Source organism: Perognathus longimembris, chromosome 1 (assembly GCF_023159225.1).
Source record: "Perognathus longimembris pacificus isolate PPM17 chromosome 1, ASM2315922v1, whole genome shotgun sequence".
Classification (NCBI taxonomy): Eukaryota; Metazoa; Chordata; class Mammalia; order Rodentia; family Heteromyidae; genus Perognathus; species Perognathus longimembris.
Genome location: NC_063161.1, coordinates 55,847,997 through 55,903,948, shown reverse-complemented (window position 1 = coordinate 55,903,948; position 55,952 = coordinate 55,847,997). Strand labels below are relative to the sequence as shown.

The window sequence follows — 55,952 nt, the reverse complement described above, 5'->3', positions numbered from 1 at the left end:
TGAAACCTGGAGGCACATGGTTTATGGGAAGTCACTGTGGTTTATAGGCAGTCACTGCTCCATTTTACATAAGGTACCTGAGCTTTAGTATCCAACTTTAGTATCTTCCAGTGTCCTAAACCAATCTTTGCAAGGCTTACTGAAGGTGACCATGTAAAGAACAGTTCAGAAAGAGATGGTCCTTGGCAAAAGGCCATCCTGTTTGTGAAGGAGTGTCTACATTGTAGAGCTGCACCTGGAAGAACAATAGGACTTTTCTCTGTGCTGGGACTGGGACTTGAAGTCAGGGCCTAGGCACTGTCCCTCAGTGTATTCGCTCAAGGCTGGCACTATACCACTTGAACCACAGCTCCATTTCTGGCTTTTTTCTGGTTAATTAGAAATAAGAGTCTCATGGACTATTTTGCCCTGGCTGGCTTGAAACCACAATCCTCGGATCTCAGCCTCGTGAGTAGGTATGGTTACAAGAGTGAGCCACCTGTGCCCAGCTGACAGCAGGATTTTTGAGTCTCTACCCAGAGACAGTGACAAAGGCTAGCCAGTAGAGCAAGATGAAGCAGAGACAGGACCCAAGAGGCCAGCTCCCATATACAGGGTTTCCCTTGAAGTGCTGTCCTCACAGCAACTCGGGCCTACAGGGGACAGTGGCTGGAGGAAAATGCCCAGCTGGGCAGAGCCCAGGCACAGAGAAACAGCAATTCAGAGTTATTTTCCCTCATCTCCAGCACCCTGGCCTGTGGCTCATCTCCCAAACCCCCAAGAAGTCTTGCTTAATATGGCTGGGTACAGAAAGGTAGACTTCAGAAGAGAGAGCAATGGGCTAGGAGGCTGGACATGTCCCTCCCTCCCTTCCTCTCTCTCTCTCTTTCTCCCTCTCTTTCTTACTCTCCTTCTCTCCCTCCCTTTCTCCTTCTGTCCTTCCCTCCCTCTCTTTCTCCCTCTCTCCATCTCTCTCTCTTCCTATTGGCTATGTCCTCCTCCTCCTCCTTCTCCTCCTCCTGCTCCTCCTCCTCCTCCTCTTCCTTTTCTCTCTCTGTCTCTCTGTCTCTGTCTCTCTGTCTCTCTCTCTCTGTTTCTCTCTCTGTGTCTCTTTTAGTGGTCTGAGAGCCCCAAAACTTCAAGGTAACCATTGTTCTTCTCTATAGCCAAAGACACAATCCACTGGCTAAATCCCTGACTACCCTCAATGGTAGCAGAAGTGCCTGCCTGCTCTCCTGAGGGCCTTCAGATACAAGCTTCTTGTGGTCAGGACAAACAGAATGCTGACAGTAGTTGACACTGGGTGAATGTCTATTTCTTGACAGGCATGGTTTCAATGAATGAACTTACTTCATTATTTCAACAATTCTATTCGTGAGGAAATTGAGGCACAGGAAGGGTCACCTGGCTTGTGAGCACTTATTCCTGGGGCCTCCAGGTGGCATAGCTTACACACTGGATCGCTGGCAGGTTCTGGTTGTTTCCATCAGAGGGAGGCAGGGAAATCATGTCAGTCCACAGCTGCATCACAAGGCCTGAGACCAGGCCTATCTCAGGTGCTTGAACGAAGGCCAAGGTTCCTGACTCTTTGGTCAAAAAGGTTGCCTTTGACTGGCTTTGGGGTAAAAAGGGAAAGAAAGAGAGAATTCAAGAGTTTCTAGAGTCCTAGAGTTTGTGTGAGTGGCCTTCCTGTTGCCCATGATGTAATGTGGGCAGGAATGTGAGCTTTTCTTCCACTCTGGAATCAACTAGACTCCAGCTATAGCCTCCAATGGCAAGTACCTACCTGTTCCTATGAGTGAGGGCCTTACTGTGAGGGCCTTGCTAAGCCCTTCTTGTCCCACCTGGCAGGAGGAAGCCAGGCCAGTATCGGCTTGGTGTTGCAGGTAGGCCAGCTTTGGGTGGGTTTCTTCTCTCTGGCCTGGCTGCCTGTTGAACCACTACCCCAAACCTTTTCATGGGTCTTAAGGAAGTAGAGCTGTCTGAATCTGGAAGCCCTGACTCCCAGGCCTCCTGCGCCCCCTGGTGGAAGAAACAGAGGTCAATCCTGGCCTGCAGTATGTGAGCCTAACAACCTTCCCAGTTTCCATTCCTCTCTGCTCCTCTCATTCATCCACCCTCCATGGAATTCTTGTGCACTGGGTTCCAAGGACATCTCACTGTTGTGTGATGAGGACACTATGTTTGCCCAAGATGCTCTTACTCAATCACTCAGCTATCCAACAAATGCTCCGAAAGACTCTTGTCAATGTCCTGGGACGTTATCCCTGCCCTCACAGAGCTCCCAGTTTCACAGGGCCCGCGGGGCATGGCCTGGCTGACAGTCATGATACACTGGGGAGACGCAGGTGGCAAAGGGGCAGAATGGCCAGCACTGCAGAGAAGAGCGGCCAGATGCCCCTGCAATGACCCTGAGCTGAGCAGTGGAGAGGAATAACGAGTGTCTGTGTGTATCAGTGTGTGTTTTTGTGACCACCTGTATGTCTGTGTGTCTTTGTATATCCATGTGTACTGTTAGTTCATTGTGTATCTGAATATGTCTGTGTCCATGTGCGTGCCATGTGTGTGTCTGCATGTGTCTGTATATCTGAGTGTCCATGTGTGTCTGTGTGTGTCTGTGTATCTGAGTGTCCATGTGTGTCAGTGAGTGCCAGTGTGTGTATATGTGCGTGCCAGTGTGTATTTGTGTGTGTTGGTATGTGTGTAGGTGTGCATATGTTTATGTATGTGAATGCAGGGTGGGCCAAAGATGAGTTTGCAGAGTATCAGGACAAACTCTGGCTGGGCTTAGACAGCTAAATCAGGGCTGACTGGGTGTAAGAAATAGGGTATGCTGGGGTACAGGACAGGGAAAGAGACCATCCTAGACCTCCTACAGCGGGGAGAGAAGGAGCTAACACTTGCAGTCTAGACTATTTAGGAGCCTGCAAATAGTCTCCAGTGACTGGAGTGCAGGGTGAGTGGGGAGAGGGCGGAAAGGGGTGTGAGGATTAGGGTTTACCCTGGGGCTGTGAGGATCCCCCAAAGTTTTAAGCACAGAGGTGAGCACAGTTGGACTTTGGGAAAGAACACGAGTCTAGACAGCTAGACGTATGAAGGGAGGAGGGCCGGAAGGGCACATGTCTCGAGATGAGGTAACACTCGGCTCCAGCTGTGTGATACTGGAAAATTCCTGGGGCTTCTCAGAAGTGTGGACCCTTTATCTCTCAGATTGGGGGGGGGGTGATGTTGTACAACTTGTAGAGTTAGGAAAATGAAGGGAGCCAGGGCACAGAAAACTCTAACTACAGGGATGCATCAGATACTCACAATCTTACTTGAGTCAGAGGGCCAAGCAGGCAGCAATTGCAATTGTCTGATAAAGTTGCAGATGGTCTGGGTGCAGCCATGGGCCAGGAAGGAGAGGAGAAGAGGGCATTGAACCACTTTACTCATTTGACTTGTGGGGGGGGGGGGAGCAGGGATTTTTTTTGCCTTTCTGGAAACTTATTGTGGTTCAGCTCTGTCTTTCTTCCTCAAGGATTGCCTGTGTTTCTTCCTCTGGCCTTCTGCTCCTGGCTTGGCCACCTGCAGTTTGTCTGGTTGGGGAGAGGGTCAGGATGCCTGGGATTGTGGCAAAAGCTCTTCTGGATGAACCCACAGATTAAACATCCAACATGACATCAGGTATTGACTGGAGTTTCTTTCAGTCAGATGACCGTCAAATGTAGTTTATCTCTGAAGCTGGTGACGGTGATGAGAAAGGAAGTGCTGGGGCTCTGTGGTCTCCCTCATAGGGAATAATTAGCACAGGTTTAGGCTAGTCACAGCAGAGGATCACAAGAGCCTAATAGTTATGCCCCTACGGACGCATAAGATGATGCTAAGTTAAATGAACTCCATGTTATGGAAAAAAGTGTTATATCACTGTTGTAATTACTTTCTTCACACCATGTGAAACCGTAGCTTCTTTTCTTGATGATCCTCTTGTATCCTTTCCTGTGGTTATCCCCGCGCTATCACTGTGTCTCATCTGATTACTCTGGATACTGTATATACTGGTATTAGAACTAGGGAAGTGAAAGGGAATATCAAAATCGAGAGACAAAGGATTAAAAGACAAATGACTCCAAAAGCAATACTTACAAAACCATTTGGTGTAAACCAACTGAACAACTCATGGGGGGAGAGGGAAAGGAGGAGGCAGGAGGGAGGAGGGAGGGAGGAGGTAACAAAAGTACAAGAAATGTACCCAAGGCCTAACGTATGAAACTGTAACCTCTCTGTACATCAATTTGACAATAATTTTTTTTTTTTTAAAAAGGAAGTGGGCTGGGGATATAGCCTAGTGGCAAGAGTGCCTGCCTCGGATACACGAGGCCCTAGGTTCGATTCCCCAGCACCACATATACAGAAAACGGCCAGAAGCGGTGCTGTGGCTCAAGTGGCAGAGTGCTAGCCTTGAGCGGGAAGAAGCCAGGGACAGTGTGCCCTGAGTCCAAGGCCCAGGACTGGCCAAAAAAAAAAGGAAGTGCTGGGGAAGGTCACCGTGAAGACTGGCTGGTAGCGTCCATATCTCATCCCTCACTCCCTAGGGAGCTCACTGTGGGGCACCCCTTGGGCACAGCCTCTCAAATTCCCTAGTGCATGCTGCCTCCCTCCCAACCCTGACCCCAAGGTGTACAGCTCATTTCTCCTCACAGCACGTGCTCCTTGGGTTGCCAGCAATGGAGGGAAGTACAGCAATGATGGAGGGAGAAGAGAGGGAGGGGAGGGAGAGAATAAGGGGGGCGGGGGAGGAAGAGGGAAATAACTTGAGTTTCTCCACCAATAAAATGGAAATAGCCAGGAACTGGTAGCTCATGCTATATAATCCTAGCTACTCAGGAGGCTTAATTAGATCTGAGGATCATGGTTTGAAGTCAGCCTGGGCAGGAAACTCCATGAATCTCTTATCTCCAAGTAGCCACCAAAAAGCCAGAAATGGAGCTGTGACTCAAATGGTACAGTGTTAGCCTTGAGTGAAATGGCTCAGGGACAGTGCCAAGTCCCTGAATTCAAGCCTCAGGATTGGCTTGCATGCGCGTGCGCACACACGAGGAAGAAGAGAAGGAGGAGGAGGAGGAGGAGGAGGAGGAGGAGGAGGAGGAGGAGGAGGAGGAGGAGGAGGGGGAGTAAAAAACAGCTGTTTCACACTAAAGAAAGCTCCTTGTAAATGGGAGAATGGTCCATGGGGAATTTCTTAAATGCAGTGGCCCCTCTCTCCCTCATCTCCTTTTCTATTTCTACAGAGCTGAACTGGATCCATTTCCTGGCTTTAACACACAGGTACCTGACCAAACTTCGACTGTTAGATACAAAGGCTCTGTGTGCCCCTTAATCTACCTGGGTACCTCAGTGACTATAGCAGAGGGGCTCCCCAAGCATGAAGGGGGTCTGATCCCCAAACAAGATAAGGCTGAGACTTAGTTTGGTCCCATTTTCACTTCCTAGGTGTCTTTTAACTTCAAGCATGGAATAAAGCAGGCAGGACAGAGACCAGGAAGAGCATGTCCACGTGTATCCCCCGGCTTCTAGCCAAGCTAAGCACCCCCACCCTGCCTCACCTGTCCCCACATGTGAGGTGGGGAGGGAGGCAGAGCCAAGCAGAGCCCATCCCTGGCCTCCTCTGCCTCCAATGGCCTTTTACACCCAGCAGATCTGCCTGTAACCTGAAGGCCCAGGGGCCCACAGAGAAACTGAGGAGGCTGGGAGTAGAGGAAGTGCCCCCAATAGCGCCTCCTCTGCTCTGGCCCACCCTGACAGCCCCAGTGAGCTCATGTCTACAGGAACCTCAGTGCTCATAACTGGGACGCTGAGACAATCGTGGAAGGCAGGCACTGGTGAGAAATGATGGGTCTCCTCAGGAATGCGTGGGTCAATTAAAATGGCCTCGTTTGGTTCTAGCGGAAGTTGGGGCTGCCCCACACCCCAGCTTGCTGGCCAGCCTCCAGGCGGGGGGACTCTGCACACCCTGGTGGGCCTACTCTGTGCCAGGCATCAGGGTTGGTACTGGGGAGACAGGGAGACAGAACTACACCAGACAGGCACACACTGTGTGTGTGTCCCTGAGCTCTTTTGTTCAAGGTTAGCTTCACTTCTGGCTTTCTTGGGTAGTTTACTGAAGATAAAAGACTCAAAGAAGTTCCTTCCCTGGCTGGCTTTGAATTGTGATCCTCAGATCTCAGCCACCTGAGTAGTTAGGATTACAGGGGCGAGCCATCAGTGCCCAGCTGGACACACTTTTGGTAGCAGATGGTCACAGACCTGCAGGGGTCTTGTGATCTCCAGTCTCTCATGGGCCACCAGCCCTGCCTCTTCCTAACCATAATTCCCTTAGTTTGTCTTCTTCATTTGGCCCTTCCTTCCCCTCTCCCCCTCCCTTCCTTCCTTCTCCCCGCCCCCCCCCCTTCTCTTTATCTTTTTATATGCTGGTCCTGGTGCTTGTTTCTGAGCACTTGGACCTGGGCACTGTTCCTGAGTCTTTTTTGCTGTAGCTGGTACTCTACCACTTGAGCCATAGCTCCACTTCCAGCTTTTGGGCAGTTAACTGGATGTAAAGACTTTCCTGCTTGGACTGGCTTCAAACCACAATTCTCAGATCTCAGCCTCCCAAGTAGCTAGGATCACAGGCATCCAGGCATTTTTTTCTTATAGGAGATAGACTCTCTAGCTGGCCTTCACATAGCAATTCTCCTGCCTCAGCCTTTCAAGGGCTGGGGTCACAGGCATGCGCTATCACACCAGACGTCTCCTCTCATTTTTTTTCCCACTAAAATGTTTTCTCAGTGTAGTTTTTTTTCTTAAAAAATGTTACACTTATAGAATGACAAGCATGTTATGGTGAAATAAATCAACACTTTTGCACTTGCTTATTTAAATGAACTACAAACAAAAAAAATGCCTATAGTCCAAATTTGAAAGTTTTAAGCAAAGAACTCAAAGTAGAACAATCAGGAAGGAAATTATTTTCTTGTATTTCATATGATGAGTCATGTTGGTCACGTATTTAGAAAAGGCTTTTTAGCACAGCAGCTGGAAAGAGTTCATAGATCTACAAAAGTGAACCATTTATTATACTCAGTGTCTGCTTGCTGATGGGCTGAGTGTACTGCTGACGGGAGCTGGTGCTCTAATTAGAAGGTGATTGTCTTTAATCCTTCAGCTGAATGAGCTGGCATGGCAGCGGGACAAGGGAGAGAATGTGTAATGAGGCCATGGACTCACTGGACTGGCAGAGGGCACCCTCTACTCTTGGGATAGATTTTTCTCCAACTTTCTTCCTCCCTCCCTTCCTCCCTCCCTTCTTCCCTTCCTTTTACCTCACTCCCTTCTTCCCTCCCTCCTTCATTCCCTTCCTTCCTTCCCTTTTTCCTTCCTCCCCTCCTTTTTTCTTTTTTGGTGTGCCAGTACTGGGGCTTAAACTCAGGGCCTCCTACTTTCACTCAGTTTTCTTGCTCACAGATAGATGGAGCTTTACCACATGAGCCTTGCCTCCAGACCAGCTTCTTACTGGTTCATTGAAGGTGGAGTCTTGCTGACTTTTCTTCCTGGGGTGACTTTGAACCTCTATCTTCCGGGTCTCAATCTCCTGAGTAGCTAGGATTATAGACATGAACCACCAGTACCTAGCAATTCTCCAAGTTTCTTAAAGCCTGAACAGGAGCTGAAAGAGCAACATAAAGACATCTGGAAAGGAGTGTTCATTCACAAGGAAGAGAAATTACTGGAGTACCACGGCAGAATTTCTGACATAAACCAAGATGGTCATGTCATAATATTATCACGTGTGTGTATGTGTGTCTGTGTGTGCACACATGCTGCTACTGAGTCTTGAACGCATGGTCTTGAGCTCTCCCTTACCTTTTTCACTCTAGGCTGGTACTCTACTATTTGAGACACAGCTCTACTTCCAGCTTTTAACTGACTAATTGGAGATAAAAATCTCAAGGCTTTGTCGGCCCAGGCTGACTTTGAACCGCAATCTTCAGATCTCAACCTTCTGAGAAGCTAGGAGGAACTCAAAAGATATGCATGCTATCAGGGACTAGAAAACAAAAGGTTAAAGAATCCAATGAATTCCCTCCCCCCCCCCCCCCTTTAAGGATCTTTCCCAGAAGTTCCACACTAGACTTTACAACTCATTGGCCAGAACAGTGTCACATTGCTACCTTTACTGCAAGAGAAGTTTGGAGGTGTATTTGTAGTTGATTGCTCACTTTTTCCAACAATGCTAATTTTTTTTTTTTTTTTTGGCCAGTCCTGGGCCTTGGACTCGGGGCCTGAGCACTGTCCCTGGCTTCATTTTGCTCAAGGCTAGCACTCTGCCACTTGAGCCACAGCGCCACTTCTGGCCATTTTCTATATATGTGGTGCTGGGGAATCCAACCCTGGGCTTCATGTATAGGAGGCAAGCACTCTTGCCACTAGGCCATATTCCCAGCCCCAACAATGCTAAATTTGTTTAAATAAAAAATACAAGCTGGAGCCAGGTGCCTGTGACTCACACCTGTAGTCCTAGCTACTCAGGAGGCTGAGATCTGAGAATCATGCTTCAAAGTCAGCCCAGGCAGAAAAGTCCCCATGACCAATGAACCACTCAAACACTAGAAGTGGAGCTGTGACTCAAAGTGGTAAAGCACTAGCCTGGGACAAAAATAAATAAATAAATAAATAAATAAATAAATAGCCCAGGGACATTGCCCAGGCCCTGAGTTCAAGCCCCAGTACCAGCATGGGAGAATGAATTAATAATGCATATGAGCAATAGAAGGTAAATCCAATTCAGATTAGAATTTCAAGAACCCACCCCAAAGTGTCCATATGCTATGCTAAAAGAAAGGATGGCGCGTCTTCTTGAGTGTGTATCAGGAGCTGTTCTTACTAAAAGAGGATAGAACTCATGCCTGACAGTCTCCCGTGCCTCCTCGCAGCAGAGTCAGGGCCCTGAGGTTGAGGTTTGGGACACTGCTGCGGGGACCTCTCCGCCCTCACTCCCAGCCGCAGCGTCACATCAACAACCATGCGTCCCGAGCCTGTACCGGCACAGCTTCTTAGGTATTTGGCTTGTTTGCGTCGTCATCAGTGTCTACACAGTAGTGTCTACACAGCTCCTCCCTCACCGAGGAGAATTGATCGATCTGCTCCCAACCACGCCGTCTCCCCGCCCACCGGCCGCGCCCAAGCTGCACCTGGTGCAGCTCTCGGCCGCCCTCTGCCGGAAAGGAGGGGACACTGCGTCTGCGCGGAGGCTGAAAGGCCGAGAGCTGCGAGAGTGCGCAGGCGCGAGCGCAGGTCGAGCCCGCGGGCATTCTGCACATGCGCCCCAAGTAGCGACGGCTCGCAGGACCGGCGAGACTGGTAGCCAACGCCTGGACGAAGTAGGGCAGGTGGCGGGAGGAGTGGACTGGAGAGGAGCTGCCGGGAGTGTGTGCCCTAAAGGTCCTAAAGCGTTGGCTTTTGAGCGCGGAATATCCCCTTTGTTTACACTTACGTGTTTACGTTTGGGCGGGGGCGTGACCTCGGTGGGCCGGGCCGGGGTGACCGCCCGGGCCTGTCGTGGCCTCGGGGCCTGTAGTTCGTCCACTGCAGGGGGCAACGAGCTTTCCGAGGGCGGAGAGGAAGGCCGAGGGTGGGCCGGACGGGTGTGCTGGTGAGGAGCCCTCCCACAGACGTGAGGGTGGCCGTGGACACTTGGTGGGGCGCCCCCTCGGGCCGCGACGGTCCGGGTCGGATCTTCACTGTGCTTCCAGGACGAATTGAGCTTCCCCGCCGTCTGCGTGGCCTGGAAGTTGATCACGCACCCATTTGTCTCTCCTGGTTCTAGGACATGACACAGGGCGCCCAGCCAGGCCATGGGGTCTCAGCCTTCTGCCTTGGCCCGACCGCCCTCGTACAAGCAAAGGAGAGGAGAGGATGGGGAGGATTTGCTGGCCGATCGCGAGCAGGAGGAGGCCATCGCTCAGTTCCCATATGTGGAGTTCACCGGCAAAGATAGCATCACCTGTCTTACGTGTCAAGGAACGGGCTACATCCCCACAGGTGAGGATCCTTGGTGATCAGGGACGGGCTGGCTTCACCAGCAAGAATCTCACAAGGATTTCTTCCCCCAGCAGCTTTTCTCCTGGGCCTGAATTGAGCAAAGCTTGGCTGATGTGATCAACTTGGACAGATTACACAACTTCCAAAGCTCTCCTGTATTGGAGAACTCTTTCTGTTCATGGCCTCTACGCTTTTATTCTTCTCCGCTGGCCCTGTGGATTGGGATAGTCATTTCTTTCTGTTGTAGAATTTGTTGACAGGCATCTTTTTCTTTCTTTCTCTCTTCGCCTTCTTCCTTCCTTTCTTTTTTTCCTTTTGTTTTCCTTTTGTGCCAGCACTGAAGCTAGAGCTTGATCTTGGGGCCTTCTGTTCTTGTTTGGCTTTTTTTTCTCTCAAGGCTGGTGCTCTACCACTTGAGCCACATCTCCAATTCATCTTTTTGCTGGTTAATTGGAGATGAGAGTCTCCTGAACATTTTTGCCTGGACTGGCTTTGAACTGGGATCCTCAGGTCTCAGCCTCTTGAGTAGCTCAAATGATATGATTGAGCCACTTTAGCATGCTACTCTGGAAACTTATTTACAAGGAAGCAGAGAATTGTTAGCCAGAGGTATGCACAATATGTCAAATATGGAGGAACAAATGCTCAGGAGTAGAGCCTGAATTCAGTACAGGAATATCTGGTGCTAAATTGTCTTTCAGAAAGTCTTAACAGCTTAGATGGAGAGTCACAAAGTTTGGAGCTGGTAAGAACCTCAGAAAACACTGAATTCAAAACTTTGTTTTAGAAGCAAGGAAACGGTAACCTGCACCATGAAATAAAGCTGTGATAAAATCCCAGATTCCTCAGATTCCTTGGCAGCACTGGTCTCTATGGATTTTTTTTTTCCTTTCTTGTTATTGGTTTTGTTTCTTTGTTTTTTGTGCCTATATTAGGCTGTGTGCTCAGGGCTTTTTCAAGGCTAGCACTCTATCACTTGTGCCACACCTTCAATTTCAGCCTTTTGCCAGTTAATTGAAGTCTTTCAGATTTATCTGCCCAGGCTGGGTTTGAACTTTGATCCTCATATCTCAGCCTTCTGAGTAGCTACAATTACAGGTGTGAACCACCAGCACCCAGCATCCTTTTATGAATTTACTTGATTGTTCTTTAGACCTAAAATGTGAGATTAATTTCTGTGAAGTGGTTTGTTTTGGGGCTTTTTTTTTTTTTTTTTTTTTTTTTTGGTCCATCCTGGAGCTTGAACTCAAGGCTTAGGTGCTGTCCCTGAGCTTTTTTTTTTTTTTTTTTTTTTTTTTTTTTTCCAGTCCTGGGGCTTGGACTCAGGGCCTGAGCACTGTCCCTGGCTTCTTTTTTGCTCAAGGCTAGCACTCTGCCACTTGAGCCACAGCACCACTTCTGGCCATTTTCTGTATATGTGGTGCTGGGGAATTGAACCCAGGGCCTCATGTATAAGAGGCAAGCACTCTTGCCACTAGGCCATATCCCCACCCCCCCCCCCTTTTTTTTTTTTTGCCAGTCCTGGGCCTTGGACTCGGCCTGAGCTCTGTCCCTGGCTTCTTTTTGCTCAAGGCTAGCACTCTGCCATTTGAGCCACAGCGCCACTTCTGGCCATTTTCTGTATATGTGGTGCTGGGGAATCAAACCGAGGGCTTCATGTATAAGAGGCAAGCGCCACTAGGCCATATCCCCAGCCCGTCCCTGAGCATTTTTAAGCTCAAGGCTAGGATGCTACCACTTGAGGCACAGTTGCCCAGGCTGAGTCCCATCTGTAATCCTCAGATCAGCCTCCTGAGTAGCTAGAATTATAGGTGTGAGCCACCAATGCCCAGCCCAAGCTGAATCTTTTTGAAACAATCCTTCAAACAGAGGTTTGCTATAGTGGGCTGCAGTAAGGTGGTATGAAAAGTGCCGTTCACACATGGGACTTACAAAGGGAGTGTTTGGTTCTTTTATAGAGCAAGTCAATGAATTGGTGGCCTTGATCCCCCACAGTGATCAGAGATTGCGTCCTCAGAGAACGTGAGTTCCCTGCCTCCTACCTGTTAACTCACTTCTATTCCCAGTTTCTTCTTACATGTGTGAATGCCAGTTAATTCTTAGAAAATTGCATCTGTCCTTGTAGAATGCCCTATTCCTTTTATTGTTATTTACCCAAGCAGGGCAGATAGCAATAAATGCTATAAATGTCCCCATCACGAACTGGGGAAAGAAACTTGAAGCTAAAGATGCCCTAAGATGCCCAAATAAAGAGATGGGTGTACTGGGAGGGGAGGAACTTTCTAGGAAAGGCACAGATGAGCTTCTCAGGGTGCAAACAATGTTTCCACAGGTTTAGAAAGCCTTCTGCTCCACTGCATCTTGCCTTATTTGTAGTTCTCAAGTCCTTGGACTTTGCTTGGACTCTCTTCTAGTTTTGAGTGTTATGTTAACCATAATTGGTTCCAACCTAGACATAACTGCCCCGTTGGTCACATGCTTGTGTCTTTTTCTGCAGTAAGCAGTATGTCCTCCTGTCGGTCCTGCTGTGTCTCCTGGCATCCGGTTTGGTAGTATTCTTCCTGTTCCCACATTCAGTCCTTGTGGACGATGATGGCATAAAAGTGGTGAAAGTAACGTTTAACACTCGGGACTCCCTTGTGATCCTCGCCATCACGGTACGACATTGGCTCTCTCTTCCTGGTGGAGCACTCATCAGTCTAGGACCCAGGACATTTCACCCTTGTTTCCTTCCTTGCCCCAATACAGGCCACCCTGAAGATCAGGAACTCCAACTTCTACCCTGTGGCTGTGACCAGCCTGTCCAGCCAGGTTCAGTACATGAACACAGTGGTTGGCACGCACGTGACCGCTAATGCTTCCCTCATCCCGCCAAGGAGCGAGCAGCTGGTAGGCATTGCTTTCTGGGTCCCTGCCCCTAAGCCTATGATGAGAGGAGGAACAGTGAAATGCCTCAGTCAGTGTTTTCCCTTTTCCTCTCCTCATTTGCACTTGAGGAAGACCTGATGGGCTGTTGAAATTATAAACAGTTGTCCACATATGTGTACAGGTAGGGAAATGGTATCTAAATATTCAGGGAACAAAATAGTTTGTGAGAGAAAACAGACCTGCCATGATGTCCCATATTCAGTCTAAGGCCATTTGCCTTTCAAAAGGAAAGAGATTGGAAGCATTTATCAGAGGCTCTATATAGACTGTCAGGGGGAATCTTGGTGACATATCTACATATTTTGTAAAGAACCCAGGGCCTGTGGATTTCTGGTGGTAGTGCTGCTCCATGTGAAGTCTGTTTGATTGCTGACAGGTGCCATTGCCTTTTTTCCAGGTGAATTTCACAGTGAAGGCTGAGATGGGAGGACCCTATTCCTATGTATAGTAAGAATAATGCTCTATATATGCGTGCTCTTGACCAGAGGAAAAGATTGGGAGTCTGCTCAATTGACTGAGGCCCTGCCTAATGTCCCAGCCTTTGGTACCATGGGCTCCCTAGCTTTATTTATCTAGAGATTCCATTAGAAAAGGCATCACTCATTCCCAAATGAGAACATTAAGCCACTAGAAACATTACTGGGCCTTAGTGTTCATGGGTGTTTGTTGTTGTTGTTGTTGAATCCAATACAGTGCTTAAACTCAGGGCCTGAGTGCTGTCCCTGAGCTTTTTCACTCAAAGCTAGTGCTGTGCCATGTTGAGCCATAGCACTACTTCTGGTTTTCTGATAATTAATTGGAGATAAGAGTCTCACAGACTTTCCTGCAGAGGCTGGCTTTGAACTGAGATCCCCAGCCTTCTAAGTAGTTAGGATTATAGGTGTGGGCCACTGGTGCCCACTGTTCCTGAGTTTTAAAAAGAAAAAGAAAAGCCAAGGGGCTGGGGATATAGCCTAGTGGCAAGAGTGCCTGCCTCGGATACACGAGGCCCTAGGTTCGATTCCCCAGCACCACATATACAGAAAACGGCCAGAAGCGGCGCTGTGGCTCAAGTGGCAGAGTGCTAGCCTTGAGCGGGAAGAAGCCAGGGACAGTGCTCAGGCCCTGAGTCCAAGGCCCAGGACTGGCCAAAAAAAAAAAAAGAAAAGCCAAGTACCAGTGCCTCATACCTGTAATTCTAGCTACTTAGGAACCTGAGATCTGAGGATCACAGTTTGAAGCCAGCCTGGGCAGGGAAGTCCATGAGACTCTTATCTCCAATAAAGAGCCAAAGTTGGACTTGTGGCTCAAGTGTTAAAGCGCTAGACTTCAGCAAAAGAAGCTCGACTACAGAACCCAATCCCTTGGTTCAAGCCCCAGTACAGGCCAAAAAAAAAAAAAAAAAAGAATCATCATATCATGATGCAGAAAGATGAAAATGACATTCATGGCTGACAACTAGCAGACCAGCCAGTGCTCGAGTCAGAGGGTGGGTCCAGGGAGAAGAGGTGCCACAAAGACGCTGGCAGGCAACTCCAGTCCTTTTCTGCTGGATTCAAAATGACCATGTCCCTATTCACTGTTTGGCAGCTTCTTCTGCACAGTTCCGGGTATCCTGGTACACAACATAGTGATCTTCATGCGGTATGTCTCTTGTTTCCCTCTCCTGGTGACCTGGAAGTTGACCTGTACCCCCCAGGTCCTGTGGGCTTACATCCTTACCCCAGTGCCTCACAGCACACATCCAAAAGACCCTCAGGGTGCTTCCGGTGTGGAGTCCATGCTCACAAGTCACTGGCTTCACCGTTGAGCATGCTGTTTTCACCATGACAGTCTAGTTTAAACACATGCGACTCCTTTAGAGTCCTCATAAGACCCGTACAGAGCAGAAAAGCTTTCTTAGGGTATATGTAGGATGCACGTGACCAGTTGTACACAGACCACCATGTCATGGACCTTTTCAGGTTATTCTTGGAACTGTTAGCTCTGCAGGTGACAGGCTCTGCTACAGACACTTGAAATACAAGCATTCTCAGAAGTGTTGACATTTGGAGACAGACAGTTCTTTGTTGTAGAATACATTTTGGTACATTGTAGGATGTGGAACAGCAGTCTGCTTTCTTCCTACTAGCTGGTAAGACTCCTCACCCTCAGCCCACCTCAGTTTTAACAACTCAGAATGTCTCCAGATAGTTCCAGAAGTCCCCTTTGGGTAAAGGGATCCCTGGTTCTGAGCCATTTATTTAGAAAGTCACCTATGACACAACATCTTTAGCCATGGAAGAGCCTCTGGCCCCCAGATTATATGACCCTGAGGATGCATTCCTGGCGCCCAGATGGGTGTTGGGGCCTGGACTTACAGGAAACTGTTTGGATGTGTTTCCTTGTTGATTTTCTCTATTGTGTTTCTTTTCCCTAGGACTTCAGTGAAGATTTTGTACATTGGCCTCACGACCCAGAGCTCCCTGGAGACGCATCACTATGTGGACTGTGGAGCAAATTCCACAGTCGTGTAGCACGTGCTGTTGGCCAGCACCTGCTCCATGGCCCGGCTCTGTGCCGGCCACACACGGCGTGAGTGGAGGAGAAATCAGTTCTCTTTTAAGTCCCAGCAAACAGCCTCCTGCCACACAGGGGCAGTGGCTCTTGACAACACTAAATACATTTCTCACCACCAGCCGGAACACGACCCAGTGCCTAGTTTATGCTCAGCAAATAGTCAGAACTCAATAAAGGTTTGAAGATTTTAATTCAGGTCTTTTTCAGCTGTTCTTAAAGCATTGTAAGCCAATATCATAGCAGGGTTCTAGGTTGTCAAAGTAGAGGGAGGTGGAGGGAGGGCTGGCAGTGCTGAGGACGCAGTGGTACTTGGTCTGCAAGAAGACCACAGACTCATTCAGTATGGACGTTTGTTTTGCTTGTTTCCTAGGAGCATTTTTTTGTGTGCGTGCGTGTGTGTGTGTGCGCGCATGTGTGCATGCATGCATGCTGATACTGGGGCTTGAACTCTGCTGTAGCTTTTTCCACTCACAGCTGGTACTCCACCACTTGAGCACAGCTTCACTTCTGGCTTTTTGGTGGTTAAGAGTCTCACCAATTTGTCTGCCTGGTTTGGCTTTGAACCAATATTCTCAAATCTCAGGCTGCTGGGTAGCTAGAATTGCATGCATATGCCACAAATGCCCAGCTTCCAGAAGCTTTTTAAAAAGAAAGTTGTGCCAGGAAAGGTGACTCCCACCTGTAGTCCCTGCTACTAAGGAGGCAGTAATAGGAGAATTACAAGTTTGAGTCCAGCGTAGGCAAAAGGTAGTAAGACTGTCTCAAAAATTTTAAAGGGATGATCTAAAAGGGCTTGGAGCATAACTCAAGTGGTAGTAGAGTCCTTACATCACATCTTGGGTTCAGTTCCCAGTGTTAAAATGTTTCTACTAAGAGTTTATATAAGGTTTGATTTTTCCTTCATTCATCATCTGGAACTTGGATTGGAGATTTGATAGAAAAATAAACTCTGGGGAGCCATCATCTGGATGCCTAAGAGGATCACTGTTGGGAAGACAGAGAAAAGAATTAGTGAACGTACACCACACACACACCTTGTCTACCTACCTGAGCACCTGTTAGAGCAGCACAAGGCCATGCCCCCTAGAGGTCTACAGAGGGAGGGCAGAAATGCCCAGTGTGAGGAGCTACTTCTCTAAGAGAAATTCTCTCCCAGCCCTGTCCCTCATTTGGCTTTATTCCTAAATAAAAACCTGGTTTGAAGGGTTCTTTTTGTTGTTTTCATTTATTTTTTTAGAAAGCTTTCTTGATGGGGCAGTGATGGCTCACATCTGTAATCTTAGCTACTTAGTAGGATGAGATCTGAGGATTGTGGTTTAAAGCCTAAGCAGGAAAGTCTGTGAGACCCAATTAACTACCAAAAAGCCAGAAATGGAGCTGTGGCTCAAGTGCTAAGGTGCTAGATTAGAGCAAGAGAAACTCAGGGACAGTGCTCAGGTCCTGAGTTCAAGCCCCAGTACTAGCATACACACCAAAGTTTTTTCACTGTATCCAGTGTTAGACACCTGACAATGAGTTGCAGTCATCAGCGGGCAGAGAATACAGTGAAAAGCTTGAGTGGTCAGGTGTGAGATGGGCTCCAGCTTTCCACACAGGCCTCAGCAAACCAGCGGATTAGGTAGTGCCCTCCTTAGCCTGGCTTTTTGCTGCTTGCTTAATGATCTGCTCTACAAACAAGCCAGGTTTTATGACTGGCTGACATTAGCCATGATGGAGTTGCTCCATAGCAGGGGTTGAGCACTGGAGTCCCAGGTCAACTGGGCTGTGTAGCGTGTGCACAGCCGTGGTGACGGTGGTGGGTGATGAAAAGGCAGCAGCATCCATTTCCAAGGGTGGTGCTCTTGCTTTTTGTCATGGGGGTTGTCAGTTCTTGAACAGCAGCAACATGAAAAAAATCTACCATTTCCTCTTAGCAGTCCCCCAGACTACAAAAGAAAGTAGTGGGCTCAGGTGTAACCTCATCACCATTGTGTTTCCAGCAGATTGAAACTGGTGAGGAATGTGCCTAGGAGGTGAGGCTTTACTGGATATTGTGTCTCTCCATAGAAAAGAAACATTTCAGCTGAGCTCCAGTGGCTCACACCTGTTATCCTAGCTAGTCATGAAGCTGAGATGTGAAGATCATGGTTCAAAGCCAGCCCAGGGTGGACAAATCCAAGAGACTCATCTCTAGTTAATCATCAAAAAGCTGGTGTGGCTCAAGTGGTAGAGTTCCAGCCTTGAGTAGAAAAAGACAAGTGAGAACACAAGGTCCCGAGTTCAAGTCTCAGTGCTAGCATAAAAACAAAGAACAACTATTGAGAGATTGTATGCCAAAGATTAAAATTTCTGTTGTGTCTTGTCCAGAATTGAAGCTAGAAATTTATATCTCCATCACAAGCCTTTCATGCTCATCAGACTGCATATGGACTTGCCTCTAGCAGCTCTTCTGTAGCCCCACCCCATGGCCGGACCACTGAGATCTCTAGGTCACCTGTACAACAGCTTACTCAAGCAATCAGCCTAATTGCTAAAAGCTCTGCATCCAGCAATAAGACTGATTTTTGCCCTAGGCAGAATAGTCATTCTTTCCCATTATAAATACAATTCTTGCCAGGCACTGTTGGTTTCCACTGATAATCCTAGCTACACAGGAAGCTGAGATCTGAGGATCCAGATTCTAAAGCCAGCTAGAGTCCACCCCCTCAGTTTACAAGCAAAAATCTGGAAGTGGAGCTGTGGCTTAAATAGTAGAGCACCAGCCTTGGACAAGAAAGTAGGGGACAGTACATAGGCCTTGAGTTCAGGTCCAGTATTAGCGCACGTGCACACGCATGCACACACACACACACACACACACACACACAACTCATTTCTTATTACCTTATTGGTACTCCTTTACAATTCTGTTCCTTCGATTGTTCAGTGAGTGACAGTATTTCAGAAATTGTCCTGCCATTTACTGTGAATTCAGAGGACTGGAGAGGAAGGTGAGTCTTACGAGGATTTCAGGCAGCTAGCTATTAGTCTACAGCCTTTTTTTTTTTTTTTTTTTTTTTTTTGGCCAGTCCTGGGCCTTGGACTCAGGGCCTGAGCACTGTCCCTGGCTTCTTCCTGCTCAAGGCTAGCACTCTGCCACTTGAGCCACAGTGCCGCTTCTGGCCGTTTTCTGTATATGTGGTGCTGGGGAATCGAACCTAGGGCCTCGTGTATCCGAGGCAGGCACTCTTGCCACTAGGCTATATCCCCAGCCCAGTCTATAGCCTTTTGACGCCAGATACTTTCATAGAGAGGAGGAAGTGTTAAGACTGGAAAAATAACCTGATAGAACTGTCATGATCAGCCATCTCATTCACTCATCCTGCTTTCTCAGTAATGTGTTTGACAGGTTGTTCTGACTAGAGAGACCCTCTCCTTTCCCAGAGCAAAAGCAATCTGGGGAATTAGCCATGATCCTGCTTAGGACAAAACAAGAGTAGCTAGTACAGCACTAGCAAGCAGGATGTACATTCAACTTCACCTCAGGTACAAGGCTTCCTGTTCTAATGCCCACCCTGATTTCCTCCTTCTGTATCTAGATGTGTCCTTTAGATATCCTTGTGTTAAAAGCATGGTCCCCAGGAGGGTACTATTAGAAGGTGCTGGAATCCTAGAGAAATTGGGCCTAGAGGGAGATCTCTCCATCCATTCGCTGCAAACACTTGCTATTAGTTGCAGGTTTTACTGGTCATTCAGGAAGTAGGTGGTCTGCAAAAAGTCACCCGTGTGCACCATGACTTCTCTTGCAGAGGTCTAAGTGGTCACAATCTACTGGATTCATTTATTCCAGGTAGGAAGCTCTGACCCATGAGAAGTGCAGTGCCCCAGAAAGCAGGCTTGAATTGACAGGTTGGCCCCACTCCTCTCTTTAGCGCCACCTATTGGTTAAGTCAGGTTTCACAATCATCTCCTCAGCTCACCCTTCTCAATAGGTAGAAGGGTTGCTTACTTTTTGATTATGAAATACCTAGTCTTTTTTCTTTTTTCCAATCCTAGGACTTAAACTCTCCACCTGAGCACAGTTCCTGAGCTTTTGTGATCGAGGCTATCACTCTACAATTTGCACCACAGCTCCACTTCCAGTTTCTTTTGGTAGTTAATTGGAGATGAGGCTCACAGACTTTTCTTCCGGGGCTGGCTTTGAACAATCATCCTCAGATCAGCCTCCTGAATAGCTAGGATTACAGGTGTGAGCCACTGGCACCCTGCTGAACTACCTACTCTTAACTATATGTTTTTATTGATCATGTTTTTATTTTATTCCTTTTTTATCACAAACTGGTCCTGAAAAGATATACTTTTCATTTAACTTAAGTTTACATCAGAAATTGAGCATTGATACAAACAAATCCAATAAAAAATCTTTTAGTTATTTTTATTGTTTCTTTAATAGAAAACCATCAACCTTAGTCTTAAAGGAATGGGGGAAAGATGAGAGAAGGAGGCAAAGAAAGCCATGGCTCTCCAGTTTGTCTTCTGTGCCAGCTAGCTTTGGAAATTTGTTTTACAAAATAGTGCTGTCATGGATTCTAACTGGTTTCTTGTCTCCTCTCCACTATACACCACTGCCACCATGGCCCTCTAGTGGAGAAGCAAAAGTCTTTCTTATTTCTCTCTCTCACACACACAAGGTGTTGGAAACAAGGGACACCAGGTAGGAGGGGAAATGAGAAAGTTTGTTTTACTTCTTTTATGGGAGCTTGAGCTCAAAGCCTAAGTACTGTCCCTTAGCTTTTTTGCTCAAGGCTGGTGCTCTACCACTCAAGCCACACTTCACTTCCTTAGGGTTTTTTTTTCTGGTTAATTGGAGATATGAGTCTCATGGCCTTTCCTGCCTAGGCTGGCTTCAAACCTTGATCTTCTGAGCTTAGCCTTCTGAATAGCTAGAATTACAGGTGAATTCCTACCAGTACCCAGCAGACTGTTCTTTTACTTTTTTTTTTTTTTTTTTTTTTTTTGCCAGTCCTGGGCCTTGGGACTCAGGGCCTGAGGACTGTCCCTGGCTTCTTCCCGCTCAAGGCTAGCACTCTGCCACTTGAGCCACCTCTGGCCATTTTCTATATATGTGGTGCTGGGGAGTTGAACCCAGGGCTTCATGTATATGAGGCAAGCACTCTTGCCACTAGGCCATATTCCCAGCCCCCAGACTGTTCATTCTTAAGCCTGGCTCATTCAGAGGAGGTATGTGGAAGCTTTCAAAGCAGTCCCAGGAAGCAAGAGTGCGACCAAGAGGGATAAGAGAAGATAGGAGGGTGAAGTTGGCACAGAGAGAGAGAGAGAGAGAGAGAGAGAGAGAGAGAGAGAAAGTCAACAGGAAAAGGCCAGAGGACCACATTTGTGTCTACAGAATCAAGGACTAATGCAAAACAAATAAGAACAAAGCACCATTAATGTGTACTTTCCAATATTTTTTTTATTTTTAGTATCAATTGATGTTTTACAAAATACAGAAGTGTTTGACACAGAATAGCACCATTGTGTAGGACACATAGTTCCTGTGCCCGGCACCTGTGAGGGGGGAGGTCTTCTGGCCTGGGCTGTGGGCAGTCACTCGGGGGGGGGGGGGCGCGTTTGACTCACTCCAGTTAATTTCCTGCCTCTGCTTCCACCCAAGGGTCTTACAGGAAGACAATAAATAAATAGAACACCAAAATTTTTCTTTTGCAGTCTGCCCAGTTCAGGTCTCTTAGAAAGAGGGGAAAAACGGTTGGAACTGTGAAGTTGGGATGAATGGACATCAGGTCAGGTCAGCCATTCAGTGCAGAATCCTAGGGTGACTGAGATTGGAAAGTACTTGGGTCCTTTGGGTTTGCAATGGATTGTGTTTGTTTGTTTGTTTTGTCTTGAGTCGGGTTTTACAAGAAGCAGACAGGTCCTATGTCCACACCAAATTCCTGCTCGGGCCCTCCAATGTCCATGGGTGCAATGTCAATGATGGGGAGACGTGAGGTCTTCTGTGACCGGTACTCGATGACAGTCTTGCCCCACTTACCAGTGTGTTTCTAGGGACAAAGAGAGAGCACGTTACTTAGTAGATGCCTTGCGATCAGTGCTGGCTGCTTAGGACACCCAGCGTGAGCAACCACAGTGTGTGGGACGCTCCCCAGACACTTCCAGGGCTTGTCAAAATCTCCTCTATCTTCCTGTCCCCTGCTTTTTCTGCCCATGGCAAGCTCCTACTGGTGATCCTCAACTCTCTCTCTCTCTCTCTCTCTCTCTCTCTCTCTCTCTCTCTTCCTCCCTCCTTTCTTCCTTCTCTTCCTCCTTACCTCTTTCTTTCCCTTTTTCTTCCCTTCGCTTCTCCTCTCACATGCCATTACACAAGCACTGCCACAGGAGTTGCTGAGCATGCTGCATAGGGCTTTATTTCCCCTGAGCCAGGATCCGGACATTCTGATAGTCCCTCTCCCTCACCTGTCACTCAGCTCATCTCAGCATGCCCCTCCCACTCAAGCCTCTGATTATCCTATCAGCCGCAGGACTAACCCTCAGTCCCTGCCCACCAGACCCTGAGTAGAGAGCAGTCCAGACACCCCTCACTCACCGTGCAGCCATCCTTCAGGGCTGTGTACGTGAACCTGCTGTTGCCCTCAGCCCTCATCTCTACATCATTGGAGCCCTGGATGAGCAAGGCCTTCTTGAGGTTGCCAGCGGCTTCGTCCAGGTAGGCAATGCTGTTCTTGCAGTGGTAGGTGATGTTCTGGGAGCCCTCGGTCGACAGCAGGCGTAAGAAGGTCATCTGGACATTGGCGGTGTTGGGAGCCAGGTTGTCATCTCCATAGCTGAACTGTGAGGACAGAGAGCCAGGTGTGAGACATGGAAGCCAGCATTGGCTGAGATCAGGGACTGCAGACAGACTAGCTGTTCAGGGCTCTGAGGAGCTTGAAGTTGGTGCAGGGGTGGCAGAGAGCTAGGAAGATATTTTGCTTCCATGGAGAGGGGCAGAAACTCAAATGGACTTCTTTTCTAACTCTAAATGGAGAGAAAAATATTTTTCCTCCTCTTTCCTTCCTCTCAAGACAAAAGGAAAATGGGAGGAGAATGTGCAGGAGATAGCTAAAATCATCCAAGCAGAAAGAAGAGAAAGTTCAAGGAGTAAGTTCAGCCGGAAAGCACCCAGATGCTCACATGGAAGCCACCATTGATGTTTTCTCCAAACCAGATGTGCTTCTTTTCCTTGCTCTTGCTGCTCCACCAGTTCTTCTTGGGCACACTGGCTGGGTTGGGGTAGACACAGGTCTCGCCTGTCTCCATGTTGCAGAAAACCTTCATGGCATCCAAGGTACAGCCCTGATTGGGGTCAATCCAGTAGTCTCCTGCAGGGAAGAGTCAGGACTCCATTAGTCTCAGAGTCAAAGGCCAAGGAAGGCTGAACTGGGCTGGCCAGGAGAGTTGAGGGGCTACAGGAAAACCAGGGAGTAAGGAGAGCTGGTCCCCTGAAGGGAGGGGAGATGGAAAGACACAGGAAAAAGAAAAAGAAAAAGACCACCTAGATGGGCAATTTAAGGCTAAAAGCCACAGCTGGCCTAAACCAAAAGTTGCAAGAGCAGCGACCCCTGCTGGGTGGAATCCAGCCTGAAGTCCCTTCTGCCATGGCATGACAAGCACCAAGGCTGCAGCTATTCTGATGTGGGATGGTGCAGCAACCATCTACTAGAACCTTCCAGATCTGTTTCTGCCTTGTACTAAGGATGTCTTTACTTTGCTGCTGATGGTGGTTGGGCTTCGTGGGCTGACTTTCCACACTCCAGGGCTAGGGACCCTGTCCTCTTAGACTCACCACTCTTCCACTCTGGATGGCAGAGTTTCAGGTCGCGGCAGGTGCGGGCAGGATTCTTGCGGGAGCCCTCAGGACTGCGGATGCTCTCAATCTGGTTGTTGAGTGACTTGAGTGTAGCATCTACCTCCACGTCATGCTGTCTCAGGGTACCAGCTGCCTGATCAGCTCGCATGTACTGCAGGGGGTCAGGGCCCTTCTCTCTCTGGCCTAGGCCAGCAAAGGCGGACATGTCAATGCCAGGGCCAGGGGGACCTGGAGGACCAGGGGGTCCAGGATTTCCAGGAGGACCCTGCAGCAGAAAACCAAGAGATTAGCCAGCCAGGTGGAAAGGAGCCCCATCAGAGCCCATCCCCATCTTCTAGAGTGTATTAGCAGATCCTCTTTCCAATCCTGTGGTCGGGGCTGAAACCCCTTAGTAGTTTCTTCTTTTTCTTCCTCGCCCTCTTTTCTGTCTCTCAGTACCAACTGTGGACCCTCTGACCTTCTGAGGAGACTGCAGGATGAAGGATGCATACTGATAACACCCAAAAAGATCCCTGAGCTAGGTGCTGGTGGTTCACACCTGTCATCCTAGCTACTCAGGAGGCTGAGCTTGAAGGATTGCAGTTGGAAGCCTGCCCAGGCAGGAAAGTCCATGAGATTCTTATCTCCAATTAAACACCCAAAAGCCAAAAGTGCCTCAAATGGTAGCGCACTAGCCTTGAGCACAAAAGCTCAGGGACAGCACTCAGGCCCCGAATTCGAGCCCCTAGACCACACACACACACACACACACACACACACACACACACACACACACATCTCTGAGTACCAGGAAGATGCTGGGAACATCTCAGACAGCATGGAAGGAATCAGTATACTCACAGCAGGGCCAGTTTCGCCTGAGCGTCCACGAGGACCAGGAGGCCCAATGGGGCCAGGGATTCCATTAGCACCATCTTTGCCAGAGGGACCCACAGGACCAGGTGGACCCTACAGGCCAGGAGAGAGAAGGGAGGGTGATTAAAGAATGGGCCTTCCGGGCTGGGGAGCCATTTGGCTGGATAGGTGGCCATCACCATCATGGTAGCACCAGCTACTCTGTCCTCATTTCCCCTTTCTCATTTCTCAGCCATCACCTAAATTTATAGTTGCTCAAGAACATTCAGTGGGCACCATGGCTCCATGGCTCCTCTCTTCCTAAACTCCTATTTGTCAAACTCAGTATTTGATACTTAAATTCATTGGCTAGAGTGCTACCACCTGAGCCACACCTCCAACACCCCTAAGCTCCTATTTGTACAATCTGTTAGCAGGGTTCTAACAGCAAAGCTGCCTTTCTTTTCATCACCTGTGACTTCAGGTACTTCCTCGGGTTCTTCCTGAGCCCTGTCCCCTCCCCCCATCTCCATGTCACGTACCCTAGGGCCAGAAGGACCAGCAGGACCAGAAGCACCTTGGTCTCCAGAAGGACCCTGTGTGGAAGGAAGTAACAGGTGTCAGCTCAGGCAGACTTAGGGATCCATCCCCTGTGGGAGTGAGGAGCAGGTGTGTCCTCAGCCGGCCTCCTCTTCTCTCCCCTCTACCTCCCTGGGAGAACCTAAGAGTTTCCAAGGATGACCCCCCAAGATGTCTTAGCCACAGGGGCAACTCAGGAGGGGCATTAGACAGCAGGAAGACTTGGCATAGTGCCCCCCAGTGACACTTACAGGAGGGCCCGGAAGACCCTGAAGGCCAGTGAAGCCACGATGTCCCTTCACTCCCCTTTCGCCGACCTCTCCAGCTTCTCCTTTGTCACCTCGGGGGCCTTGGGGGCCCTGGGAACAGGACAGACATGGACTGGGTTAGTTCAGAGACAGAAGAAAGTCTCTGTACCCCACTTCGTAAGAGGGGCCACAGGGTCCTGGTAGCCCCCCAGCCCTGCCCTGGGTGAGAGAGGGGACCCAGCACAGTAAACAATGATACTCACAGGGATTCCACGGGCTCCAGCTGGTCCTGCGGGTCCCATGGGGCCTTGTGCACCCTTTGAGGGCAGAATGAGCAGAGTGTCAGAGAAAAGTCAGGATGGCCCTCCTCCACATCTTTCTTAGGGTTGGGCCCCAAGGCTGCTGCTCCTCAGGACTGCCCCTTACTCCCTGCATTCAGGGAAGTCTTCTTCTGGCTCCCCGTATTAGGTCAAGAGGGTGGGGAGGTGCAACCCTGGAGGTCTTCTGTGTCACTCCGCCACCTGCCTCACCCCTGACTTTACTGAATTGGGGATACTCACAGCCTCGCCTCTGTCTCCCTGCTTTCCAGTTGGGCCAGCAGGGCCAGGAGAACCAGGAGGGCCAGGGGCTCCAGGAGCCCCCAGGGCACCAGTCTCACCACGGTCACCCTATTAGGAAAGAGGTCTCAGGCTTGGAGAACATTCCAGATGAAGGTTTCCAGAATGTGACAAGGCAGACTCCAGCTGTTAGGTCCCAGCACACAGACATGGGATACTCACCTTCACTCCAGCGGCGCCATCTCTGCCAGGGGGGCCATCAGCACCAGGACTGCCCTGAACAGAGGGAAATAAGAATGTGGTTAGGGCTGTTCCCTGCACGGAGCACCTCTCCCCAGCCAGAGCCACCCCAGGGTGGGCCCCTGCTTACCTCTCGTCCAGGTTCACCTGCAGGACCTGTCAGGCCAGGAGGCCCCACAGGACCAGGAGGACCTCGGTCTCCAGATGCGCCAGGGGCACCCTGCTTGCCAGGCTCACCCTGGAAGGACAGAGACAAGGATCTTTGAGTGTCCATCCTAGCATCCTTGCCCAGTGCTCTACAGCCCCCTTCAGGGGATAGGGACGGCAAAGGAGGCAGTTTCTGAGCGGGTTGTGTGAGTGGAAACTTCAGGACAACTTTTTTTCCCCATCCCAGAAGCCACTGCACCAGTAGCACTGGGCTAAGAGCCTCCTGTGCCCAGATATGCACAGTTGAACCAGAGGGAGGACCGTCCCTCACTCACCGATGGGCCAGGTAGCCCAGGGAATCCTCTCTCACCACGCTGCCCAGGCAGACCAACAATGCCCCTCTGACCAGCCAGACCCTGGGGACCTGGAGGACCATCAGCACCCTGGGAGAGAAACAGCAGGTGATGAGAAGTGACAAGACACTGGCCAGACAATGTACCCCCTCCCCCCACACACAATATGGTAGGATAGTTTTCTGCACAGTTATCCTCCCCCGGCCCTCAGTCCCTCCCTCTGCCCACTCTGTGTCTGCTGAGCCCAGGAGTCTCTCACAGGCCTGGCAAAGGACTTACAGAAGGACCATCGTCTCCAGTATCTCCCTTCTCGCCAGGGGGTCCTGCAGGACCTTGGAGGCCGGGGTCACCAGCTCTGCCAGGGGCACCGCTGTCTCCTCGTGCACCTTTAGGGCCATCTTTTCCAGAAGGACCAGGAGGACCAGGGGGCCCAGGGTTGCCCTAGAAGGAGCAAAAATTTAGCCTCACTCTTTCCATCCAAGCTGCTAAAACCGCTGAGGCTTCAGGGACATCCGGTACCCCCACGGGGACCTGCTGATCTCCTCACATTGATCCAAGCTACCTTTGAGACCTCTTCTCCCCTGTGAGAGCTCTGGGCAGTCAGCCCTGCTCTGCCAGGGCCCTTCCTGTCATAGTGGAATCCTTCCTGCTTGGCTCACTTTTGTCCTTAATTCTCCCTTTCTCAAGGAACAGCTCTAACACTGCTGCTGCAACCTCAAGCCTTCTGCTCACCCCAGCCCCCTTCCCGCTGCACCTCATGCTGGTGAGCTGAGTGACTCTCCCTGTTTCTCCTCCCTCAGTGCAACCCCTACGAGTCAGGCCTGGGGTTCGAGAGCTTCCTTACGGAGATGCATCTAGGTGCATAGAACATGATCAAGAATGTGTCTCCCACACATTCTTGTGTAAAAGGAAGGGCTGAATATAATACTTCCATAATACGATGAAATACAATGCACCTAAATCTTGCCAGGTGCTGGTGGCCTGTGTCTGTAATCCTAGCTAATCATGAGGCTGGGATCTGAAGATCACAATTTGAAGCCATCCTGGGCAGTAAAGTCCATAAGACTCCAATAAACTACCCCCTCAAAAAAGCCAGAAATGGAGCTGTGGATCAAGTTGGTAGAGTGCTAGCATGGAGCAAAACAAAGCTCGGGGACAGTGCCCAGGCCCTGAGTTCAAGCCCTCAGACTGGCACCCAATTTTTTAAATTAAATAATTAAAAGAACACGTCCCAGTTGAGGGAAATCATGCTAACCCTCCCTATCCACTGAAGGAGCGGAGCCTGAAGTCAGAGGGTTGAGCTAAGACCAGCAAGGAAGATTGCATGTTCCCACCCTTTCACTCAAGCTGCCTACAGGGTTACAAGTTCAGTGGCCAATTCCTCACTTCTCCTAGAGATAGGAACAGGCAAAGAGAAAAGGGGGCTTAGCCTACAGCTCTCTCGATCCCACTGGGGGTGTGGTTCAGATGAGTTCACTCCTGCCTTGGCTTTCTGGGCCAAGAGTAAGGCAGACTACAGCAAGCAAGGATACTTACATTAGAGCCTGGGGGTCCAACTCGGCCAGCAGCTCCGGGGAATCCAGTGGCTCCCTATGGAAGGAGAAGAGAACCCCTAAATATCCTACAGCCTCAGGAAGGTGGAAAATCAAACTGGTGGCCAGGAAGTTAGTGGTTTTTATAAATCTAGTCATACTTCTTAAATGTTTAGTGATTTTGAAAGAACTCTTGCAGGACATTTTCCTAAAATCATAGCCATATATCATATATATGTATATATAAAACATTCACACACCTATGTGCAAATGCTCCTTAGCTTATGATGTGGTCATGTCCTGATGACCCCATTGTAATGAAAATAATACAAATCAGAATTCACTTAAGGGCTGGGAATGTGGCTTTGTGGTAGGATGCTTGCCTGCATGCAGAAGCCCTGGGTTCGATTCCTCAGCACCACATAAACAGAAAAAGCCAGAAGTGGTGCTGTGGCTCAAGTGGTAGAGTGCTAGCCTTGAGCACAAAGAAGCCAGGGATAGTGCTTAGGCCCAGAGTTCAAGCCCCAGAACTGGAACCAAAAAAAAAAAAATTCACTTAATACACCTCACCCACTATGTGTCACAGGAACACAGTACACTAGACATATCAGCTGTGTAACCTCATTATTGTATCATTGTATGCTAATATGTAACCATCTAGATTCCATCATCATCCTAAAATATCCAAGATTAGTCCATTTTTATCATGTTAGGCCAGAGTGAGATCAACACACCCAATGTGAGCTGTCTTGATGTAGACAAGGCTAGATGACAATGGTTCTAAATGCTTGTATTTATTAAATGGCAACATTCAAAAACACATATCTCCAGTCATTGACTTGGGTATACTATATTGGATGCATAATCTACAAATGATCTGCTTTATTTTATACCTCACAAAGACTATGGCAGAATTAGAAAGAATAGTTTTTCTGATCAAAAATCAAGGAAGAGGGCTGGGAATATGGCCTAGTGGCAAGAACGCTTGCCTCCTACACATGAAGCTCTCGGTTCGATTCCCCAGCACCACATATATGGAAAATGGCCAGAAGGGGCGCTGTGGCTCAGGTGGCAGAGTGCTAGCCTTGAGCGGGAAGAAGCCAGGGACAGTGCTCAGGCCCTGAGTCCAAGGCGCACAACTGGCCAAAAAAAAATCAAGGAAGAAAGATGATTGGTTGGAGTTTATGAATTGAAAACTCTTCACACATTTTCTATGATGTCAACTTTTTCTTCTGTGACAAAGAAAATGTACCCAGCTCTTGCTATTTCACAATTGATTTATGAATATTAAACTTTGATAAAAACATTGGTTATTATGAATAAAAATAAAACAAATTGGTGAGTCTGGAGGGGTCGCCCCAGAGGTGGAGGTGGGCAAAGGAAGGTGGGCATGACAGCAAGAGCGAGCTAGAACAATAGGACAGGCCCTTCCAGGCCTGGCTATGGAATCAGGCACCTTGACCTCCGCCTGTAGGGGCTGCTCAGTGCACTCCAGTGAAGTGAGAGGCCAGGCCTAGGGTTCGGGGGCTCCCAGGATGAGACGGTCTCCCAGGGGAGAAGGGAGACCTCTCTCCCACCTTGGCTGAGGAATGGCCTTAGGCTGGGGCATGAGCAGGACTAAGAAGAGAGGAGGTGGGAGAGTGCTGAGCAAGGCCCTCAGGAGAGCCTAGGACCAGGACTCCTTTGTGGGGTGGGCTAGTAGGAAGAGGGGTCTCACTTACTGGGGGTCCTTGGGCTCCTCGGGCTCCTTTAGGACCAGTCACTCCAGTAGGACCCTGGGAAGAAAAAAGAGAGACAGTGAGAGCAGGTGGCTTAGGAGTCCAGTGGGCTTCTGGCTAAGCCCCATCAATGGACTCCTGAGGCTTCCTGCAGAAGGTGCCCAGGTAAACCTGTCCACCTCACCAATGGCATCCAAGAGCCAGTCAGTCCCATGAGGCCCCATCCTGGCCTCTCACCTCCCCCAGCTGCTTGTTTCCAGTCATCTGTGGTGAGTGGAGATGCAGTCTGTACTCCATCCATCTGTCTACCCCTGTACCCCACATACCACACCCCAGTGAAAGCTCTTCCCACCAGCCAGCAGTAAGGGTGACCTCTAAACTCCTAGCCTTCTCTGCCTGGCTAAATCTGCCTAATGTCTCTGGCAATCCTCTGCAGAAGCTCAGCTCTACCTACCTGAGGTCCAGGTGCTCCAGATGGACCCTGAGGGCCAGGAGTACCAGCATCACCTTTCTGTCCAGCTTCTCCTTGCTCACCCTTGGCACCAGGTTGGCCGTCAGCACCCTGTAACAGGAAGAAGGGGCAGATGAAGGAGGCACAAGCCACTCACTCATAGTTCTGCCAAAAAGAAAATGGCCAGAGATTCTGTGTGTGTGTGTGTGTGTGTGTGTGTGTGTGTGTGTGTGTCTGTCTGTCTGTCTGTCTGTCTGTCTGTCTCTACCCTGGGCCTCCAAGTTTGATCTGAGATGAGACTGGTATATTCATATTGGAAACATGTGAGAAGGACAGGGGAGAGTCTATTTTCCTCTGCTACATGCACTCTCCTTTCCTACCTTCCCTGGGGAGGTGGAAATGGGGTGACAGATACTCACGGGAGGTCCAGCAAATCCAGCAGGTCCAGGGGGACCAGTCTCCCCACGTTCACCCTGTGAAAGGAAGTTAAAGAGAAGTTAATCCCTGTGGCATGCCTGCTCCTGTGCCCACCAGGGAAGTCAGAGCTCTCTGTCCAGCCCAGCCTGTGTCCAGTCACCCCTGTGAGGGAAATTATCTGAGCCCTAAAGAAAGAGACTCAGGGTGACTCAGGGCGGAAAGCCTTCCTGGGCTGAAAGGCCCTGATTTCTGATTGCCTCCCGGGCCCATATGACTTTTCCTTGGCTTTCCTACCACTCTCCCACCCCAGGCCCAAAGAGCAGGGCTGAAGGCAGAAACAGCTTCTAGGTTAGGAGCCCAGGACCAATCCAGCTCAGAGACACAGATACTCACCGGGGCGCCACGAGCACCAGCACTTCCACTGGGCCCAGGAGGTCCAGCATCTCCCTAGTTGGAGGTAGAGGGAATCAAGGATTAGTGGTGGGGAATCAGACTGGGGTTCTGGGAATAGAAAGGAGACTGGGGTCCCCAGCCCCTTCCAAGCCTGTTTTCTCCTCTTTGTTTTGGCCACTTCTACAGCCTCTTTGCAGCCGTTTGTGTGTGTGTGTGTGTGTGTGTGTGTGTGTGTGTGTGTGTGTGTGTGTGTGTGTGTGTAGGGAGGCTTGAACTCAGGGCCTCTTGCTTGTCTTTTTCCCCCCTCAAGGCTGTCAGTTCACCACATCAGCCATACCTTTCTGGTGGTTCATTGGAGAAATGAGTTTTTCACATATTTCTCTACTTCGACTGGCTTTGAACATGGATCCTCAAATCTCAGTCCCTTGATTAGCTACGATTACAGGCATGAGCCACCAGCACCTGGCTTTCTTCACAGCTTTTTTACTCCAATCTAGCTGCCCTGCTCAACAGAGCCCACAGTCACAGGCTCCATTGTTGAGGACACATACACCCCTCAGCTGCTGCCCCAGGGGCAGGAGGATGATGGTGCAGGGGGAACAGGCCTGATGGGGACTGAGGAAGCTCAGGCACAACTCACCTTCTCGCCATTGGCACCCGCTGGGCCAGGGGGACCGATGGGACCAGTTAAACCCTGGAGGGAGAGGCAGACGTGAGAGAGGCAGGGAGAGTGGAAACAGGACACGGGGCTCTGCAGGACTCTAGGGACCCCATACCTAGTTGAACCCTTCCAGGGTCCTCAGAGCTTCTGAGACCCCAGGTTTGGTTTTGTTTCATTTTTATTTTCTTGTGCCAGTCCTGATCCTTGAAACTCAGGGCCTGGGTGCTGTCTCTTCTCTGCTCAAGGCTAATGATCTACCACTTGGATCACAGCTCCACTTCTGGTTTTTTTGTAGTTAATTGGAGATACGAATCTCATGGACTTTCCTGCCCAGGCTGGCTTTGAACCAAAATTCTCAGATCTCCTAACTGGCTAGGATTATAGGCGGGAGCCACCAGTACCCTGGTTTGGTCCCCAGGTTTGACAATGAAGTCCCTGTGGTTTTCCAGTCCCCTCCTCCCAGGGTCAGTCTCCCATGGGACCCTCTGTGCCCATCCTCACCCCAATCTCCAGGGCCTACAACTGGCAGTCACTTACTCGTCCACCATCCTTTCCAGGGGCTCCCTCTGGGCCTTTCTCACCAACATCACCCTGGGGGAAAAGAAACCAGACACTTCAGGGGTGCGCTCCAGAACCTTTGCCAGCTTAGCCCCGCTTGGCTGGGGCCTTAGGGCTCGGGTTCTGCCTGTGGTCTCAGGGCAATTGGCAAGGAGTTCACAGGAGATGTAAGGGTGGGAAGAGAGCCTTGAATGGGGAGGGTCTCCAAGTTCCTCAAGGAGGTCACCAGGAACTTCACCCCTGGGTAGCAGGAAACGAGGAGCAGGAGGTTGGCAGAGTTGTGGTTTGAGGAAGAGACACGCTAACCCTGGCACGTACCCTGTCTCCTTTGGGTCCAGCGATACCGGCTGCTCCTCTCTCACCGGGCATTCCTTGAAGACCTGGAGGGCCCTGAGCCCCAGGGGGACCAGCTGGGCCAGATGCACCCTACAGGAGGCAAGAGGAGTTTGTGGTGGACAAAACCTCTCCCAGAACCCCAATGTGTGAATGCTAGGAAACCAGCACACCCTTTTTTCTTCTTTTCCTCCTGCCCAGACCTTGGCAGTGCCATCTATGTGATCTGTCTGTGTGTCTGTGTACACGCGCACACACACGCACATGCACATCCATCCTAGGGCTTGAACCCAAGGACTGAGCTCTATCCCTGAATTTTTGTGTTCAAGGCTGACACTCTTCCCACTTGTGCCACAGCTCTACTTCCAGCTTTTTGGTGGCTAATTGGAGATAAGTCTCATAAACTTTCCCAGGCTGGCTTTGAACTGTGAGCCTCAGATATCAGCCTCCTGAATAGTAAGAATTACAGGTGTGAGCTTTGAGCACCCTGCTTTGGTTCCCTCTTTCATTCACCTCTTTTATTCTTCATTCCTCCTGAGCCCCCTCCCTTTGCCTCCAGGGTTCCCTGGAGCTGCCCAGAAAGACCCCTGCAGGACAACTCCACCTCACTTACTTTGGGACCATCAGTGCCAGGAGTGCCAGGGAGGCCACGGGATCCTTGAAGGCCCTGGGCACCGGGAGAGCCTCGTTCACCTGGGAAACCTCGCTCACCCTGTAGCAAAGATCACCAAGGAGCAATCAGGCAACAGCAATTGAGAGGAGGCCAAGGAGACAGGGAGGGGAGCGAGGCCCCAGGACCCCCAGGGAGGGCTGTGGGGTTGGAAGACATGAACAGATCCTCACGGGGAGTGCTCAAGGACATTCCTCACAATGGCCAGTAAGACACTCACCCTGGGACCCACGAGGCCAGGGGCTCCAGCTTCACCAGGAATACCCTAGATGACAAAGATGGATGTAAGAATGGAGGCTGCATGTCCTACCTGGCATGCCCTCCCTCCCCCAGTGACACCCCTTCAGCAAGGGTTGAGCATCCTCCAGGGAGTAAATGAGCTCAGAATGTCATCCGTGGAGAGCTGAGACAGGTGGGGGACATTCCCACACCGCACATGGCTCTAGGTGCCCTTTGCCCTCATTTCCTAGATGCCAGCCAAAAAGGTTGCATGCTCAAGAGCTTTGTGCTCACCTGGTCACCTGGTTTTCCACCTTCACCTGGAGGGCCAGGAGGGCCTGGAAGTCCCTGGAATCCAAAGTGATATGTGTTAGCCAAGGGGTGAGTGTGTCCCTAGCCCCTAGTGAAGCACAGTGCAGATACACCTACAGGAGGCAGCCATGACAGCCACGTAGAGGAAAAGCTCACAGAGGGAGATGTCCCATGAGCCTGGCAAGCTCTCAGTTCAAATGCAAAGATGAGAGAGAGAGAGAGAGAGAGAGAAACAGACAGATAGACAGACAGAGACAGACAGAGAGAGACAGAGACAGAGAGAAAGAAGAAGGAAGAGAAGGAGGAGGAGGAGGAGGAGGAAAGAAGGAAAGAAGGAAAGAAGGAAGGGAGGGAGAGAGAAAGGGACAGAGGGAGGGAGGGAGGAAGCCATGGCTCAGAGATAGAGAGCCTGCCTAGCAAGCTTAAAGCTTCAAGTTCAAACCCAAGTACCAAAATTAAAAGAAAAAGAAAAAAGCCCTCCATCCATGGTGTGTCTGTTGCCACCAGAGAGCTGTGGGCCTGGGAAGGGACTGGACAAAGAGTTTGATCCAGCCACCTACCTGGAACCCAGATGGCCCAGGAGCTCCCTGCTCGCCTCGTTCGCCAGCAGGTCCCTGCAGAGGAAAAAATAAAGGGGAGGGGGTACGCTGAGCCACTGCTCCAGAGACCCTGTGTGCCACATCTGTAAGTGCCTCAGTGGTCCGCAGGACCGACAGAACAGATGCCTGCGCTGTCCCGCCTCTATGGACATGCATGCCTGCTCCCAACAAACCACCAGGGCCCCACTGTCTCCAGGATCATCCTGTTTCCATTTGGGATGACTCTGGTATCCTGGATCAGCCCAAACCCATGTCTGTTAGGTCCCTTACTGATGAGGTTCCCTGCCTCTACCAACCCCTGCCCACAGGGTCAACCCAGAGAGGCCTAGGCAGTACTTACAGCAGGGCCGGGGGGCCCGGCAGCACCTGTCTCGCCATCTTTACCAGGAAGACCCTAGAGGCAGAGGAAAACATGATATAATGACATTATACTTTTTTTTCCAGTACCACAGTTCCTAGGCATTAGGCAGATGCACTTTTGGACACAGGATTTCCAGCCTTCCGGTGAGCTCCATTTTCACCACCATTTGCTCTGCCATCAATGACTTTTTCCCTCAGCTTTCCCCAGATCCCTTTCCTGCTGCTCCATAGCAGCCAGAGGCTCCCTGGGTAGATGGCAAAGGGACCCGCCTACCATGGGCTCCGCCGTGGGAATCCAAAGACCGCAGTGACAAAGGCCAGCCTATGTCCCCTGTAGACACCCAGCCTGCACCAAGCCATAGGTGATGTGTGGGGCAGGGTACTCACCCTAAGACCAGGAGCACCAGGCAGTCCCTTCTCACCAGCTTTACCAGGCTCACCCTAGAGAAACCAGCAAAAGATGATGAGATGGAAGGCTGGGAGAGGGGTACAGTAGGCTGGGAGATGAAGGCCTGAGGCAGTCAACTCTCAACCAGAATCTTTAGTGTCTAAAAGCAACCAAGCCACCATGTACTGCCTTAGGGTACAATGCTATACGGCTGTGGTATCCCAAGCCTCTAGCGGGCCCTGGGTCTCCCACATTAGATGTACTCCCACAGGACGTGAAGGCCAGAGCTACTCACAGCACAAAACTCTCATTAATCCCCATCCCCGGGTTAACTGTTCCAGATCTAGCCCTTTTTCTTCAAGGAGCAAGCAAGGAAGTAGTACCACATCAAAAGGAACCAGAAGAGCAAATAATCACTTACATTGGCACCCTTGGGACCAGGGAAACCCATGACGCCTGGCTGCCCACGAGCTCCCTGAGGACCCGGAGGTCCAGGGCGACCATCTTCACCAGAAGCTCCCTGAAAGAGAGGATGCCATGCTCAGAACATGGAGCTTCTGACTACATTCCTTAGCCATCTAGGACTGACCACGGCTATGACTAATAGCACACACCACACACATAGGCCCATATGTCACAAGGCACCGCTAAGCCCAGAAAGTCCACCTTGAGACTGCATGCTAGCCATTGCCTTTCCTCCTAGAAGAGGAGCAATGCATGAGAGGGTGGCATGTTTGAAGTTTTCAACAACTTCCCAGGATGCACCTGGCTCCAGAATCTACTATCTCAAGATTTACATAACTCCCCCCACCCCGCCTTCACCCTAACTCCTGTCTCTCTTCCCACCGCCTCCCAAAGGACATCACCCTCCCAGCACCCCTGGGATGATGGACTTACAGAAGGACCAATTTTTCCTTGAGGACCAGCATCACCAGGGCGACCAGTGAGACCCTTTGTGTGAGAGAGAAAAGAGAGCAGTGTCAGGGACAGGTGCAGGCTACACCATCCTCGCAGCAAGGATTGGAGGGAGGGTGCGGGCAGGGAGGGTCTTGGTATCTTCTCAGAGTCTGAAGCCAAGAGGAATAGCAGCCTCCCTACTTACCCGGGCCCCAGGAAGGCCAGGTTCTCCAGGACGGCCAGGGTCACCATTGGCTCCTTTGGGGCCAGCAAGGCCACTTGGCCCTCGCTCTCCAGGGGCTCCCTACAGCAGAAGAAACAAGGAGTCGGTGGGATGTCCCCTAACTGGAGTTCAAGGAGAGGCCCGGTCCCACTTTTTTCCCCACTCACCTTGGGACCTGCCAGACCATCCTGACCTGGGAAACCTCGGTTGCCGGGAGCACCCTAGAGGACAAGGAGGAAGGAGTCAGTGAGGGACAATGGCTTCTCAGGCCTGGCAAGAGCCCCACCCAGAATCCAGGAGTCCATCCATCTACCCACCAGCTACAACCTCCGTGACGCAGCAGCTGCCACCTGTGAGATTCAAAGCTGTTCATTTCTTAGACCCTTTCTCCACTATTCTGGGAAGGCGCTCACTGCTCTGCATCATCTACATAGCCTAGGACCCTAGTAGCTATTCTCCTGGTAGTGAGTGGAGAAGAGAGGAGAACACTGGCCAGCGAAACCTTGGCAAGACCCCAGAGCCATAGGACTGTACTTGTGACTTGAGCAGCTCCTTATCTACTTACTCTTTCTCCAGGGGGACCAATGGGCCCAGCACCACCAGGTTCTCCACGAGCACCTCGTTTGCCTTCTTCACCAGCAGGACCAGGGGCTCCCTGGGGGCCAGCAGGGCCCTAAGGATGAACCCAAAGAAAGACAGTGGTGAGTCTTCACCTGGCCCTGGGACAAACACTGGCACTTGAACACACACTGGGGCACTTGGGTAAAAGAGAGGACCACAATAGGGTCAGCCATGAAAGAGCAGACACGGCCCAAGAGAGAGAAGTGGTGCAAAATAACAGAAACTAATCAATCTGGAAGCAGCTCTCTGGGGTCCCAGCAGTCCCTTTAAGCTCCCTCCTCTGGGAACAATGGGAGAGGGCCTGGATTAATTGGAGCATGGACTGGGGCTGAGGGATAGATACTCTGTGCCCTAAAACAGACAAAGGGGAGATAAGGGTCTGAAGGGTAAATACTCACAGGTTCTCCTTTGGGGCCCTGTTCACCCTTGAAGCCAGCAATACCAGGTTCACCCTAAATGAAAGACGGAGGCAGGGGCTCATCCTGGGTTCTTTCCCCTGAGCCTGCCCACCTCCAGCAGCCCCGTTAGAGATGCCCTCACAGCATACTGGGTGAGTCGGGGCAGGAGGGCTCAAGGAGGGCACTGGGGCACTGCAGGAATGCAGCCAGAGCTCTAGAGTTTTCTTTGGGCTCTTACCGTCTGGCCCTTGGGGCCCAGAGGACCAGTTGCACCTTGAGGACCGGGAGGGCCACGGGGTCCAGGGAAACCAGGAGCACCAGCGATCCCAGGAGCACCCTGGCAGCATGAGCAGAAGGAGGCGTGTCAGAAGAGGACACCGGGGCAAGGAGGGGCCGAGCTCCCCTGAGGAAAAGGCCCTGAGGCAGTACTTACAGCAGATCCTTTAGCTCCAGGAATGCCATCTGTTCCAGGGTTACCCTGAACAAGAAGATGGGAGGGGAATCATGGTGAAATAAGCAGCCATCAGTGATCTTCAACCCCCTCCCAGCCCTCCAGACCCTAGTTCAGGGGCTGGGGGACAAGTGGCATCCCTCTCAGGGCTGTTCCTGCAGCATGCTTCAAGGAGAAGCAGGGGAGGGAAGGAGAGGGCTGAGGGCAGTCATTGAGCCCAAATAAAAATGACTGGGGACACACCCCTCAGCTATCAAGAAACACCAAGATCACAGGTCTTAGACTCCACACCCTCCCCAGCCAAAGAAGAACTTCACTTACAGAAGCACCAGCAGGCCCAGGGGACCCAGGGTTGCCTGGTTCACCTCGAGGACCTTGAGCACCTTCAGGACCCCGGGCACCTGTGGGGCCGGCTTCACCCTGGAAAGAGAGCAGGATTAGGGAGAAAAAAAACCACACACCTTAAAGGGCCAGCTGCATGAATGGCTCTGCATATGCTCCTACCCCTGAAGGTTCATGCCTGGGTATTCACCCCTGCCTTCTCTATCTTCACCCTGGCTGCATACACAATGGCACAGTGGCCTGCTTAGTTTTAGCAATGGGCAGTCTGAGGGCTCTGCCAGAACTTGACAGAAAGGTCTGAGTTGGATTTGAACCATGGAGCCATAAGATAATGCACAGATGGGCTCCTGCCTCCTATTTTCTTTTTCCTCCCTCCCTCCCTCCCTCCCTCCCTCTGTCCCTCCCTCCCTCCCTCCCTTCCTTCCTTGGTCTTGAACTCAAAACTGGGTGCTGTCCCTTAGCTTTGTTTCTCAAAGCTGGCACTCTACCACTTGAACGGCAGTTCTGTTTCTGCATTTTCTCTGGTGGTTAGAGATAAAAGTCTTATGGACTTTCCTGCCTGGGGTGGCTTTGAATGTGATCCTCAGATTTCAGCCTCTTGAGTAGCTAGGATTAGAGGCATACACCATCAGCTCCTGGCTTATTTTTCTATACAGTGGGGAACAGAGGCTAACAAAGGTGAATGCGCAGTCACTTGGCTTTCTGCTTCCTGTGGCAGCTCCAAGCCTCAGCTTTGCTTCTGCCTGGACCCTGGGGCATCAGCGTGGCCTCAGGCCCGGGGCTCAAGCATATTTGAAGTGCCAGAAAGTCAGAGCAGAAGCAAGCTGGGACAAGTACCCTCATACTACTTTTTACTACTTTAGCTGTGGTCTCTGGCAACACTTTGCAAAAATTGCTTCTGCTTTCTTATTTTATTTTTATTTTTCCTGAAAGTTACAACTTGCAGACTCTGGTTCTCTCCACGGAATCCCCGGGGAAGGGCTACTGACCTGGAGAGAGGGCAGAGCCTCCTCAGGTTTCTGCTCAACATTCTTGCTTCCCTTTTGTAAATTATTATTTTCTAAAGGTCAGGCCCCCTCACCTTCAGCTGTCCCTCTTCACAATGGGTCTCTTCACCCAGCTCCCGCGGGGGGGCAGGGTGGGGGGAGGGCTCCAACACTGTCTGGTTACCATAGAAACCCCCAGGAGGGGAAAAGCAACCTGATGCCAGTGACACATGGAGGCTCCTTATTCATTCTCAGGGACACAGGAATCCCTCCTGGGCTAAGGGGCCTTTTCCCTGCACTGGCTGGCCTCCCACTGGCCTCTATTAATCCTTGGAAGAACTCCATTCCAAAGGCTTGGAAGAGCCCAGCAGCCAAAGTGAAGCAGAAACAGAGGGGACAGAGAGAAACAAGGAACTGTCCCTTTGCCCCAAGCTCTCTTCCCCTACCCATTTTCCCCTGCTCCTCCTGGGTCTGCCTAGCTTTTAGATTCTTCTTCCCTCCCCTCCCCGTCTTCTGCTGCCCCTGAGGTCTCATCTCTATTGTCATCTTCCCCACTCTGACACTGTAATGGGACCGCCAACCTCTATCATCGCCATCTTACAGCCAGCCAGCCAGCCAGGGAATCTGGGAAAGCCAGTTTTTCTACCTTGCCTCAACAGAGAGTCTCAGTGAAAGGAGTGAGGGACCACAAGGGACCGGAGATTTCCCCAAGAAAGGGAGGCTCCTAGCAAGGAGAACAGGAGTTTCTCAACACTAACTTGAGAAGCAGGGCACATACCTTAGCACCAGGAGCCCCAGGAAAGCCAGGACCACCAGCAGGACCGACAGGACCCTGGAGAAAAGAAGGGGTACAGAGGTGAATGCTGGATCCAGGTAGACTCTTTCCAGTCCCCCCAAAGACGACACTTCCCACCCCTACCTCCTTCCTCATTTTGCTCTATGTCCACTGTGGCTAGTAGTTCCTGGGTACAGATTCCTCCCCCCCCCCCCCATTGCCTGCTGAAGGAGCTCTAGAAAGATGCCTTGATTTGCCTCTCTTTACAAGGCAAAGAAAAATTCTAACCATACACATGATGAGAATGGATGTACTAGGACTCAAGGCTGGCATTGAGACACATCTCCACTTCCAGTTTTTTACTGGTTAATTGGAAATGAGTCTGACAAACTCTTCTGCCTGGGCTGGTTTTGAACCATAATCCTCAGATCTTAGCCTCCTGAATTAGCTAGGATGACAGGTGTGAGCCACTGGTACCCAGCAGGATCAGGTGAGAATGGACATTTCTTTGATTTCCCTTCTCAAAATGACTGTTTCAAAAGGTGGCTAAGAAAAAAAACAAAGCTCCAAAGCTTCTTATGTATCAGGGCAAGAAACATCCTTCTCCTCCTCCCTTCTAGTTGGGGCAGTTGCTTCTGCAGCTGCCCTAAGCATGGTGTAAAGCCTGCAAACTGTGGGGCTTGCTTAACAATACTGAACAAATGACTGCAGTGCATGCAATATACTTACTGGAGGCCCAGCAGGGCCTGGCTGGCCATCATTGCCCCGGGCACCCTGTAAGAAAAGAGGAACAAAGCAAACAATGTGAGAGGCACCCACAGGTCCAGATGTCCCTCTGCTGCCCACCCTAAAAAAAATGGAGGATTCTGTGCCAGGTGTCCCTGGACTAGGAGAGGACAAGGTATAAGCTGCAGGAGAGTCCACTGCATGGACCCTTGAGTCATCTGTGCAGGTAGGTAGTCAGTAGGCTGGCTCTCCTGGTTAACAAAGCTTAGGTCATTTCCCAACATCCCATTATTTCTGAAACTTCAGTTGAGACCTCAAATAGCCCTAACTTTAAGGCTGTGTTATCACTGAGATTTTGAACTGGATGAAAGGCTAACAAAATAATAGCTACGAAGCAGCCCAACTCCAGCGTTTGCTGCCTGTGCACAGGCCTCGTTACCCTTCATGGTTAAGGCTGGGTTAAGATCTCCTCCATCTTGCCTCGGTGCTCTGGCTCAGATAAGCTGCTCTTAGGGAAAACAAAAATACTTGCATTTTCCTCCTACTGCTCCAGAAAGCAGTTCCATGAGGGATTACAGGGCCAAGAGCTATACCTGAGATTTTGCTCAGGCCTGGGAGACTTGACTTTGCAGAGCAAGGAAACATTGCCAGTTCCTTCTCAATGGGGTTTATGCTTTGAGGCTTCCTTCAGTTTGTGGTAAGCACTCCAAGGTCCTCTTTCAGGGACCCAATAGGATCTAGGAAACTATACACCAATCCAGGAGCCATCAGTCTGGATACAGCTAGGCCTGGGATCTAATCTAGGAAACACAGGAGACTAGGAAGGGACATTTCCCCAGCTGAACCCTGACTACTGGTTTCTGCCCCTCCTTGGCAAGCAAAGGAGAAGGGGAGAAGGATGCTTTGCAGGAGTTCTGTCAAATGGCTGAGGTCCATTTGTCCTCACTGAGATTCTCCAGATTAGCGGTCATTGGGAAAGCAAGAGAAGACTGAATTGAAGAAATGGCAGAGGAACCATCACCCCAGTATTCCTGCAGCCTTTCTGTGCTAGCCTGGCTGCTTCAGGAAACTGGGTTCCTGGGGAGGCCCTGGAGCATCCTCTCTCCAGGGCTTGGCCTGAAGAGATCCAGGGCTGGGCATGTGCAGAAGAGAGCTGCCTTGCCCCAAGCCAGGGTCCTGCTAATCTGCAGAAGTGCAATGTTTCTGCACAGCCCCAATGCCCTCTCATCCTCCTCTCACATAAAGTAGCCCTGAAGCAAGGCACTTTGGCAACTCTGACTGACCAATAAGACACAAAGTTTGCTTGTTATTTCACTCATCTGCTATACGGGCAAATTGCTGCCAAAGAGATGCATGGTCTAAAAGCAGCACCATGGAATGAAATTGATTTAGCTCGGCCAGCCCTGAAAGGGCTGAAGGCAAGGGAGGCTCTGAGCTTGGGTGGCTGGGTGTGGAAGCAAGGCAAAGCATAATCTTCCTAAAACAGGGCTTTTATCAAGTCGCTTACCTGGCCAAGCACCTACAAGATCTCTCTATTGCCAAAAGATCCAAGCTAACCACCTCCAGGGGGCACCTGGGCCCTCTTCTGCCTGCCAGTCCACTCACTTGTAACTTCCCCTATTAACTAGAAGTCAGCAGAGCCAGAGGCTGCACAGTACCAATGGTGTTAAGCTAGTTAACTTTTGTGCCTCAGTTTCCTCTTCTGTAAAATGGGAAGAAGACTAGAACTAATCTAATCTATAGGCATCTGGCGGCATCTGGTTTGTAGACGACTTACCGCAGCACCAGCAGGACCGGTCCGTCCTCTCTCACCAGGCAAGCCGCGGGGACCCTGGAACACACACCAGCACAGCCCAAAGCATAAGTTGCTTTGACAGTGCTCTCTGTGATGACTTCTACCTAAGGCCCTGCCCCAATGCAGGTGAGCCTGCTACACCCAGGAAGCAAAGACAAGAAATTCCTTGTGGTGCTTCCTTCCCGGCCCAGCTACCATGCTCAGTAGCAAAGCATGCTATTTTCTTCCAGGCAGAATCCATGGGTGCTCTCTTACTACCTCTGGGGAACCTTGTGACAGGCATCGCTGTGTCTTATGATAGAGGGGCTCTCCCAAATGTTGAGAATTTTTAAAAACTAGAGCATGCTTAAGTGTGTGACTATTTCCTAATTCAAGGAAAAGCTGGTAACATCTTAAGCCATCCATCTCCTACATGCTGTTTTTGCTCATCATCAGATTAAATTGACAACATTGAGCATGAGCTCTGCAGGAAGGGAGCGTGAATGTGAGGAGTGCAGCTGTCTGCCAAGTGTTAGGAACACAGTGTGTCCGGTGGCCTTTCTGGAGTAGTATTGATACTCACCATTGGGCCTGGAGAGCCGTTGTCACCAGGAGAGCCACTTTCACCCTGGGGGGACGGGGAAGAGGGGAAGATGCACAGGTCAGTGTTCTGGGCTCTAGCCTCTGATATCTCTCAAAGAAGCCACTGGAAAGTGGAGGTCATTCAGCCAGTACTGACACAGTCCAACTTTAGTCCTGGGGCAGGCAATTCCCCAACTTCTGGGACCTGCTGTTTATCACAGCCTATAGGCCTGGGTGTTCACAAACAAGGATGTTCCAATATCCTACCCCTATCAACCCTGCAGCACCCCAAAACCCCCATCCTCCATCACCACATGCTTTTTGATCAGTTACCTTCACACCTGGAGCACCAGCTTCTCCCTTAGCTCCGTCTAGGCCTGGGTAACCCTAAGGAGCAAGAGAAAGCATTCAGTCACACATTGGGGGACCCAAGCAGAAAGTAATATACATGCCGTTAAATGCTTCCTCTCCTCCAGACAGCCCCTGCCCTCCAAAGCTCTCACCCATCATACTTACTCTGTGACCTTTGACACCAGGAAGGCCTGGGGTTCCTGGGAAGCCTCGAGCACCCTGTAATCCAAAGGGGAGACTCTCAGGGCTAGGGCCAGATAGGGTGAAGGTTCCCTGGAGACCCTGCAGACCTGGCTCACTGGGACCACCAGGAAGGGGCGTGCATTCTGGTACCTCATCAAGCCAAACCCAAGTCCCCACTGCCTATGCCTCCCCTATCATGTGGTTTCACAAACATTATCCAAGCATGAAGGCATGAGACACATAGGCACCCTCAGTGTGTGTGTGTGTGTGTGTGTGTGTGTGTGTGTGTGTATACTTGAGCTTGAACTTAGGGCCTGGGAGAGCTATCACTTAGCCTTTTTGCTCAAGACTAGACCTCTACACTTGTGCAACAGCTCCACTTCTGGCTACTTGTTGGCTAATTGGAGATAAGAGTCTCATGAACTTTCCTGCTCCAGTTGGCTTTGAACCATGACCCTCAGTTCACGGACTCCTGAGTAGCTAGGACTACAGAAATGAGCCACCAGCTCCTGGCAGTACTTGGTTTTAAACAGAACTAATTGAACGGGATGAGCTGAGTTTGGGAAAAGTGCTAGTGGCAGGAAAAGTAGAGCTTTACCTGAGGGCCAGGAGGGCCTCTTTCACCAGATTTTCCAGGTTTTCCAGCTTCACCCTGAAAGGAAGGAGAGATACTTCATTTTCCTTGAAAGACTCATTAGCATAGTAAACCTGCCTGCTTTAGAGCTGAGGTTTCCCCTGGTCTTCACGCCTGTCCCTACCTGCCTACTCATCTTGGGCATCTCCTATAGACATCCATTCCCTGAAGGCCTTCTCATGGGTGGCAGTTTATTCATTTGCAAGCCCCTTGGTCCTCACAGACTCTGACTTCCCTGGCAGGCTTTGTTTTCCTCTCCTGGGCTCTACAGTCTGGGTTAGCATGTCCTTGACCTTGAGAGACTTGAAGGTCTGATGTGATTCATGCCAACAGCTTGAGAGAGCCAACCCCTATCTCTCCACTTAGTTTGCATTCTCTATAGACATCCTGACTCAGGCTGAACTTTCTCTAACTCATTTACAATTGAGATAATGTTGGAGGCGTTTGTGTAATTTTTTTCTTTGTTTTTCCTTCACTACATCTTTCTGCCTTTGTGGGGTTTTCCCCCCTCTCTCTTCTCTCATTTCTCCATTTCCCTTCCTGGAGCCAATGATGTTTTCCTTATTCTTCTTCTCATTGAGCCCAAAATAATCCCCAGGGAGCTGGCAAGATTAGTCACAAGTAGGCATATTGTGGGCCTCCACCCTGGGGCCTCCCCATGACCCACTAAACTCCACCTTACCAAACACCCTCTCCATGCCCTTTCCAATGAAGTGGCTTCTCCTTGACTACTCAGGCATACTTACATCATCACCAGGCTTTCCAGGGGGGCCAGGAGGACCACGGGGACCCATTGGACCCTACAAACAAAGGAAGAAAACTTAAGAGATAGATGGAAGAGGAGACACCTAACAGTGGACAAAACTGAGGGACGGTCATTTTGGAAGCCAATGTTCTGATAAAAAGAAAAATGGGAAGATCAAAGTCACAAGTCATATTATAGTGGAAAATGCAGACAGCACAGGCTAGGGCAGCTCCCAGAGAGAGGACTGTCATGGCAGAGTTCTGTGGTGATTCTGTCACTTTGGGCCTTCTACCAGAGTCCCTCCATAGCTAAAGACTGACATCTGAATCTCCCTTGAGCTACCTGGCTGTGGGAAAGCACTGACAAAACCTAAGAGGGGAAAGTAACTTAAGTTGGGCGGGGGATGGGGGGAGGTCTGTCATCAGAACCCCCCAAAGAGGAGTAGATTCACAGATACTTACAGAGACACCAGGCTCACCAGGCTCACCAGGGTTCCCTTGAAATCCTTGAGGGCCCTAAAAAAAATAAGTGAGGATATTAGGTTATTAGGTTGACCCTCTAAATTGCACTAAGATGTAGAGGGTTTGACAAGTGTCTGCAAAGCTGTGAAGAACGAAAGAGCCAGTACTTACAGGAGCACCAGCAGGACCTGGGGGTCCTCGAGGTCCCATGGGGCCCTGCATGGAAACAGAAGGTGAGAATTTTACCAGACATGCTTTATCAGCAGCCTCCTGGGTACCACTGTCTTCCAACCCCAAGCCCAGACAAAGGACAAAGGAGATACTCTGTGGGCAGGGGGCCCAGGATGGCTGCTCCCTCTCATTTCCCACTCCCCACACAACCATCTATTTTGATTTATAGGCGCCATTTAGACAGCGAAGCTGGCCTCGCTTTCTTCTGGACTACAGCCATGTTTACTAAAGTCTGAGTTTCATTTAGCCTGTGCCAAGTCAGAGCTGCAGGGCTGAGGTTTCCTGCTGGAAGTCTGGTGGATGCTGGGGAACAGTAGCTGCTGTCTACATTCTTCAGTTCTCATTCCAAGAGTAACAGCAATCAGCCTTCCAGCACATCAGCTCTATGCGTCTCTCCATCCTCATTCTTTAAGTCACTCCAGAGCATCATTAAAACTGGCATCCATCACCATTAAAATCCAAAGGCTTTGGGTTAACTAAATGGAAAGGCTACATAACTGAGGGTGAAATGCTGCCCTAAGCAATTAGCTGCAAAACAGAGGTTGTCAGATTTTTCTGGCTCTGCTAAGGGTCACCTTCTGCCATATTGGCTGCAAAGAACTGGGGTGTGTTCTTACCATTGGGCCTTGCATTACTCCCATCTGGGCTCCACCAGCCTTCTCATCAAATGCTCCAGCCATCTGGGCAGCAAAGTTCTGCAAATTGACCCAACAACATGAGGAAACTGAGAGGTCCTAAGTCCCCCCTACTTGCTAGGAATCTAGATCTGGAGAGAAAGAACTCTTATCCATGGTCTCTTGGCTAGGCAGGCATTGATCAAAATTACCAAAGATTCCTGAGAAATTGTTTAGGGGATGATAGTGGCAGAGTCATTTCCCTGGAAGATGAAGAGTTATTTGGAGAAGCATATTTGTGTGTGTGTGTGTGTGTGTGTGTGTGTGTGTGTGTGTGTGTGTGTGTGTGTGTTGGTATTGGGATTTGAAATCAGGGCCTGGGCATTGTCCCTTAGCTTTTCCTGCTCAAGACTAGCTAGTAGGGGCTGGGAATAGAGTGCTTGCCTTGCATACATGAAGCCTTGGGTTTGATTCCTCAGCACCACATATATAGAAAACAGCCAGAAGTGGCTCAAGTGGCAAAGTGCTAGCCCTGAGGAAAAAGAAGCCAGGGACAGTGCTCAGGCCCTGAGTCCAAGGCCCAGGACTGGCAAAAAAGAAAAGACTAGCTAGCACTCTACTTCTTGAGCTACAGCTCCCCTTCCTTTTTTTGGGGGGGGGGTAGTTAATTTGAGGTAAGTAACTCTTGAACTTTCCTGCCTGGGCTGGCTTTGAACTTCAGTCCTCATATCTCAGCCTCTTGAGTAGCTAGAATTACAGACAAGATCTACCAGCACCCAGCTTCTACCTAATTATTTATATATTCTAAAATATTACATGTTATTTAATGTATGGAGAACCATAACTAAAACTTCACTATTAAAGGCATTCTTTATTCTCTAAGACTTTACTGTCTAACAAAGGACTAATGTGAGCAGTCTTGAAAAAATTTAGTAAGAGATGTAGTAGGCGGCTGTGAGCTTATTTAAGTTTAAGAATTTAAAACATAGCAAACATCAAAATGGCCAACCTACAAGAACTGGGCAATCATATAATTTATTAACTGGTTTGATTCCAAACACGACTAGCCACACACCTTCACTCAGTGGGGCTCTTTCATAAGAATGAATAGTTGCTTGGAATGTACTTGGCAAGGACCAAGAATAAATGTCTCCTGAGGACAGTGCTCACTCTTCTTTCAGAGAAATACAAGTGACTAGTCATCCTCTCCCAAGCCCCTACACCCATCCGCAAGAGTCCACCACATGGCACAGATGCCAGGAAACCAGGTAACTGAAGACTTTCTTTACAGAACCCAGTGAGTGTAAAAAAAAAAAAATCATCTCTTAACACAACAGTCTTAATATGCGATTCCACCCAATTATAGGCCTGGGGGTGAAGCCCACGGACGGGCTATGTACACACTGCTGACAGCCCTGGGAGCCAGCCAGGTAAATGCAAGTAGCAATTTAGAAGCCACATTTTTGGAGGGACAACCAGAAGAAAGGGGGAAGTAAGGACACTCACCCCACCAAGGCCCGGGGGCCCAGGAGGGCCTGGAGGGCCAGGGGGCCCAGGATTTCCAGGGGTTCCAGGCTCTCCATCTCTGCCGCGAGGTCCAGGTGGACCCTTCACAGAAAGAGAGAAAGACATCATCAGTGTGCAGCAGTGTTTCTTGAAGACCCCTCTGTGCCTAGGCAACTCATAGGAGGCAGCCAAGAACATGGTTGGGCTGTGGAGAACCTGGGAAGTTTACTGAGCTCAAGCAGCATTGATCTCTACTCACTTTTTCTCCTTTGTCACCACGATCGCCTCTGGGTCCTTGTTCACCTACAGGTCCCTGAAGGTAAACAACAATGGTGAGAAGACAATATGTCCAGGAGTCTATAGATCAGCAACTTGGATCAAGTAAAAGATGGAGGAAGGGATTCCTCCCTTTCTTACCTGAGGTCCAGGAGGTCCTTTAGGTCCCACAATCTGTGAGAGAGATCCAAAGGTTCACTGTTAGAGGGTGTACCCAGGAAATGACCATTTTGTGCAGCAGGGACACATTGGGGGAGAATAATGTATACTTACATCCTTGATGTCTCCAGGTTCTCCTTTCTGTCCCTGAAATGTGACACATTCACAAGATTAGACCCAAGTACAAAACCCTGTGGAGCAGCCCCTGTGTGCAAGTGCCCACTGCCACACACATCCTCTGACATCTATAAGAAAGAGCCACTGCTGCATCTGCATCCCACTATTGAAGAAAGAAATAGAAAGGCAAGATAAAGGGTCCTTACCTTTGGTCCTGGTTTCCCTGTAAGGGGGGAAAAATTAAAAAAAAAGATCAGACTCCAAAGATGGATGCAATCAAGGAAGGAATGAGACATTTACTATTATTCCACTGAACCCCCTCTGTTTGGAGTAGGAGGATGATGGAGGTCCTGGAGTTGTCGAGGACCCAGTGAGGAATAGAAATAGCCTCAGATGTTGCTGTTTAAAAGGCAGACAGGAGGCATAAGAATAGACTGAGGGCAGGACAAAGGGAAAACAAAGACCTCAAGAAGGGAATCAGCCTTGGGCAGGCCCCCCCTCTTGAGAAAACATAGTAGATACAGTGTGCCGTGCCCTGCCCCCTCCAGAGGGCAGCAGCTCTTCCCCTACCCAAAGCCCTCCCAGAAGAAGAATTAGGGGCTTAGGAAGTCTTACGTCAGAGCAGCATCTCCTCGAAGCAAGCACAAGAAACAGCAATACACAGGAGTCACCATAAGCATCACAGCCCACAAGCCCCTCCCCCACCCCAGCAGCAAACTCCCAAAGGCCAGGCTGTCCACACTTCCCCGGCAGGGGCCCCTCAGAAATGATCCGAGAGTCTGCACAAAGGTGCTAGTGTTCCAGAAGTGTTTAGGAAAGGCAACTTCTCTTTGCAACTCTCCTCTCAAACTAGAACAGAAAGGGAACAGTGAGGGCCACCATCTCTGCAGAGGCAGGACCTTTGTTTGAGTGCTGAGGGGGGGGCTCACTTGCACACATAACCAGCACTGGCTCTAGTGGGGAGTTTACTACCCACAAAGTGCAAGCAGGTGAGGTGCTCGCCCAGCCCTATCTCCATCCTTCACTCCTTGAACTCCTAGAGTCCATCCACTTCAGTAAGCTTCCTTCCTTCCTTCCTTTTGTGGCATATATTACATGGTACATAGTAAGCACTTTCTGCCTGCCACTTCCATTCATTCATACATATAATATATTTTAATAACTTGCCTCTTAATTAGTAGTCAATTCCCAGGAAGGCAAAATCATTGAGGAAGTACCACCAGTGTCCCATCCCTCCAGGAGTAAACCTGCCCTGCTCTGATTCCTGGCTCACTGACAGAACTTTCTCCACACCGAGGACCATATATATACCTGAAGATCTTCCATGAAGAAGACAAGGTGTGAGTGACAGAGGAGAAACGAACTCATAATTTGGCCAAACAGGGCATTTGATTTCCATTGTGGCTCTCGTAATTTTCAGAGATGACCTCAGAGTAGATACTCTTGAGGGCTTGAGTGTTTCTTCCCTGTGCTGGAAGCATCTTTGGAGGTATGGGATGGAGAAAGCCTCCTCCAGTGTCCCAGGCTCAATGAGCTTCAACCTACACTCAAGAAGTGGCCTTTCCTTTCCGCCCTGGCTGCTAGAATCCCATGGATACCCAGCCCCTCTGCTTTGCAGAGGTGACCATCATCCATGTGAGGCTGTTTGCTGCTACTGCAAGTAATTTATTTATGTTGAACAAGAAATAAATAAATTACGACCACTGGCAGTGGCGAGGTCAGCTGGGCAGATGGGGCAGCACTCTCCGAAGGGGATCTCAGGGTGGAGGCAGTCTTTCACGTCTTCACAGATTATGTCGTCGCAGAGGACAGTCCCAGTGTCACAGACACAGATCCGGCAGGCCTCGGGCTTCCACACATCTTTATCATTATACCTCTGCCCGTTCTGCAAACAGCTGCCAGCCTCCTCTGCACCCAGCGGAGCAGGGGCAGCAGAGAGTGAAGGACAGGAGAGGCAGGAGCCAGAAAGAAAGAAAAAGAGGCTGCAGTCAACTTGATATAGTTCCAATGCTGATGGGTGGGGACTTGGGCCATACAGGAAAGACAGAACATAGAAGTTAGTTTTCTGAAACACCATTCATCCTTCTGTGTATTCCACAATATTTATGATGTGTTTTGCTGTCTATTCACCAGTGAAAATCTTAACCACTCTACCATCCCCAAGGTGAAGTGGAGTTACTGGATTTCATTCTCTGCATCCATCTAGTAGGGGGAAGAGCAATGGTGAAAGACAGCAAGTTGGGAGGTGAGTGGGAGGAGATAAGACTGAACAGAAACCAAAAGAGGAGAGAGAAGACATGAGCTTATGATGTAGCTCAGTGATAGAGCAGTAACTTAGCATGTGCAAGGCCCTGTGTTCAATCCCTAGCATGAAGAAGGAAAGAGAGAAAGAAAGAAAGAAAAAAAGAAAGAAAGAAAGAAAGAAAGAAAGGAAGGAAGGAAGGAAGGAAGGAAGGAGAAAAAGATAAGGAGGTAGGGAGGACAGAAGGGAGAGAGAGAGACAAAAAGACAGAAAGAAAGAAAGAAAGAAAGAAAGAAAGAAAGAAAGAAAGAAAGAAAGAAAGAAAGAAAGAAATGAAGGAAAAAAGAAAGGAAGGGTGAGAAAAGGAGGGAGGGAGGGATGAAGGAATGGATAAAGAGAAAGAAGAAAAAAGAAAGAGGGAAGGAAAGAGAGAAAGGGAGGGAAAAAAGAGCAAGAGGGAGAGAGAATAAGAAAATGGGGAGATGCATTAGTCCAAGAGCAGAGAGGTCATTTTATTTTCTTCTAGGAATTATGAGATTTACTAAATACAATTGTCAGCTAGCATTCAGAGAGAATGCTGAAAATTTTGCCCACAACAATTAGAATTTATTCACAGCCAGACTCCAGAAAATGAAGATAGAATGAGGAGGGGCAATGAAATGAGAAGCAATTCGAATTGGGATCTTTTCCCATTCTGTAAAGTATATTAGGGCTGGGACCAACCAGGGAAAGGGCAGACCCATTCAAACAACTTGCCCGGGGGGGGGGGTGGCGGGGGGGGGGGCAATAAGTGACTCCAGAGCCAAGCTGAGGCAAAAGACTCCAAGCGCTGACCTCCAGCTGCAGTCCTCCCTGCAGAGGCCCAGCCTCCATCTGTGGACAGCACCCTACTTTGGAAATCAGGAGGCTTTAATTCCTGATCAGGACTAAGACTGACCAGTTCAGGCCTGGCCTCCACCAAGGCAGACTTAGAGAAAGCAGGGGCCATCCCTCTCCATAGCGCCATGCTGTCTGGAATTCCTGCTGCAGATGAAACCTGTGCTGACAAGGGCTCTTCTCCGAGAGCCAAGGGTTGAAGAGCCCACACCATGTGCTAGGGAGCGCCCAGTGCTGTTTTTCTCATCAAAATCCCCAAAGCAATGGCAACAGTAGGAGATGAATAATAGCAGAGCAACAGACCCAGTGGGCGTGGACAGAGGAACGGGCCTGTCTACTGCTCTTTAAGGAGAGTAAAAAATCTAAAGATAAACCTTTTGGTTTTTTTCCTTCTTCTTCTTTCCCTTTTTTCACTAGAAGGAATCCATTTAGTCTTTAAGCAAGATAATCATGGGGAAGGTGTGTGTGGTGGATGGGGAGGGGGTGGGGGTCCCGGGGAAAATGTCATAGCTACTGAGACACACCCACAGCCAAAATTGCTGGAGGTGTGGAATGCAGACAGTGAAGAAAGAAAAAAAGGGGGGGGGAGGGGAGGTGAGTTCATGGTGCCCCGTCTGGACTTGGGAAGAGACCACCCTCACCCAAGAAGGCCTAGGAAAGCAGCAGGGAGGTGGTGTCGAGGTGGGGGGGGGGGGTGGGGAAGGGGGGAAAAGGTGGGACAGCATCTTGAAAGTGGATCGGATTTCTTTAGCAAAGACCAGCCCGGGATGAGCAGGACGCAGGGGCCCGACCGGCTATGCCGAGAGTGAGCTCAGCTGGCTGGCTTTTAAGCGATGGTTCTGGACACCGTTCATCAGCAGATACAGGAAGAGTAAAAAAAAAAAAAATGCGATGAAGCCAGGCATGGGTGGCACAGGCCTGTAATCGTAGTTACTGAAGAGGCTGAGATCTGAGGATCATAGTAACAAGCCAGCCTGGGCAAGAAAAATCCGTACTCTTATCTCCAATTAATAATCAAAATGACAGGAATGGAGCTGTGGTTCCAGTGGTAGAGCGCTAGCCCTGAGTGAAAAAAGCTTAGGGGCAGCACGTAGACCTTGAGTTCAAGCCTTAGGACACACACACACACACACACACACACACACACACACACACACACACACACACACACACACACACACACACACGGATTAAATGGCTGCCCCCAGAGAGAAGCCAGCACGGTAACTAGATCCCCTAGACGCGGACCGGGGAGACCAGCCCCCCACCCCCCAACCCGCGACTGGCGCAGGAGAAGGGCTGCAGATAGCATCCTGGCGCGCCCGATCCGGTTCCCCCATTACCGCCGCGCTGTATAAGTGACTCTTTGTGGCAGGCCAATTAAAAAGCTACCTCTTTCGGGGAACTGTTTTTGCTTCGTGGCTGCTTCGCATAGGGCACAGGGCTGGAACCCAGGAGGCAGCGACTGGCGGGCATGGGGGGGGGGGGGAAGGGGGGCGGGACGCATTGTGGGAGAGGGTGTCAGGGAGTCCGGGGGAACCCACTGGACCTCTCCTCTTATGAATGGGGCTTTTCTAGAGCGCATACAGAGCTCGATTCACAGGTCTCCGCTAGGAACCCGTTTAAATAAATACGGGCAGGGTTTCAACCCCATCTGGAAGCCATCGCTGCCAATCTCCCAACGCAAACAAAGGAGGATTGAGGGTCCCCCTCCCCACTTCATCAGCCAGGGGCACTTTCGGAGACGAGGGCTGCGAAGTGCAGATGTGGGTCAAAGATGTGGGCCAAGAAGTTTCTCAAACTCGTGGAAAGATGGGGAGGAGGGGAGTGGTGGACTCCAGGTTTCTGACATTCCAGAGGTCCACGCAGCCTGCGCGCCCCCACCCATTCGCGTCACATCACATCTTTGAGTCCACTGACCCGAAGCGGGGATTTGGGGGTGGCTACGTCTATGGAATCGGATGAATCAGGGCGCAAAGTGAAGAAGGGGGGGGGGAGGAGGAGCGAGTGGAAGGTCTGGGGCCCTAAAAGCTGTACAACTCCTTGCCAAGAAAGATGCAGTAGTGAGAGCTCTCAGTTCCTTAAATGAGCGCCCTAATACCAGATGGGAAATTGGGGTACACTATTTTAGTCATCTAGCTAATTCCTTTACTCAAAGAGATAGCTTGGAGGGGGAGGGGGGTACTTGAAATTTTTCGGCCCAAAATATAGTCATTCCGGGCCCAAAGGCCAGAGAACACAACTCCCTTAAGTGCGTGTCTTTGGATCGCGCGCGCGGCCAGTCTCAGTCCCCCACTGCGGCCCTGCCCCCACCGGGGTCAGAGGGGTAATGAACGGAACGAAAAGCCCGCCTGGGCCTTCCGCCTTTCAGACCATCTCTAGAGACAGCCTGGTGGCAGGCACACACTTTCTAAGGCAGAAGGAGCTTGATTCCCCATTCCTCCCCCCCCCCCAAAAGTTTCACCTGCGATTGATTTACAATCTGTAATATACAAAGACAAGGCTGGAATCTTAGCCTTCGGAAACGTGCCCAAACACGTGGAAAAAAAAAATGCTCTCTACCTAATACACTTTCCAGGCTTCGTTTTGTCCTGAATATAATCCCAGACGGGTGCACTTTACCAAAAGAGGAGGTGAAAAGGTGCGGTCCGAAAAGCCCTTGGACCAGACTGTGAAACTGCCATTTCTATATTCCGATGAAATAGTTACAGCAAATTGATACTTCTGTCCCCTTCTTCTACACACACACACACACACACACACACACACACACACACACACACACACACACACATACACACACACACACACAGAGTCTGGTTCTGTGAGATCCTGAAACTTAGAAAAGTAACTCATTGTGGTACTATGGGAGGGGAGGGGTGGGGGAAGACTTCAGGGAAGAGGTGCTATTTGGGGGAGGCATTTGAGGCAGGTCTAGGTGGGATGTTTCCACCTCTCCGATGGTATCTCCTATATGGGCAATTTCTACAGCCCCCAGCATTAGAGAGGCTGCACCTTACTCCGGGGCCGGCCAGGAGGGGGAGGGAACTCAAGACGGTGATGGAGTCCTGCAGCGCCTCTTGGGAGCTTTTCTTTGTGGCCTCAGATTTCAGCCCACCAGTGTCAAGAGTTAGGACAAAAGGACTAACTCCCTCCCCCCCCCCTTTGATCCCCGCAGCCTTTGACCCCCGGGACGAGGCTGCGAGACATCCCTTTGGCGTTTACTCTCGGTCTCCGAGGGCCATGACCTGTTTTTGCTGAGCTCTGAATACTTGGGTAAGGCGGGTTGTGCGTTTGTGAGCCTAATTATCGAAGCTGGTGGGGGCAGAAAAGAAAAACAATGTGCGTTTACATCGGTGCGCAAACCTCTCGGACCCGACACTTTGCAAGTTGCATATTCCTGCTCAGCGCCCCAGATGACTCCAGAAGCGGAGGGCCGCTGGGACCGAAGCCCCGCATTCGCAGAACTCGGCTCGGTAAGCTTTGCGGACCCTGCAACTAAGCGTCCGCGCTACAACTCCGGGAGCTCCGGGAGCACGGGCTCCAGCGCCCAGCAAGCCGGGGAGGAGGAGGAGGAGGAGGAAGGATGCGCAGGGGGAAAGTAGGCAGGGATAGGGGGTGACTTACGGATATCTTGGCCCTGACACCGAAGGACCGCGGCGACCAGCAGCGTCAGCAGCACCAGCGATTGGGGAGCCCCGAGGCGGATCATGGTTCACCGCGGGGCGTGGCGGAGCCGGGCCCGGGCGGAGCGCAGCGAGGGCGGCAAGAGCACGGCGCGGGTCCGGGTCTCTACCGCGCCCTCATGCAGGAGGCCCTCGGAGCGGGAGGAGGAAGCGGAGACCCGGCAGCCCAGCAGCGCTCTGCGTCCTCTCCCGCTAGCTGCTCCCGTTATATGCGCCCAGCTCATCCCCCGGCTGGCCAACTCGTCCAAACCGCGGGCCGCCCCCAAGCCCCCCGCGGGGCTGTAACCTGAGACCCCGCCCCCGGAGCCCGCCCGCGCCTGCCAGTGCCCGCACCTGCCGGGACCAGACGCCCCCCCACACCCCGCCCCATCCAGAGCCATGCTGCCCGCCCCCCACCCGTAGTGTGCCCAGTGGCCTGATCGGGCGGGGCGCAAAAACGGCCCCAGGTCCCCCCCACACACGCACACACATACACAATCTGGGACGGCGGCACTGCCCTCTCCAACCACTTGCGGGAAGGAGGGGGGTCCTCCGATCCCTCGCGTCAGAGCTATGCCGGAGTCGGAGGGGAGGGGGGTGTTTGCAGAGGCTCAGGCCTCGAGTCCCAAAACCCAGGACGGAAAAGACTGGAGGGGGGAGGGAGGGGGGAGGAGGGAAGCAATGGAAAGGAGTAGCCAGGGGAGATGGCCATCAAACTGGACTCTTGGAGATGGAGACATGGAAGTTAGCTAGAGTCCTCAGTCTCCGGGACGCTCTAGCGGGGCCAGGTGTAGGGAAGGTGGGGGCGCCTCTACCTGTCTTCTAGCCCCTTCCTCCAGTATCTAGCCGGTGGACTCCCACCTGGGGGTTCAGAGCACCAGTCCCCAGCCCCTCCCCCTCTAGCTAGGTGCTGGGTCCCTCTCTGGGCCTGAGCCCACCGCGAGGAAGGGCTGGTGTGTTTCTGCACAGAGGGAGACCTGTGTGAAGGTGGGGAGAGGGGCAGGCCCTGGGAAGGGATGGAAGGAACCGCAGAGGACTGAGGGAGCCCAGACACAACCGTGTAAGCTGCCCAGGGGATTGGTTGGCGGGGGGGGGGGGGGGGGCGGGGGGGTAGGGGCCACGACTGTCTAGTTCCCAGTCTCAGACGCAGCGTCTGCTCTTGCTGGCTGGGGTCCGGGAATTGGGAGGGAGGTGTGGTAGGGAATGGGTGCTGCTAGGTAGA

The 55,952-nt window shown here is 50.5% G+C and overlaps 2 protein-coding genes across 7 annotated transcripts; one reads left to right on the top strand and one right to left on the bottom strand.

Annotated features, from left to right (window-relative positions):
* The first annotated feature begins 2,659 nt into the window (after nucleotides 1-2,659).
* Nucleotides 2,660-15,695, top strand: Tmem106c (transmembrane protein 106C). Of its 5 annotated transcripts, none has more exons than XM_048365651.1 (8): nucleotides 2,660-2,670; nucleotides 9,824-10,038; nucleotides 11,997-12,060; nucleotides 12,536-12,695; nucleotides 12,787-12,927; nucleotides 13,364-13,413; nucleotides 14,536-14,589; nucleotides 15,365-15,695. In XM_048365651.1, the coding sequence occupies exons 2-8, from the start codon at nucleotides 9,852-9,854 to the stop codon at nucleotides 15,459-15,461; spliced, it is 753 nt and encodes a 250-aa protein (XP_048221608.1). In that variant the 5' UTR covers nucleotides 2,660-2,670; nucleotides 9,824-9,851; the 3' UTR covers nucleotides 15,462-15,695. The 5 variants fall into 5 exon arrangements, with proteins under 5 accessions (XP_048221608.1, XP_048221582.1, XP_048221598.1 ...); XM_048365625.1 differs by lacking the exon at nucleotides 2,660-2,670 and adding an exon at nucleotides 9,304-9,438; XM_048365641.1 differs by lacking the exon at nucleotides 2,660-2,670 and adding an exon at nucleotides 9,317-9,357.
* A 5,682-nt stretch (nucleotides 15,696-21,377) lies between these two features.
* On the bottom strand, nucleotides 21,378-54,777 carry Col2a1 (collagen type II alpha 1 chain). Of its 2 annotated transcripts, XM_048350819.1 has the most exons (54): nucleotides 54,693-54,777; nucleotides 49,649-49,855; nucleotides 48,154-48,170; nucleotides 47,945-47,977; nucleotides 47,813-47,845; nucleotides 47,655-47,708; nucleotides 47,396-47,497; nucleotides 45,893-45,970; nucleotides 45,216-45,260; nucleotides 45,045-45,098; nucleotides 44,585-44,638; nucleotides 43,803-43,856; nucleotides 43,187-43,240; nucleotides 43,004-43,057; nucleotides 42,672-42,716; nucleotides 42,092-42,145; nucleotides 40,318-40,362; nucleotides 39,592-39,645; nucleotides 37,807-37,905; nucleotides 37,468-37,512; nucleotides 37,273-37,371; nucleotides 37,035-37,088; nucleotides 36,581-36,688; nucleotides 36,183-36,236; nucleotides 35,998-36,096; nucleotides 35,793-35,846; nucleotides 35,317-35,415; nucleotides 34,895-34,948; nucleotides 34,488-34,541; nucleotides 34,109-34,162; nucleotides 33,531-33,584; nucleotides 33,238-33,282; nucleotides 32,961-33,059; nucleotides 32,333-32,440; nucleotides 31,994-32,047; nucleotides 31,436-31,489; nucleotides 30,796-30,849; nucleotides 30,405-30,458; nucleotides 29,989-30,096; nucleotides 29,538-29,591; nucleotides 27,821-27,874; nucleotides 26,564-26,725; nucleotides 26,267-26,374; nucleotides 25,915-26,022; nucleotides 25,767-25,820; nucleotides 25,548-25,655; nucleotides 25,251-25,304; nucleotides 24,991-25,098; nucleotides 24,703-24,756; nucleotides 24,167-24,274; nucleotides 23,303-23,591; nucleotides 22,651-22,838; nucleotides 22,067-22,309; nucleotides 21,378-21,524 (listed from the first exon to the last, which is right to left on the bottom strand). In XM_048350819.1, the coding sequence occupies exons 1-54, from the start codon at nucleotides 54,775-54,777 to the stop codon at nucleotides 21,378-21,380; spliced, it is 4,464 nt and encodes a 1,487-aa protein (XP_048206776.1). The 2 variants fall into 2 exon arrangements, with proteins under 2 accessions (XP_048206776.1, XP_048206784.1); XM_048350827.1 differs by lacking the exon at nucleotides 49,649-49,855.
* Nucleotides 54,778-55,952: the final 1,175 nt, after the last annotated feature.

What these genes read in the sequence shown, in the direction of transcription:
- Tmem106c (XM_048365651.1), top strand. Translation starts at nt 9,852, where the DNA reads ATGGGGTCTCAGCCTTCTGCCTTGGCCCGACCGCCCTCGTACAAGCAA. An exon ending in AGATTGCGTCCTCAGAGAAC is followed by an intron (nt 12,061 to 12,535) that starts GTGAGTTCCCTG and finishes CTTTTTCTGCAG; the next exon opens with TAAGCAGTATGTCCTCCTGT. An exon ending in GGACCCTATTCCTATGTATA is followed by an intron (nt 13,414 to 14,535) that starts GTAAGAATAATG and finishes ACTGTTTGGCAG; the next exon opens with CTTCTTCTGCACAGTTCCGG.
- Col2a1 (XM_048350819.1), bottom strand. Translation starts at nt 54,777, where the DNA reads ATGATCCGCCTCGGGGCTCCCCAATCGCTGGTGCTGCTGACGCTGCTG. An exon ending in GTGTCAGGGCCAAGATATCC is followed by an intron (nt 49,856 to 54,692) that starts GTAAGTCACCCC and finishes CGCTGGGTGCAG; the next exon opens with AGGAGGCTGGCAGCTGTTTG. An exon ending in CCATCCAGAGTGGAAGAGTG is followed by an intron (nt 22,839 to 23,302) that starts GTGAGTCTAAGA and finishes TCTTCCCTGCAG; the next exon opens with GAGACTACTGGATTGACCCC.